Genomic DNA, 72089 nt, shown 5'->3' with positions numbered 1-72089 from the left:
GTATCTGTGGGACAACCATAATTGAATTGGGTATTTCTTCTTTTGCATTACCTCCAACAAATACAACCCTCCTCTCATTGCAGCAGGATATTATTCGGTTGAGGAAATGAGCAGACAAATGGTTGGTAGAATGTACAGCAGAGGTATGTGAGGTATTAAATTTTTGATTGTGTAAAATCTATAGTTTCTACAGAGGGAATGACAGATATCTGGGGAATTCGCGGAGCAGACAAATCTAATAATGCGGGTTAAGTGTAACATAGAATGCGTTGCCTTAGGTCGATATGGCAGTTCATATGGCATTGGGCATATGGTCTTTCGTCAACAGACTATTGAGCACAGAAGTTGAAGGATAATTTGGCAGATGTTTAATGCTTTATTGTGTTCTGGTTTAATCAACGCAGGACAGGACAAAATAACGTTAAACCCTAGACGAGTGCACATGAGATTTTAAAGACGTGGCCAAACCTCATCAGCCTGTGCAATTGGAAGAGTTTCAGCAGACAGGGTCTCAATTCGTGGACCTCAAGAGTATCGAATGCGATCTCATAGAGGTGTATAATCCGGGGAGTAACATACCGGGTAACCCAGAGATTCTTTGGAGGTTAAGGGGAATCGCTGACAAGACGACTTCAGATCAAGGGAAAAGGAGAGTTTCAAGAGGTATCCGAGTTGTTACCTTTTACAGAGAGGGTGGTGAGTGTATGTAACAAACTGGTGATGAAGTGCCCGAGACAGCTACGTTTGGAAAGTTGAATATTTTGTGATGTGATTAGAGGTACATGGGCTAAACATAGACACCTGTACATTTGAAGAGGGGCTATTTTGATCTGAGTGGAAAGGATGGTTTGATGGGTCTGTTCGCATTCGGTCTGACAATGATTAAATGCCAGTCTAACATTGAAACTCCGCGGAGAGTAAAAGTTGTGACGGCAAGAATATTCCAGAGACGAGGACAATTACTTCTGGTTTCAAATGGTGTGTATTTTTTTTAAAATCAAGTTTGACTCTGTCATGAGGCGCTTGGCAAAATGGCGTAGGAAGAAGACATGTGGAAACACATCTCCCCAACTGAATAATTACTGTCCGAATTATAAAGACACTTATAACTTTCTGAACGTTGTAAGAAGTGGATTAAATCATGATGACAGCAATTATGAAGAAAACAAAAGTTTAACAAGTAAAGAAATGGACATTTAAACGTGCAGAAAATGCACAAGAATTAAGGTATACATTCTAGAAAGGTCCTCGGGAGTGCATTGGAGCTGTTCCTAAGGAGCAGAGGGTTTCACAGATCATGTTGAGTTCAATGCCGTCGCCTTCCTTTTGTTCGAAGATGGATGATGGTGCCAGAATTATCAGCCCTCCATGGAGTGGAGGGAAGTGATTGCGAGGTCCGATGCATGCCTGAAGCGGCTATGGAGTGCAGTAGCGATCTACCCAGAGGAAAATATGACCACGTGTGCGTGGCCAAAGGCAGCGAAGTTTTGGAGGACACTCCCTTATGTGTGTCAGGAGAGCTGGGCATTTGCAAAGACGCGAGTATGCGCACTATTCTCGACCGTGTCTGGACTGCGGGCAGGATTGGCCTCCACTGAGCCGACAAGGTCGGTCCCGTGTGGGGGGGTGGGGGGGAGTCCAGACATGTAGCCAGGTTGCCCGGGCTGAGGTTTTAGCAGATGAAGAGGAAAAAGAAAGAAGAATGTTGGAAGAAGAAAAAATGTAAATCCTAAGAGAAACAACTAAAATTATGGAAGGTATGCGTCAAACATTTAAAACTATACTTTTACAAACTTTTTGGACTATTTCTGATGGAGCTGAAGCATTTCACACTATATTAGAATATATTTCTAAGCAAATGGAAAATGTGGTTTTTCAAATTAATCAAGGATGTTTAGGTTTCAATGTCCAATGTTATAATATGAAAGGAAAAATTAATAACATATGTGAAGAAATTTCAACTGTCATTTCTGCAGTAAAATTTGACGTCAGTAAATGTTTAAAGTAGTTGAGATTCTACGAGGTAAGTCTAAGAAGTCTGCACAGGCTTTTACTGACTGCAATAATAAGGTGCAAGAATCTACAAAAAGGATGGATTATATTGAACATTCATTATTGGGTGGGATATTCAGAAAAGTGAATTTTAGAAAAAAATGATTCATTGGAAAATCAAAGTCGTCGTAATAATATTAAGATGGTAGGTCTTTCAGAAGATATTGAAGGAACAGTCCTTTGATGATTCAGGCAATAATTTTTTTTAATGCTGATTTGAGTCAAAATATTATTAGGTGTCAAGAGTTTAATCCTACTAAAATGGTACTGCAGAAGAACAGCTTTTAGATCCTGGCAATATTGAAGGTGTTCTAGGGGGGCGTGGCAAGATGGCGTAGAGTCTTGACGTGTAATCTCGACCTCTCTGGACAGACTTCTAAGAACCCGTTTTTAACTCTCTGTTTTCAAGTTTAAATTTTAAAAAAAGTATTAAGGAACTGTTATGGCCATTAATTGTAAAATGATAAAACCTCAAGTCCAGAAGAAACAACATTTTCGGAGTGTTGAAGATTTAGTGCCTAAGCAGCCTGCTGCAGGTTCAAGTTTCCTTTCTTCCTTCCCTAAATCGCAAAGATTGCCTGTGGGAGCTGATTAAAAAAAAAAATGACTACTGCTCACCAGGAGAAGGACATCGCTGGACTTACCCGTTCTCAGGTGAATGTGCATATGCTCCCGATGTGAATCCCGATTCTGGCAGCCTGCCGACTTCAATGGAGGGGGCACACATGAAGACGACTCCATTGCTTGAAATGCACCAGGAAGTGTTCCAACCTGAATATCTTGATCTTTTCCGTGAGTTTTTGAAGCAACAACGGGTTGCGGCGGGGGGTGGGGGGGGGTGGGAACAGCGTCGGCCCCCTGAGGAAGTCGGGGTGCCGTCGCTGGGAGTCCAAACCCGCAGTAAAACTGTTAAACTGTCTATTGTTGAGATGCAGCAGGAGCTGCAGTTACCTGGTTCTGCCACTACGCAAGAGAAAGCAAGGCTGAGCTTTTCTGAATTACAATGTAAACAGCTAAGCCTTATCATTTCAGCCTACGCTGAATTAAATGTCTCAAAGGCTCAGTTTGGAACTGGATACAGTTAAAATATGTGCAGAAACATCTTGTGAGGATTGTGTTCCTATGTTCCCATATAAATGGTAGAAATGGAAGAAATGGGAATGGAAAGTGTCCAACTTCTCTTGAAATGGAATCGCTTGGATGAATAGAATAACTTTTTTTTAACTTTTTTTATGTCATTATGATATCTTATTGTTAATCTTTGTTTGGCTGTGGAGGGAGAGATTTGCTCTATGTTCTATTAGACATCAGCCACTGGTGGGTGATCCACACCCAAGTTTTGTTTAGGGTTACTACATTTTGTTTTATTTTGGGGGGGGGGGTTCCTTTTACTTTTTTTTTAATTTCCATTTTATTTAGACTTTTTCTCCTATTGGAGGGCCTATTTAGGTTGATCTGAGTTTTTATATATTGATATTATTAGTTTTGAGTTATAGTAGTAGGTATGTGAAAGTTGAAGTTTGCTACTTTCAATGTTCGAGGTTTAAACAGTGCGATTAAGCGTAAACCTTTTTTGGCATATATTAAGAAAATGAAAATTGATATCGCTTTTTTTTACAAGAAACACATCTGAATGTCAAATAAAGTATGAAATTGAAAAGGGATTGTGTAGGACATGCATATTCTTATTCATTTAATTCCAGGGCTAAATGTGTAGCAATTTTGATACCAAGAATTTATCTTTTGAATTACAATCAATGGAGGAAAAGGCAGGTTGTGTTCTTAAGTTAAACTATATGATTTTTAGTGAATGTTGGACTCTACCTAATATTTATGGCCGAAATGAAGATGATGAAACATTTATTTCTGATGCATTTTTATGTCTGGGTCAGGCTAATGAGAATGTTTAAATTGGTGGTGATTTTAACTGGGTTTTGGAACCATTATTAGATAAGTCCCCGAAGTAAGTTAAATCTAAAATGGCAGTTCAGGTTCAAGCTTAGTGGATATTTAGAGACATCTTAATCTAACAGAGAAGGGTTTCTCTTTTTATTCAGCTAGACCTGAATCATTTTCAATGATTGACTTAATTTAGTATAAGCACATTTACAGGGGAAAATACAACAAGTGGAATATAAAGGTAGGGTGATTTCGGATGATTATTTGTTATACTTTACTGATATAACTTCTGAAAAAGTTCAAGTGGCTTATCATTGGAGATTTAATACAGTGTTGTTAAAAAATACGGAACATATTGATTTTTTTGAAAGAACATATTAATTTTTTTTGAAATAAATTTCTAATGCTGTCCAAAGTAAATTTGTAGTATGGGATGCTATGAAAGCTTATTTAAGAGGAGGAATAATTAGGTACACTGCTAAAATGAAAAAGAATCGATTAAGTCAGAGTCTTGAATTAGAAAAACTGATTAGTGAGTTAGAAAAGGAATTTCAGAGAGACTATACAGAAGATCAGAAAATAGAATTGTCTAGGTTGAAACTGGAATATAATACTTTGCAATCTTATCAATTTGATTGTATGATTAACAGGACTAAACAAAGATATTTTGAATGGGGAGAGAAAGCACACAAGGTATTGGCATGGCAATTAAAGAAAGAACAGGTTTCGAGGATTATTAATGCTTTTAGACGGAATTGGCTTATTACGTATAAACCTCCTGAGATTAATGATGAATTTTGTTCATTTTATAAAAAGTTTTATTTATCTGATAGAGAACAAGAAAACGGATTGATTGATTTTTTTAATCACAGTTGAACTTACCGACCTTAGAGGATGTAGATATACAGGAGTTGGAAGCACCATTTACTAACTCGGAAATTAAGATGGCTATGATGGAAATGCTGAATGGTAAATCGCCTGGTGATGATGGACTTTCTGTCGAAATTTATAATTTATTTTACGATGGCCTCTCTATAGTGTTTGGAGATGTACTACGTAAGGTTGGCAAACATTATGAATTACCTGAGTCTTGTTCTAGTGCTTTAATTATGGTAATTCCAAATAAAGACGGAGATCCTTTGAAAGTATCTTCATATAGACGGATTTCGTTCTTGAATGTAGATTATAAAATTATAGCCAAAATTTTAGCGAATAGATTGGCTAAGTTTTTAACTAGGTTGATTCACATGGATCAATCCGGTTTTATAAAGAATTGATATGCCTCGGATTATATTTTACGTGTGATTAATTTGATTAATAGATTTCAACAATCCCCAGACTATCCGATGGTGATATCTTTAGATGCCGAAAAAGCGTTTGATAGAGTTTAGTGGAATTTTCTTCCAAAGTTTTGGTGAACTTTAAGTTTGGTCCTTTTTTTACTGGTTTGTTTAAGGCTTTATATTGTAAACCAGTAGCTAGATGAAAGACCTCAACAATGGAGACACTGTTTACATCTGGTACCACACGGATGGCAGTCTCTTCAATCTGAGGTGCCTTCAAGCTCACACCAAGACACAAGAGCAACTTGTCTGTGAACTACTCTTTGCAGATGATGCCGCTTTAGTTGCCTATTCAGAGCCAGCTCTTCAGCCCTTGAAGTCCTGTTTTGCAGAAAGTGCCAAATTGTTTGGCCTGGAAGTCAGCCTGAAGATAACTGAGGTCCTCCATCAGCCAGCTCCCCACCATGACTACCTGCCCCCCCGCCCCACATCTCCATCGGGCACACAAGACTCAAAACAGTCAACCAGTTTACCTATCTCAGCTGCACCATTTCATCGGATGCAAGGATTGACAACGAGATAGACAACAGACTCAACAAGGCAAATGGTGCCTTTGGAAGACTACACAAAAGAGTCTGGAAAAACAACCAACTGAAAAACCTCACAAAGATTAGCGTATACAGAGCCGTTGTCATACCCACACTCCTGTTCGGCTCTGAATCATGGGTCCTCTACCAGCATCACCTACGGCTCCTAGAATGCTTCCACCAACGTTGTCTCCACTCCATCCTCAACATTCATTGGAGCGACTTCATCCCTAACATCGAAGTACTCGAGATGGCAGAGGCCGACAGCATCGAATCCATGCTGAAGATACAACTGCGCATCTCCAGAATGGAGGACCATCGCCTTCCCAAGATCGTGTTATATGGTGAGCTCTCCACTGGCCACTGTGACAGAGGTGCACCAAAGAAGAGGTACAAGGACTGCCTAAAGAAATCTCTTGGTGCCTGGCACATTGGCCACTGCCAGTGGGCTGATATTGCCTCAAACCGTGCATCTTGGCGCTTCACAGTTCGGCGGGCAGCAACCTCCTTTGAAGAAGACCGCAGAGCCCACCTCACTGACAAAAGGCAAAGGAGGAAAAACCCAACACCCAACCCCAACCAACCAATTTTCCCATGCAACTGCTGCAACCGTGTCTGCCTGTCCCACATCGGACTTTTCAGCCACAAACGAGCCTGCAGCTGACGTGGACATTTGCCCCTCCATAAATCTTTGTCTGCGAAGCCAAACCAAAGAAAAAGATAGTAAATCGGTAGCTAGAGTACTGACAAATGGTTTGATTTCAGAACTGTTTAATCTGACCCGATCTACTCATCAAGGTTGTCCTTTATCACCAGCTTTATTTGCATTAGTGATCGAAACTTTGGCTCAGTTGATAAGACATAATACAAAGATACATAGTATGAAAGCTTTAGATGAGTAATATAAATTAATTTATTTGCTGATGATGTATTGGTGTACCTGACAAATCCAGCTCAATCACTTTTGCATTTGAAGGAATGTTCGATGCAATATGGATGTCTTTCTGAAAATAAAGTTAATTGGGCTAAAAGTGAAATATTACCGGTGAGTGAAGGAGATTATTCATCTTATACGAATATTCTTAATTTGAAAGGGACAGATCGAATTAAGTATTTGGGTGTAATTTTGGATGTCCATTATCAATTTTTATATAAATTAAATTAAGTTCCGTTAATGTAAAAAATTAAGACTGATTTGATTAAATGGAAAGATCTACCTATTAATTTATTAGGTAGAATATGTATAATTAAGATAAATATCTTCCCACATATACAATATTTATTTCAATCTGTTCTGTATTTACTTGACACTATTTTTTTTCATGATTTGAATAACATGGTTAGGGAGTTTTTTTATGGAGAGGTAAATTTTCAAGAGTAGCATTGAATAAATTAACTTGGAAATATGACCTAGGGGGATTACGGTTGCCACATTTTCGAAATCATTTATGAAGGAGCCCAATTTAAATTTATTAGTTCATTGTTGGATTCGGAATGGCCCCCTAGTTGGACCAAAATTGAGATGCCATATATTTATGAATTTGAAATACATCAATTTTTGTTTAGATAGAATGTAAATTTGTTACAGCAACATAATATGCCCTTATTAAAAAATGTAATGAAATTATGGACGAAGAAAAAGACATTGATAGGTTCTAGTGGTGAATTGTCGGCTTTGTATAATAATCAACTTATTCCTTTCTCAATACATCATTGGAGTTTATTACATTGGAGATTAAAAGTTGTGGAAAATTTGGGAGATTGTTTTAAAGAGGGTAAGTTTTTATCTTTTAATCAGATGAGGGAAGATTTTGGTATTTATAAGAATTATTTGTTTCTTTATTATCAAATTCGATCTTTGGTAAAGCATGTGTTTGGTAGAGATATGATTTTACCTGAAATGGCTAAATTTGTGACTTTTCTTACGAATGTACCAGAGAAGGGATATATTTCAGTTACGTATCAAATGTTACCGGATGGTATGGATAAAAAGGGTTGGGATAAATCAAAAGCTAAATGGGAAGTGGAGATTGGTTTTATTTTTTCCGAGTATGATTGGTCAGATATTTGTTATGATACTGTAACTAGACTGATAAATGCCCATTACACAATGATTAATTATAACATTTTACATCAATTATACTTAACACCTGAAAAACTAAAAAAATATGGTTTTCATGAATCAGATTTGTGTTTTAGATGTGGTAACACGGTTGGAACTTTTTTTTCATGTGGTTTGGTCATGTATACATATACAATCGGTTTGGAAGAAATTCAGTTGTTTTTTAGAATATCTGTATAAGATTAAAGTACCTTTAGACCCGACGGTATTTCTATTAGTTATTTTGCAACCTTTGCAAGGTCTGGAATTAGATAAATTTCAACTTGCTTTTGTATATTTAGCATTATCTGTAGCGAAGGAAAGGAATTGCTAGTACGTGGAAGGATAGAAATATGATTGATATTAATAGGTGGTATAATGAGATTAAATATTATTTAATAATGGAAAAAATACACATGTTTCACGTGATAATTACAATCTTTTTCTTATTAAGTGGTTGTTATATTCAGAATATTTACATTTTGATTTATATTGATTAGATTTTAATATGTATGCTTCATTTTTCTTTATTATTTTTCATGGCTCTCCTTAGGAGAGTTCGATGAAAGGGGGGGGGGGTTCTTTTTTTTCTCTTACTTTTTTTTTCTTTTATATAAAATATAAAATGTAATATTCATGTTTAGTTTATTGGTAAATATGTTACTTATTACCTGCATCTTGAGCGAATAAATGAAGTTAAAAAAAATTGAAGGTGTTCTATGAGAATTTTCAGGCTCAATGTTTTCAGAATTATTTTGATGCTTTAACCTTTGTCAATTCTCTGCCAGTTATCAGTCAAGCCATGATGTGCAGAAGCAGTCTATGGTGAATGTTTATCAGGGCAGGGATGGGAATGCGAATGGGAAGAAAATGCATGAAACTCAACGAGTGATTGACATAGAAAGAGATGGCCAAGCTGATCGTGGAGTGCAATCAGTGGACAAAATGTCACAAAATTGTATATTTCTTATGGAGATCTGTTTGGAGGAGATGGATGACTCTGAAACTTCCAAGGAGATCTGCAACTAGTGGTATTGGCAACAACTGGTTAATTGACAGAGGTACTACTAAGGTGGTAATTTATTTTTTGAGTGTTTTTTCTGTTTTATGTGTTCTTCTTAATATTTTGAAATTAATTTTAATTGTTTATTTTGCTTGTTATTTTTATGTTTTTAAAAGAGCCTTTTTATTTGCCTTATTGTTTACAATGAATGATGCCACTCTTGGGGGATAAAATAAATAATCTGAACTTTGCAAATTTTAATGTTAAAGTGCTTAACCACCAGAGTAAAAGGAAACGATATAAAGATAAAGGATGATATTGCTTTCTTACAATATACCCATTTGATTGTGAATGAAAATTCAAAGTTGTAAAGAGATGGGATAGGACAGGTTATTGCATTGCCTTTCTAAAGCTAGAGGGGTACACATTTTAGAACGTAAAAAGATACCTTTTATGTTGGATTATTCTCTACCAATGCTGGGAGAATGTGGATGGTGAATTGTAAAATATTTTCAGAAGCTTGGACATTGATGAATATTTATTCTCTGAGGGAATATGATGAATAACTTGCAACTGAAACATTTTTTTTAATTTGAATCAGGCGAATGAGAATATTTTAGTAGGTGGTGACTTCAATTGTTGTTTGGATCCTTTATTAGATAAATCTCCAAAAACTTTGAAGAAAACAAAAATGGCGAAGCGTTTGGCAGTGTTAATAAAAGAATTTGAATCATGTTGAAATTTGCAGATGATTGAATCCGACAGAGAGCAACTTTTCATTTCATTCTGCAAGATGTGATTCCTTTTCTCTAATTGATTCATTACTAGTATCGACACAATTACAAGGTAGAAATATTCATGCTGAATATAAAAACAGGATTTTATTTGATCATTCATTATCATTTATTTCAATTATGGGTTCTGAGGTTATAGCAACTGCTTATCTTTGGAGATTCAATGACATGCAACTAATAAAAGACCTGAGTTTATTGATTATGTTAATGATCATATTATATTCTTTTTGCAATCAAATGAGGATGCAGTACAAAGTAAGTTTATTTTATGGGTTGCTCTGAAAGCGTATTTAAGAGGTCAGATTATTAGTTATTCTTCCAAGGTCAAGAAGCAATATTTGTCAGAGAGTCAAAATTTTGAAAAGATCATAAAGGATTTAGAGAAGAGTTACAATGAAATTGGAATGAAGATAAAAAGCCACATTTATCAAGATTGAAATTACGTTATAACACATTGCAAATATATAAATAGATAGAAAATAATACAAAGATCTAAACAACTTTATTATGAGTTAGTAGAAAGAGCCCAAAGAATATTGGCCTGCCAGTCAAAGACTGACCAAACTTCCAGGAAAATAAATGAAATAAGGACATATTCGATGGTTATCTATAACCCCAGGAGATTAATGATTAATTTCGTTCATTCTATCAAGTATAATATGGTTCTGAGATAGTTCAAGATAATAAACGAATAGAATATTTTCTGGCTAATTTAGATTTACATTCTTTGAATGATAGATATGTGAAAGAATTTGCTAGATTTTTTACTGATCCAGCGCTGAAGGGAGTTTTACAAGCTATGCCCAGTGGGAAATATCACGAAGAAGATGGATTTACAATAGAGTTTTATAAATAATTCAATGATATATTACTTCTTCGGTTTACAGATGTGTTGAAGCAAGCTAATGAAATAGGTTTGTTCTCGGAGTCTTTCTCTAGGGTGTTAATTACAGGTATTCCAAAGAAAGACAGAGATCCTCTGAAAGTGTTCTCATATAGACCGATTTCTTTACTACAAAATTGTAGCTAAGGTATTAGCTAATAGATCTGCCAAATATTTACCACAATTGGTACATGTAGATCAAAACGGCTTTATTAAGATTAGATATCCAGCCGATAATATAGTTAAATTGATTACAATAATTAATGCATCAAGAAAGCAACTAATGCAACCAATGATAATAGCATTTGAAACTGAAAATACTTTTGATCATGTTGTGTGATATTATTTATTTAAAGTGTGAGAAGGATTTAAATTTGGACCACTCTTTATTGGTTGTGTGAATACTTTATATAAAAATACTTCTGCTTGGGTGGTGACAAATGGACAGTTGCCATCTGCATTTACTTTGCTAGATCATGTAGACAGGGCAGCCCATCGTCAACGGTCGAATTGTATTGGTTATAGAACCATTGGCTCAAGTTATTAAACAGGATGCTAATATTAAGGGAATTAAAGTTGGTAAGGAAGAGTATGAAATTAACATGTTTGCTGATGAGCTGATAATATATTTAAAACATCCTAGAATCTCCCTGGGGAAACTTTAGAAACTTTTGAGACAATATGAAGTAATGCCTATTTATAAATTTAACTGGGATAAGACCGAGATATTATCAATTTCTTATGAGGATTATTCATATTGTAAACATATTACAAAATGTTAGTTATGTTATAAATTTAAATATTTAGGAATAACAGTGAATATTGTCCATCAAAGTTTATATAAATTAAATTACGTACCACTATTAAATAAGATTAAATTTGATTTGAATAGATGGAAGGACTCACCTTTAACTTTAATATGATGAGTAAATTACATTAAAATGAATATACTTTCTAATATTCAATACCATTTCCAATCTATTCCTCGTTCAATACCAAATAACTTTTCAAGGAATTAAATGCGGCAGAGCAATTATCTTATGGAAAAGACAAATTATTAAGAATCTCTTTACAAACATTGACATGGAGATATGAGTTAAGAGAAATTCAATTACCAAATTTTCAGAATTATTATGAAGCAGCACAATTTAAATTCATTAATAGCATGTTTGATATTGACTATCATCCAATATGGGCCAACATTGAATTGGCAGAGATTTCTGAATTTAAAGCACATCAATTGGAATACCTATTATTTACAATAGTATAAGTTGGTAGCACTGAGGTATTTGATGGTGATCTGGTATAAACGTGATTGATATATGGGATTAAAAAAAATCAGTTAAGACTCCGTTATGTCGGAATAAAGTATATTCTTTCTCGGTGAATAATCCCTATATGAAAGCTTGTGAATTGAAGGGCATTATATTGGTAGAGGATTGTTTTGACGCAGGTGCGTTTCTTTCTTTTGCTAGACAGAGAAAAAATTGGGATATTACCAAGTCCTTTATTTGCCTATTATTAAGTACATGTGTTATTAATGGAAATATTTGGACAGGATTTGATATTACCTGGGCTAACTAAATTAAATTTGAGATTTTAATTGTTGGTAGTGGGAAATAAGCGTTTATTTCTGAGATGCATGCAGGGCCTGACCGGTGCCTGTTTCAGCTGAGGAAGGAAGAGTTGAGCAGGTAAGTGATGTTATTCTCAAGGAATTTTCTGGGCCTAAATTAAAGTAGGGAGAGGAAGGGAGTAAAGTGTAAATTGTAAAGAGGAGGGAAGGTAAGGTGTCGTTTTTCAGGCACTTACCTAGGGCCCTGTTGATGGAGTCGGGAGGGGTGGGAATTTGAGGCAACCTTTAGAGGAGCGAGGAGGAGAGGCTGTCGGGAATGTATGGCCCATAAAAAGCCTCTGCCTGGGACCTGTTCAAACACTCGAGGGACCAGACGAAGGAAGATGTGAGCAGTTAAGAGATCTTATTCTAAAGGCATTTACTGGGCCTAAAGTAAACTCCGGTGAGGAAGGGAGTAAAGTGTAAAGAGGAGGGAAGGTAAGGTGTCGTTTTTCAGGCACTTAATAGGGACCTGTTGATTGAGTCTGGAGGGGAGGGAATTTGAGGTGACCGTTAGAGGAGCGAGGAGGAGAGGCTGTCGGGAATGTATGGCCTATAAGATGTCTCTGCCTGGGGACTGTTCAAACACACGAGGAAGCAGTGGAAGGAAGAGGTGAGCAGGCAAGAGATATTATTCCAAGTGCATTTTTCTGGGCCAGGACTAATGAATTAATTAATTAATTATTTTTTCAATAGGTCACTATTTCCTTAGATACCAGTTTTGTGATGTGGCTCCATCTTGAGGAACAATTGCTCATCAGTGAAAGTGAGGAGGCAAGTGATAGGACCTTTACCCTCCCCACAGTGAATGCATGCAAGGGGTGTACCGGAACATAACTATTTCAATATCTAATTAAAGTACTGGAGTTATAACCTGATGATCTGAGGCTTATTAGGGAAAGTCATGAAGTTATTGAAATTACTTTCAAGCAGGTGGTTAACCCCCAGATTGGGCAGTCATGTAAGTGGACTGCTGTCAAAGTTGGGAGGAAGGTTGCTCAGTCAGTGGAGAGCACACTACTGGCTACTCCTCTTAGCGACAAATATATTGTGTTGGATGATTTTATTGAAGATGGCCAGTCTGATATTGTGTCAAGGGAGCCATGGGTGCAGTGTGGAGGGAAGAGGGACAAGGTGGTCATTGAGGACTACATCATCGGAGGAAGAGACATTAGTTCTGCGAACCTGACAATTGTTTCCGTATGGTATGTTGCCTTCCAGGAGCCAGACTGTGGGATATCTCAGGCAGTGTTCATTATATTCTGTGAGGAGTATGTGAGCAACTGGATATTCAGGTACAGGAGGGTAGCATTGACATTTACAAATTATGAGAGGTGATCCTGAAGAGTGAGTACCGTGAGCTAGGTCGGAGAATAAAAAGCAGAATATCCAGGATTATAATGTCAAGGTTTCTATCTGTGCTGCGTGCAGGAAGGGGGAAAATGTAAAGTAAATTAGGAAGTTAAATATATTGCTGCAGGATAGGTGCAACGTGAAAGGTTTCTGATTCATGGATCATTGTGATTTGTTCTGGGGAGACAAGACAATTGCAGGATGGATGGGTTGCACCTAAATCCAAAGGAGGCATATATATATATATATATATATACTTATATATGCAACAAAGTTTAACAATTATGTTTTAAATTATATATATTTATTATATATATTATATAAAATATATGATATATAATAAAATATAATACCATAATAATATGTTTTAAACTGAATTGGCAGGGGAGGGGAAGCAGACTGATAGGGAAATGGATGGAAAGGAGAACATAGGGGTAGTTCCAATAGACTATGAACTCTCAAAACTGGACGGACCAAAGAGGGATAGGAGAATTTTAGAGAGAGTGTCTGGTAGCAAATTGGAGAGAGCAGGGTGGTACAGTTTCAAGGTATTGTATAAGAAAGCACAGAGTATAAGGATTAAAATGGATGGGCTTGAGGCGCAAATGGACATTGAAGGTTATGATTTTATCAGAGTTACGGAGACATGGCTGCAGGAGGGATATGATTGGGGAAGTAATGTTCCAGGCTATATGACTTATCAAAAAGATGGAAAGTTAGGTAGAGGAGGTGGGTTTCTCTGTTGGTGAAGAATGACATTCAGGTCATGAAAAGGAAATAAATTAAATCAGGTTTAGTAGGCTCTCTTTGGATAGAGTTGAGAAATTGTGAAGGCAAAAGAACCATTATGGGGATTATAGGAAAACCTCTGAACAGTGGCTGTAATGTGTGAAACAGCAGAAATAAAGAATTAGAAATGGCATGTCAGATTGGTAGTGATACAGTAGTTATGGGTGACTTCAACTTGCAAGTCGACTGGGAAAATCAAGTAAATGTGTGAAAGCTGGAGAATGGGTTAACTGAATGTCTCTGAGATACATTCTTGGAGCAGCCTGTGACAGAACCTACCAGTGGGAAGTAAATTCAGGACATGATACTGTGCAATGACATGGAGTTAATAAGGGAGCTTGAGGTAGGGGTGCCATTAAGTATTAGTGACCATAATATGATTAATTTTAATTTGCAAATTGAAAGGTAGATGAAAGAAGTCATAAACATTAGTGCTACAGCTAAATAATAGTGACTTTACATCTATGAGGGAGGAGTTAGCCAAAATAAAATGGAAGGACATTCTAGATGGGAGGAGAACTGTGCAGAAATGGCAGGTATTCCTAGACATTTTTCACAGGATTAAGAATATATTCATCCCACAGAGGAAGTAAAGCTCGAGGAAGAGCAAATTGAAACCGTGTCCGTCAATGGAGATCTTCTGCAGTATCAGGTCTAAGAGAAATAAGTATGAAGTGGCAAAGCAGAGAGGGAGATGAAAAGATTGGTATGCCTTTAATAAACAGCAGAGAGAAAATAAGAAAGTCATTCTGGAGAGGAAAATGAGGTACACGAGTAAATTTGTAAGTAATATAAAGTTGTGATACCGAAGGATTCTTCAGTCATGTTAAAAAGGAAGAAATTTGTTAGGGCCAAAATTGGTCCTTGAAAACGGAGAAAGGTGAAATTATCAATGGGAACATGGAAATGGCCGAGGAATTTAACAAATAATTTGCTTCTGTTTTCACCAAGGAAGATATAGGTTATGATCAGATAAGAGGTAAGAGTCAAGCAGTATCTAGAGACTTGTGAAATTAGCGAGGGAAACAGAATTATATGGATATTCAGATCTAGAAGCAGGTGGTTGTGAGCAAATTGTTAGAAATGAGGCCTGATAAGTCCCGCGGGCCTGTTTGGCTGCACCTGAGGTGGTTAGAGAGTTTGCTTTAGAAATTGTGGAAGCACCAGTTGACATGTTCCAAAATTCTTCAGATTTTGGGGTAGTGACTGCAGGCTGTAGTGTAAATTATGTTTTACCACTTTTTAAGAGGGCGCGAGAGAGAATATGGGAAATTATAGACCAGTCAACCTGGGATCGGTGGTGGGGAACATATTCGAATCCGTCATTTAAGTATAAATAGCCTAATGCATATGAAGGAATACTAGTATAAGTGCTTGTCAGCATGGGTTCCTTAAAGGAACATCTTGCTTGGCTAATCTCCTGATTATTCCAGGACGTACCAAGAAGGGTGGACCCGGTAGTGCCAGTGGTTGTGGTGTACTTGGACTTTCAGAAAGCCTTCGATAATACCCCACACAGGAGGCTAGTTTGCAAAATCAAGGTGCATGATATCGGTGCTGTCATGGATAGATAATTGGTTGAGAAATAGGAAAAAAATGGATTGTGATAAATGGGTCCCAAAGGGGTCAGTGTTGGGCCCTCAGTTGCTTATCATGTATGTGAATGATTCGGATGAGGGGATTAATAAATAAATATACAAATTCGCAGATGACAATAAACTGGGTGGTAGTATAAAGAGCGAGGAGGATGCCAGGAAATTTCAAGGGGACTTGTACAGGTTAAGGAAGTGGGCGTAAAGATGGCAGATGAAGTTTAACGTGCGTAAATACGAGGTTGTCCATTTTGGAGGCAATAACAAAAGAGCAGAATATTATTTCAATGGTATTAAACTCGGGAGTGGGGTAAAGTAAATGGATCTGGGCATACTTGTTCACCAGTCATTGAAAACTAGTGTGCAGGTTCAGCAACAGTAAAGAAGGCGAATGGTATGTTGGCTTTCATATAGAGGGGATTGGAGAATAAGACTAGTGAAACCCTCCTGCAGTTGTACAGAGCCCTCGTGAGACTTCACTTGGAGTATTGTGTCCAATCCTGGTCCCCCTATTTAGGAAAGGACATACTTGCTATAGAGGGATAGCAGCACAGGTTTACAAGATTAGTACCCAGGAAGCCAGAATTGTCATATGCGGATAGATTAGAAAGAATTGGATTGTGTGAGAAGGAGTTTAGAAGGGGGAGGGGGTAACATGATTGAGGTATTTAGGATTATTAAAGGGCTTGACATAGTTGAAATCAGAGTAATTGTTCCCAACGATGCGTGAGACTATGACAAGAGGGCATAGTTTAAAAATACAGGGAAGGCCATTTAACACAGAAATTAGGACCTTTTTTTAACCATTGACCTGTAGGTCAGATTAATGCATTGCCACAGAGGGTAGTGGGGGCGGATTCGTTGGATAAATTTAAGAAAGACTTGGATAAGGCTCTTGTGGGCAGGGGAATTAAACGTTATGGGGAAAAGGCTGGGTTTGGTTATTAAAAGGGAAAGATAAGCCATGATCCGATAAATGGTTGTGCTGGCTAGAAGGGAAAATTGGCCTACTCCATCACCTATTTTCTATTGCACATTGTAGGAAAAGATAATTAAACAAGGATTATATAAAATTAAGAGTCCGTGGGGGAAGGTTCTCAAGGAGAATATATGACTAGTGTAACGAAATTAATTGCTTTAGGGTATAAAAAGGTCCCTATTTCCTTGTTACATCGAAAATATTTACCTGGATAATTAGCATTTGGTCCATTCAATTTATGTGGAATGTAATATCATTGATGAATACAATTATATTGAACCATTTAATATCTAGCATTAACTGTATTTGTAAAAAACTCTTGGCACATTTTTTATCATATTGCCTCCTGAATTTATATAATTAAACATCCAACGTAATTTTGATTTATATATACATTTGTTTTCTTTTAGTTCCTTGAAATGTTATATATATGTTGGTAATAAATTTATTGATAATATTTGTCATTATACATTCAAGTTGACTTTGTTCTGGGAGTCACAAATCTATTCCTGATTCATTTTTTAAAACATGATGTTAATTGACAAAATTAAAAAATTGTATCATTTTGTATATTATATTAATATTCTTTCACTAAAGTTAAAAAAATAAAAATAAAGCAATATTTTATCCTCTATATTCCTTAACTGTACCAATTAAAATATAAATAATTATTCAAAGTGAAAGGAATGTTAATTTTGTTCATCAACATTCTAGGTAGTTAAGTTTTTAATCCGTCTCTCCATATGAATCCCATTTTATATTTTAAATAAAAGTTTTAAAATTGGTACATCCATATTTCATTTAAACAGTTCACTATTCCATTTTTACAACATTTTTTTCTGGGATAGCTTCTCCAATTTGTTAATTTCAATCTGAACCAAAGGTGCTTTCTCACCCTTTTGATAACAAGATGACAAAACCCTTAAATGAGTTGTTTTGTAATAATTTTCAAAATTCGGTAATTTTTGCCCTCTGTGATCAAATTTCAATGTTAACCTTTCAAAAACAATTCTTGACATTTTAACTTTCCAAATAAATTCTCTAAGAATTTTATTCAAACTCTCAAAAAAATGTTTCTGGCACATGGATGTGTAACGAGTGAAACAAATATAGAATTCTTGGAAATGTATTATTCTTAATATAATTCACACATCTTATTAACGTTATTGGTAAATATTTCCAACTTTACAGAACTTCTTCTATCTTTTTCAATAGCGGAGAATAATTTAACTTCAATAGGTTATATATATTTCCATCAAATTTCATTCCGAAATATTTAATTTCTTCTTGTTGCAACTTCAATTCTGCCAAACGTTTACATTGAGAATAATCCATATCATCCAAAAGGCTTCACCTCACATTTATTAACGTTAAATTTATAACCCCATACGAATCCATATTCTATTAATCTCATATTCAACTAGTTCAACAATAACCATATACCCATATAACCATAAAACCACTTGAAGCACAGAACAGGCCAGTTCGGCCCTACTAGTCCATGCCGTAACAAATCCCCACCCTCCTAGTCCCACTGACCAGCACCCGGTCCATACCCCTCTAGTCCCCTCCTATCCATGTAACGATCCAGTTTTTCCTTAAATGTAACCAATGATCCCGCCTCGACAATGTCTGCCGGAAGCTCATTCCACATTCCCACCACCCTCTGCGTAAAGAAATTTCCCCTCATGTTCCCCTTATAATTTTCTCCCTTCAATCTTAAACCATGTCCTCTAGTTTGAATCTCCCCCACTCTTAATTGAAAAAGCCTATCCACATTTACTCTGTCCGTCCCTTTTAAAATCATAAACACCTCTATCAAGTCCTCTCTCAATCTTCTACGCTCCAGAGAAAAAAAGCCCAGTCTGCACAACCTTTCCCTGTAACTCAGACCCTGAAATCCTGTCAAAATTCTCGTGAACCTTCTCTACACTCTCTCTATTTTGTTTATATCTTTCCTATAATTTGGTGACCAAAACTGTACACAGTACTCCAAATTTGGCCTCACCAATGCCTTTTACAATTTCATCATAACCTCCCTACTCTTGAATTCAATACTCCGATTTATGAAGGCCAACATTCCAAATGCCTTCTTCACCACACCATCTACCTGAGTATCAGCCTTGAGGGTACTATTTACCATAACTCCTAAATCACTTTGTTGCTCTGCACTCCTCAATTGTCTACCATTCAATGTACATGACCTATTTAAATTTGCCTTTCCAAAATGTAGCACCTCACATTTATCTGTATTAAATTCCATCAGCCATTTTTCAGCCCACACCTCCAGCCTTCCTAAATCACCTTTTAATCTATGGTAATCTACCTCACTGTCCACAACACCACCAATCTTTGTGTCATCTGCAAACTTGCTTATCCAATTCTCCACCCCAATATCCAGATCGTTAATAGATATAACAAATAATAGTGGACCCAGGACCGAACCCTGAGGAACTCCACTAGTCACCAGCCTCCAATTGGACAAACAATTTTCTACCACTACTCTCTGACACCTCCCATCCAACCACTGCTGAATCCATTTCACTACCTCTTTATTTATACCTAATGCCTCCACCTTTTTTCCTAACCTCCTGTGGGGAACTTTGTCAAAAGCTTACTAAAGTCCAAATAGACAACATCCACAGCTTTCCCTTTATCAACCTTGTTTGTCACCCCCTCGAAGAACTCAATTAGGTTTGTCAAGCATGATCTATCCCTGACAAAACCATGCTGATTACTCCCTATCAATCCCTGTACCTCCAAAAATTTGTAAATAGCATCCCTCAGAACACTTTCCATCAACTTGCCCACCACAGACGTCAGACTTACAGGCCTATAATTCCAAAGTTTGCATTTGGACCCTTTCTTAAACAGAGGAACAACATGCGCCACCCTCCAATCCTTTGGCACCACCCCGTGGCCAGTGACATCCTAAATATCTCTGTTAATGGCCCCACTAACTGTCCACTAGCCTCCCTGAGTGTCCTAGGGAATATTTTGTCCGGTCCGGGAGATTTATCCATCTTTATATTTTTTAACACAGCCATCACTACCTCCTCGGTTATCCTTATATGCTTCATTACGTCCCCACTATTTTTCTTTACTTCAACTGGTTCAAAATTTTTTTTCCCTAGTGAATACCGAGGCAAAGAAATCATTCAAAATTTCCCCCATTTCCTCTGACTTCTCACTCAGCCTACCCTCGCTATCTACAAGGGGTTCAATTTTATCTCTCACTAATCTTTTACTTTTAATGTACTTATAGAAACCCTTTGGATTTATTTTTACTCTGTCAGCCAAAGCCTCTTCATGCCTTTTTTTGGTCTTTCTAATTTCTTTCTTAAGATTCCTTCTACACTCCTTGTAATCCTCCTTCAACTTCTCAGCTCCCTGCTCTTTATACCTCTTGTACACATCCCTTTTTCTCCTAACCAAATTTCCAATATTCCTCGAAAACCCAGCCTCCCGATGAATTCCAGCCTTTCCTTTGATCCACACTGGGACATAACTACTCTGCACCCTCAAAATTTCTTTTATGAATATCCTCCATTTTTCATTAACATCCTTATCTGAAAATATCCTGTCCCACTCAATACTCCCCAATTCCCTTCTTATTCCTTCGAAATTTTCTCTTTTCCAATCCAGAACCTCAACTTTAGGCCTCTCCTTGCTCTTCCCTAAAACTACCAGAATTATGATCACTAAACCCAATTGGTTCTCCAACATTAATGTCCGCTACCTGACCTAGCTCGTTCCCTAACAGGAGATCCAGTATTACACCGTTCCGAGTCGGTTCTTCTTCTAACTGATTTAGAAAACAATCCTGAACACATTTAACGAACTCCAGCCCATCCAGGCCTCTAACCGTCTGAGTATCCCAATCAATGTGTGGGAAGTTAAAATCTCCCATGATCACTACCTTAGATGTTCACACATATACGTTATCTCCCTAAAAATTTGTTCCTCTAATTTTCTTGGCCCTTTTGGTCATCTGTAATACACCCCTATTAGCACCCTCTTGCCTCCTCCACCCCTCAATTCCACCCAAACTGCCTCACTGGTCGATCCCTCCATACGATCTTGCCACCTCACGGCAGTAATGTCCTCCTTAACAAGCAGAACAACTCCTCCTCCTTTTTTTTTACCCCCTGATCTATCACATCTAAAACAAATGTATCCTGGAATATTAAGTTGCCAGTCCTGCCCCTCCTGTAGCCAGGTCTCACTAATTGCCACAATATCGTGACCCCAAGTATCTATCCATGCTCTCAGCTCATGTACCTTGTTCATTATGCTTCTTGCATTAAAATATATGCATCTCAGAGAATGACCGTCACATATATTCTCTTTTTTACCTTCTACCATAATCTCCATACTACCTTTGTTATCTTTTTTTTATTCCTATCTAGATGGCCATACTCCCTGGACACTACTCTCACACTCTGTTACCCACCCCCCTGCCAAACTAGTTTAAACCTTCCCCCACAGCTCTAGCAAATCTGCTTGCCAGCACATTGGTCCCCCTCCAGTTCAAGTGGAGTCTATCCCTCCTGTACAGGTCTGACCTTCCCCAGAAGAGATCTCAATGATCCAGAAATCTTATCCCTTGCCCCCTGCACCATCTCTTTAGCCACACATTCATCCTCCACATTCTCCTATTTCTACCCTCACTAGCTCGTGTCACGGGCAGCAATCCAGAGATTACTACCTTGGAGGACCTGTTTTTTAACTTCCTACCTAATTCTACATAATCCTGTTTCAGGACCTCATCCCCACTTCTAACTAAGTCATTGGTCCCCACATGGACCACGACTTCTGGCTGTTCTCCTTCCCCTTGCAGAATGCTATGTTCTCGATCGGAGATATCCCTGACCCTGGCACCAGGGAGGCAACATATCAACCTGGATCCCCGATCTCGTCCCACAAACCTTCTATCTGTTCCTCTGACTAATGAGTCCCCAACTATAAGAATCCTATTCTTATCCTTCTTTCCCTTCTGAACCTCAGGGGCAGCCCCGTGCCAGATACCTGACCCCCACGACTCATCCCTGATAGGCTGTTCCCCCCAGCAGTATCCAAAGCCGAATACATGTTGCTGAGGGGCACTTCTACAAGGGTACTCTGCACTGGCGCTCTCCCTCCTTTCCTCACAGTCACACAATTCCCTGACTCCTGCCTTCTCGGGGTGACTGCCTCCCTGTAACTCCTCTCTATCACTGCCTCTGCTTCCCTTATGATCCTCAGTTCATCCAATTGCAGCTCAAGCTCCCTAACACGGTCACTCATTATATGCAATTGTATGCACCTTTTGCAGGTGTAGTCATCAGGATTTGTTAAAAAATATAATAACATCATCCGCAAATAAGCTAATTTTATGCTCTTTATTCCTGATCAAATACTCCTCAATTGATTTATCACTTCTAATTATATTTGGGACAAAGGAAATGAAGCAATCCGTTTCCCACCAGGGACACAATTCGGCTGAAAGAGAATGTAGGTGGCGCAGATGACACCCGTTTTAATATAACCTGATTTTGTTTCAGAATTTCTTCAGTTTATCACAAGGGTCGTTGAAGTCATCCGCATTTGTACGATGTTTACTTGTAAATTTACATTGTATTAAGGCGTGAGGGTGGGGTTGGGGCTAAGGAGGGTAAAAAAACTGATAGTGCGTTATGTAAAAGATTTGAAAGAAACTATTGTTGTCTGAAAGAGACTTTGAAAAATCACAAATAAAATAAAAAAAAATAGGGAGTACAGAACGCAGCTCATAATATTTTGGGTGTGGCTGCTTATAATATCTGTGCGGCTGGAGCATATTCTGTCAATGGTTGCATGTCCCTGATCCCGTCAAGGATCGAGTCGGTGTATATCGCGGGCTTTACCTAAATGGATACCAAATGCATCTAACCTCCCGTCTGAGCTCACTGATTGGCATTCCCGATAATTCAAAGATTATGTGCGTGTGCAGACAACTCCGTTTGGCTTTATGAATAATCTGACGGAGGAAGACGACAGGATATTTCACCATGTTCTTCTCCTGCTCTCTGAACCTAGACTGAGTCGCCATGTAAATAAAGGTATTAGTGCAGCAGCTGACATTCCTCAATAAATACCCAGCGTTGTTTAAAACAAAATAAAAATCAATTAATTCGAATCCGCTTCTTGTCGACTGATAATAGAAGAAGTCCACGATACTTGTCACCCACAGGAATATCAGGCTGCAGGTAAGAGCGAGTACTAAAATCGCAGACCTCCCCCGACTCTCCGTCTCCGGTTCAGGGCGGTGTGCCACTTTACTCTGATCTGTCAGACCCTGGCGTACCCGACTAGCCACTAAAATATATCTGAATGTTAGAGCATTACAGAGCAGGATAACAATGAAAGTGAGAGAAGGATTCAAAGTCACATCTAAAGATTTAAATCTCACCCATCCTGATTCAGTGAAATATCTTTGTTTGACAGCGCACCAGCAGAAAATATTGTCGATAATTTCTCCCTTCTCATAAGTGAAATACATGGGTACGTTTTTCAGACAGAGAAGAAAGCCAGTTGTTGCCAGAACCACAGCCGCAGTTTTCCCGGTGCAACATTTGGTTTTCAGCTTCTGAAAACTATTAACATCAAATCAATCAAAGGTGAACTTGACGGTGAACCAGTCGGAACAGTCGGTGGTGGCGATTCGCAGCGCAAGCATAGCATTGCAGACAGGAGTCATGTCCAGAAAAGTCCATGGAAAGTAATGATATTTCAGCCGACTCAGAATGTCCTTTGTGATGATGAGGTGCTTATCCGCCGCGGCCATTGCCACCAGATAGCGAACGGTGCAAGAGGAAAGTCCGCACTTTCTCCGGGACAGGATCACAATCGCCAGTAAATTCACTGCAGAAACAATTGGGATTGCGGAACATTTTTCCCGGGTGTCACACGATTTCAACTTTATGAGCTCCTAGTGAGATAATTGGACTCTGGTCGTCTGATATTACTTTTTTTTTAGAATATTTTATTCATTAGAAAAATGGGTAATAATCAAAATTACGTAATAAAAATATTAAACAATTATCATAATCATTCGTGGTTACAGATAAAAAAAACACAACAAGAAATAAAAAAAAATAAATTCCCCTCCTTCCAAACCTTATCCGTCCGATTAACTTAATTCTAATCCATTAACCTACCCCCCTAAATAGAATGAAGAGATAAGATTGAAATGGATAAGCAAAATTACTCATTCATTTACTATCTGGTAAGGATGTCCAGCGGCATTCTACACTGACATCAAATTTTCAAATTATAATAATCCAAATATGGGCTTCAAATCTTTTTAAATACATAATATTTATCCCGTAAATTATTTTACCTTCTCCATCAGTATACAAGACCTCATTTCTGAATGACATTTCTGAAAATTAAGCAATTGTATCTTTCCACGAAACAGCTATCCCTTTTCTTGCTACTGCCAAAGCTAGTTGTAACAAGACCATTTGACATTTATCTAATTTAAAAATCAACGCCATTTCATGAACTTCCCCAATTAAAAGATCTTTTGATCTACACAAAAACTTAATTTTAATATATCTTGCAATCACTCTCTGAATCTAGTCCAAAAACACTTAACTTTCTAACAAGACCAAACTGAATGCAAATGTGTACCTTTTTGCTCATCACTTTGAAAACACAAACCTGTTGCATTCAGTTGATATATTTTCCAACGCTCTGGAGTTAAATATAGTTGATGCATAAAATTTTAATTTGCATTCACTAACTTTGTCATAGTGTCTATATTAATCATCTTCCAACAATCTATTATGAACTGACCTCCCAGATCCTTCTCCCATTTAAGTCTCGATTTATGCTATTCAATCTGAGACATTTTTTGTTACAACAATTTATACATTTCCGAAATGAATTCCTTAGTTAAATACAGACATCTCCCTAAGCAGTCATGCAACATTGATTTAAGTTGATAATAAGATAAAAAAAAGTATGATTAGGGATTTGATATTTTTTATTCAACCTTTCTAATGTGAAAAAATGACTCACCTCAAAACAGTCATTTATCTTTTAATTTATTTCTAGTTCCAAATATTAAGGACGTTGTTGTCAATCATAAAGGGAAGACCTTTATTCGTAAACAAAGGGGTATATTTAGACAATCCACCTGAGAGTCCCATAGTTTTACTAACTTATTCCCACATTTTTATCAAATGAAATAAAACTTGCAATTTAAGACTATTAATAGTTTTACTATTGCATTTATAAATTAAATCGTCCCTCTGTCCTCTTCAATTCAATATGTAACCAAGTTAAAAAAAAACTATCTAAATCAAACATTTTTTAATAGTTTTCAATTAGGAATCATAATAATAATTTACAAAAATAATAACTCATATTTCCAAGTTAAATTGTGCATAGAAACACTTGCCAATTTCCCCTTCCACAACAATTTCCTCACCAACACATTTAAATCTTTTAAACCCTCATCGATACCTTACAAGGAATACTCTGAAATAAGTGTTGGAGTGTAGGAAATATATAAATTTTTATACAATCCAATCTTCCTACCAATGTTAATGGCAAATATTTCCATTTATTCGAATATTCTTTTATCACAGACAATAATGGCAAGTAGGTCAAATCTACTAATTGATTTATATTTTATTCACTTTAATACCTAAATATTTAATACAATTTAACCACTTAAATCCTACTAGACCTTTACATTCAGTATAATCAGCTTCCAACAATGGATGTTCACTCTTATTCCAATTCACTTTAAAGCCAGATAACTCCCTTACTGTAACAGTTGTTCCTTCAACGCCGTCAATGTCTCTTTTGGGCTTGTCAAATATGCCAAAATATATATCATCTGCAAATAAACTAATCTTATGTTCCATTAAGCCTGATGGAATCCAATTTATTTTCTCTTCTTGTTTTTTTAATTATGCTAAAAGTTCAAACACTAGTGCAAACAAAACAGGTGACAGAGGAAACACTTGTCGAGTAGATCGCTCCAAACTAAAGATTCTGATTAAATTCTATTAGTCACTACTCTTGCCTTAGATTGCTTATACAATGCCTTAATCCAACTAATGAACATTGTTACAAACTGAAATATTTTCAATAATTTAATTTAAAAAAAATTCTACTCTATCAAAAGGCTTTTTAGCATGCAATGATAAAACCAAAGGTAGGTGGGATTCTTCCTAGGAAACATTTATCAGACCAATCTGTTTAACTGCAGTGTCTGTTGAATATTTACCTTTAATAAAGCCAGTTTGATCAATATGAATGAAGTTCAGTAAATACTGCGTGAATCCATTTGCCACCACCTTAGTCAAAATCTTATAATCAATTTTAAATAAAGATATGGGCCTATAGGACACCTGGTTTATCAGATCTTTATCTTTTTAAAAGAATCACTATAAATATTGTTTGAGTAAATAATTCTGGGACCAATTGCGAATTTGATATCTGTTGAAGAACTTCCTCAAAGTCTTGGAAAACCGGATTTTAAATCTTTTTATAAAATTCCACCATAATCCCATCATCTCCCGGAGATGTACCATTTGGCATTGAATTAAAAGCCAATGTAATTTCTCATTGATAATCCTAAAATATTTCTCGTTTGAGATAACCTGAACAGAAACAATATTTGAGCATTAACTTTTTAGTTCATGTTCATTTCAACCCAGAATCGAATGGGACCGCCCATGTTTAACAACAAAAAAGCGGCTTAAAACAATATTCTAACTTTTAAACCCATCAGTAAATTCATTTTAGTCCAAATCTCTAACAATTTTTTTTAAAATCGGTACATTTTAGCTCTCTAATAAAATAGAATTCCACTTAAATATAAATTAACATAACTAAGATTCAGAAATACCAGCCAATTCTATCCTATCCCAGCTAGGGGTGTATACAACATCCAGCATACGTTTAGTAAAACTTAATTGAGCTGATTCATAATAATGCTGAAAATAAGGTAATTGTAATCCTCCAAAAATCTTTTTTCCAAATAAATATATGTATCGCTACTCTGTCTAATTTTCACTTCCATAAATATTCTCGTATAACATTATTTAAATCCTGAAACCATAGATTTCGTAGGTAAACAAGGAATCGACTGCAAAAGGTACTGAATTTACAGAATAAAATTCATTTTAATACAATTTGCTCTGCCTATTAATGACAAAGGTAAATCTTTCCTCTTAATCAGATCTTTTTTGATCTTTCTCATTAATAGTACATAATTTAAATACTTCATTGATTTGATATTTACATCTATCATTATATCTAAATACTTGATTTTATCAGGCCAAATATATTTAATAATTTGTCTGCACTGATCGTAATTTGCCTCAGAAATTGGCACTAAGGTATAAATTGCAGATAATTGCAGATTTCTTGTCTTATTTGAAATGCATGAATTTGTTAATATTGTAGCGGCAGCTCCACCGCTCCTGAAAGAACACACACAACCGCAAGGGTTGAGCTCAATGGCAGACTAGTTTATTTTAGGCTGCTGTACTGCACTTATACACCAACCTAGGATCTGGCTGAGAACCGCGCTGGAGGGCACTGACGTCACCATGGCGTCACGTGGTCCCGCGCGGACTTCTGATCCCCTTGCTGGAAGGAAGGGAAACCACCCGATGGCGCCATTTTGGCCGGCTTCTCCGCTGCGTGGCTTACAAGCGGGGCCTGTTCGCCTGACTAGCGGTGAGCCGCCACAATATTTTAAGTTGTTGTATGTTTCTTTTATTTTCTTCTTGCTTCTATTGTGGAGTTTGCTGAGGGTCGGTGGAAGGGGGTGGGTTAGTTGTAGTTTTCATTTTTACATTACGGTCTTTCTAAAAGTTTCTGTTTTGAAAATATTAAATAAAGTATTAAAAATTTGAACTCGGAGAGGAAGTCTGTGGGTCAGGTAGACAAATGGACAGTAAATGTTTACAATAGGGTCGCATCATTTGCACTGCGAAGGAGGGATTTTAATCGGCATTTAAACAGAATGTTGGAGATGTTAGAACCGCGGTGGCGACGAAGAATGGACAGGTATAGCGCAGCTGAGCAACAGCTTGGGTGGGGAAGGGTGACAAAGCAAGGAGAGTGAAGACTGGAAGCCGTAAATACGGAAAGTAACTGACAGAGAAAAGTGAGGGATGTATGTTCGCATTCAAAATTGAGACACGTCTGCAGGAAGGAAATACGTGGGCACTTTTAAGAGAGCGGTGAAGATATGTCTGTAAATGAAAGGATCAACTGGCCTCTCCTTGGCATGTTTAATCCCGCTCGGAATCCCCGGAGCAACCTTTCCCAGTGACAGTGGTGTTTCAGAAAAATCAGAGCTGGCACTGCTTCTTTTCATCCGATAGGTCAATACGTTTGATGTCAGTATTGATTGTTTTGTCGCTAGGTCTGTGGAAGATACAAAAACGGGGAGAAGGCCGGGTAATATGCAATAACTTCTGAGTATGAAGAATTTCGTTGGGTTTGGCAACTGAGAAAAAATGGAGATGGAATCAAGCGAGAAACTGTGTACGATAACGCACCTTTGCTGAACGAATAAATATCTATTTCTATTGGTTAATAGCTTTGAAAATCAGTGGTGTCAAAGGTAACTGGGAATGCTCGTGCTGTTTCCTAATTGGTTTTTTAAATGTCCCGTTCATTACTAGATGAGTCATTGGTCATAGAGTACTTGTAGTTAGAAGCATTCTTTGATGCTCTTATTTCAGAAAATATGCATTGTCATCAAAGACGGTGCGGAGAACAATCAGCGGACTGATACGTGGAATTAATGTGATATCGTATGAGGAGAATTTGAAATATTTGGGATACTACTGACTTGTTTTAGAAGAATGAGGTGGACATTATTGAAACGTATGGAATATTGAAGGGAGTGGAATAATTGGACGAGCAAACGATATGTCCTTTGTTTTCCGTATTCTGACCCGCAGGTATAGAATCAAAACAAATCAGTACTTTTCTCTTTAGAATAAAGATAAGGTGCAATTCTCGAAAGAGGGATGATTCATGGTTTAAAAGGGGAATCAGGGATCACGTGAAGGAAGCTCGTAAAAATGACACCGAGGACGAGCCGGTGTCCGATACGCCTAAATCCGCATTTGTGTATTGTGGGATAACGGTCTCCTCTGCAACTGGGACAAGTTGCTCAACGTTCCGGACTTTTTAGAAAGATTTTTTTTTAAAAAAGAAATCAAAACAGCTGTAGTGCTCAATTCCGGAATGGTTATGAGAGTAATCTGCGCTCGAATCCACAAAAACTATACTCAAATTAACAAACAGACACCCGTACAAATTTCCTACGCCTGCTCCATGATGATTAGTGAAGATAATCTCTTTACAGGACTGTCGAGAAATCCACACTGAAAAAATTAACGCTGACTGGCGCTTCATTATACAGAGGATGCGAGACAACGTGTGATTTTTTTTTAAATTCTCTCATAGCGCAATGTGATGATCCTTCAACCGGAACTCAGAATCGAAAGTTTTGTTGAAAGTTAAACACTCCCATAGATACTTTGAACAATACTGCCATCCTTCAGCTCCTGTGCACAGTGCACTGCGTCAGTGATTATAATTTTCTGGGACATACTAATGCACTTATTTAATAATCGGTTGAAACAATTATATTCAAATGCAGTGTGCAATTAGGAGAGTCTCAATACCCCATGATATTACTCAACAATCTGTCATTTATTTCTGAAATTATTGGGGCTGCGCTGAATAATTAAAGAGAGGAATATAGTTTTATAATTATTTCACTTCTTTCCCTGCCGTCTCTCTCTCTCTCTTTCTCGCTCACTCTCTCACTATCTCTTTCACACACACACACACACACACACACACACACACACACACACACACACACACACACACACACACACACACACACACACACACACACACACACACTCCTATGTATGTTTATTATAAATCATTATGTGCATGCATTTATTTATATATACTTCTTTGGCTTGGCTTCACAGAGGAAGATTTATAGAGGGGTAAATGTCCACGTCAGCTGCAGGCTCGTCCGATGCAGGACAGGCAGACACAGTTGCAGCGGTTGCAGGGAAAAATTGGTTGGTTGGGTTGGGAGTTGGGATTTTCCTTCTTTGTCTTTTGTCAGTGAGGTGGGCTCTGCGGTCTTCTTCAAAGGAGGTTGCTGCCCGCCGAACTGTGAGGCGCCAAGATGCACGGTTTGAGGCGATATCAGCCCACTGGTGGTGGTCAATGTGGCAGGCAACAAGAGATTTCTTTAGGCCGTCCTTGTACCTCTTTGGTGCACCTCTGTCACGGTGGCCAGTGGAGAGCTCGCCATATAACATGATCTTGGGAAGGTGATGGTCCTCCATTCTGGAGATGTGACCTACCCAGTGCAGTTGGATCTTCAGCAGTGTGGGTTCGATGCTGTCGGCCTCTTCCATCTCGAGTACTTGGATGTTAGGGATGAAGTCGCTCCAATGAATGTTGAGGATGGAGCGGAGACAATGCTGGTGGAAGCGTTCTAGGAGCCGTAGGTGATGCCAGTAGAGGACCCATGATTCAGAGGCGAACAGGTGTGTTGGTATGATAACGGCTCTGTATACGCTAAACTTTGTGAGGTTTTTCACTTGGTTGTTTTTCCAGACTCTTTTGTGTAGTCTTCCAAAGGCGCTGTCTTGGGTAAACTTGTACCTCTCACTTTGTTCATTTTAGATTGGTCACAGTGTTTGAGCTACCGAAAGAAAATAGAGACACACAACGAGAGCAGTTCAGTCTACACAAATGTTTATTAGAAATATAAAGCAGGTTTCAAACTACAATATGCAAGCCTGCCTAATCATACTTAACAACGCCTGGACTGGTCCCAACAGCCGAAGTGAGGCAATGACGGCACACTTGTAGTAGGCTGCCGGGACACCGGTAGCAGCTCCTTCACCTCCCCTGACCGGGACATTGCTCAGACTCTAGCTGTTATTCCTTCTTGACAAAGGATGTTCCCATCCCTCCGAGAGTCTGAACTTCAGCAGCAGGACCACAGACTTTTATACCCCAAAAACAATTAATCATGCACCCACTCCCTCTAACATTTGTCAGTCAAAATCAAAGCTGAGCATACTATTCTACAATTTTGAAGATTGATTATTATGGAACCAGAATGCTATGATATCCTGGTTTATCTCGTAGATACAAGGACTCATTAAAACTTCTTGAGCAAGGCAGGTCGTGACAAGTACGTCAATTTCAGAGTGTCGTATTTGACAACTGCTTTCCCTGGGCCTCACGGTGGAATTCCATTTCAAAGAGTATCTTCAGATAAATCCCCACGGCTGAGTTTAATTACATCTGCTAATTCTGAAAGTAAGGTGACCTGCGTGTGGACCTAGCGTTGTCAGTTTCACATAAGCAAGGAAGCATCTGAGCACATGGTTTTAACCCTCCATTACATTCCACAATCTGTCATTTGTGAGGCCCAACCAGTATTCGAGTACAGAGGGAGTGAAAAAGAGAAATCAAAACAACAACAATTACAAAGATAAGCAATGATGCGAGCAACCAGCGGAGGATAGTGTGGCCCACTCCCCCAAATGCAGCAGTCAGCCATGAGAAAGGATTCCACCCGAAGCTCATACTGTCCTTATGGGCCACAGTACCCAGACGCTGAAGCTCACAAACAGATTTGGAAACATGCTGAACAATATTAGAAACATTACTGGATACATCAGGGACATTTGAGCAACATTCAGAGCCAACAACGGTGCATGTGCCACCTTGTTTTGCTAAAAGGAAATCCAGGGCCATACGGTTCTGTAAGGCCACCATCCTAACTGCAGAGAGTTCGTGATTAAGGTCATCCAAGCCCCGGTTGACAGATGAAAGGGCGAAGGATGTCTTATTGGCAATAGAGCTCATTAGATTATATAATTTATGAACCTCTCGGGAAAGGCGAACAACGCCGTAACCTGGGATCAAGGCGCCAAAGAAAAGTTCGGCACCTGAAAGGGCACGCCTATGCCACAGGACAGGGGACACACGCATAAGGGAGGGATGGTTCTGTAAACAGGAAATATGATGCATGTAGGGGTCAGCATATGCCAGGTAGCAGCAATGTAAGGGGTAGCCATGCGTAGGCATGGGACCCACACACCCAATATGTTCCATTCATTGGGTGCTTGGAAATAAAAGAGGAATATGCTGGACAATTGCTGTATCCCAAAGCATCAGCAGACCTGTTAGTGAACTTACAGAAGCAGACAGAACCCTTCACATGTTGAGAAACGGTAAAATGGGGGGGGGGGGGTGGTACCATATTATAAGGTGGGGTCGGAATATGCCATCCTTGAAAAATACCCAATATGTCACGTATATTAAAAAACTGGGCCTCCTCAGGAGCAGGCTCAGTTTCATCAATTTCAACCCTGCCTGTGGAGGGATCAAAATATTTCCATGCAGCAACCTCTTTCCGGGTGAAAGGGATGGGGATCATGGGAATACCTGAGCCGGAATGCAAAGGGGCTATGGTACAAACCCAACAATCAGAAACATTCAATCGGTGAGCGTACGCATAGGAAACATGAAGAAAGGAATTGTTGGACAAATTTGGAGGAATGTTTGATGATGAAGGCCAACAATCCTTCACGGACCTGGAATCTGCCCACAATTTAGTTACAGACGGTGCAGAGGCATTACAGGATGCAAAGTGGATACATACACGATCATCACAGAAGTAGGGGGTGACTCCATCAGTCGGTCCATCCACAAACAAAACAAAGGAACCGTGATCAGCAATAACATATTTATACAAGCTGTACCTGAGGCGGGTGACCGAGGACTTCTTTGGTGTAACGCATTGGGCCGCGTCCCCCACAGGCAATTCCTTGGGAACGTCTTCAACATTGCAAATCCAATTACTGGCACCAAAGCAGCTGTTAAGCCAGATCAACAAGAACACAGGACAGAGAACCTGGAACAAAGAATTCTGACACAAGTCACTCACGACGCCGTAAGCGTTCAGTATTTAAACACATCAAGTCATCCTGTCCCGCAATAGCAACCCACCGAGTGTTACCCTGGGCCGGTGTCACTACTTCCCCTTTTACGGGAGGGCCATTAACTGCTGGTGCCATCCATACCTTTTGTCCAGCATTCTCTTGTTCTGGAATGGGGGAAGGAGGCACTGACTGTTCCTCTGGAATAGGCTGTAGTTCAGAAGCGTGAAGAAGTCGGTGGAAAGGTGTACCTCCCTTTAAAGGGCGATGATTCAAATTATCGACTGCCTGCTGCAGCACATGGTACCATCTCTTCAGAGTTCCCTGTGGTGTTAACAAACGAATTTGTTCCTTCAATAAGCCGTTCATCCGTTCAACTAAACCTGCAGCCTGTGGGTAATAAGGAATATGATGAACCCATAGGATACTGTTGTCATTTGCCCAATCACAGATTGCTTCCCGGAGAAGTGGGAGCCATTATCAGACTGAATTTCCTCTGGTACATCATAACGAGAAAGTAGATGGTTTAGTCCTTTAATAGTGCTAGCTTGGTCAGCTGTCTTGGTGGGAAAAGTAAAGACCAAGCCCGAAAAGGTGTCAACCATTACCAGGACGTAACGCTTACCCATACATTCTGGCAGGGGACCGATATAGTCAATTTGCCAGACTGCAGCAGAGCGAGCTCCCCTACTTATTCGACCATGCGGACCAGGCGGAACGGTGCGGGACTTTACTAGCTGGCAGGCTGGGCATGTACGTACGACCTCGTGGACATCATCCTGATGGACGGGTAAGGCATGGGTACGGGCCCACATAGCTGATCCCTTCTCCCCCAGGTGGCCACTCTGTTCATGCGCCCATCGAGCCAGGGGAACAGTATCGGTGCGACTGATCGTGGCAAGCTGATATGCCTCCGCGTTATGTTGGGCCATGTTTGTCATTGCAGTAGTATGGGTGTCAACGTGGTATACAGTTATCTCCCGATAGTGGGAGGCATCCCACAACAGCTGCCACAATTGTTTGCCCCATACAGGACGGTCATGTATCAGCCAGTCATTCTGCTGCCAATCAGACATCCATACCACAAGTCCATTGGCCACAGCCCAGGAATCGGTATACAGACGGAGAGGGTGATCATGGGGGTCTAGTGGTAGGGTGACTGCCTTCAACTCAGCATACTGGCTAGAGCCACCATCACCCTCCTCCGATAAGTGAGTTCCTGACTTGGGGTGGTATGCTACTGCCTTCCACTTCTGCTTTCCTTGCACCCACCGGCTACTACCATCAGTAAACCAGGCATCCTCTTGTTCAGCTGGAGTGAGTGAATCATATGGTTTACCCCATTGAACTGGTGAAGGGGGTAAAGGAGGAGGCGGGGCGGGTTCAATGTCCTCATGAAGAGATGGAAGTTCAGCCACCTGTTCGTGTATGCGGCTCACCCCTTCAGGCCTACTGGTGGCGCGACTCTGAATGTACCATTTGCATTTAACAATAGAAGACTGCTGAGCCCGTCCTATCTTTAAATTAGCATCATTAGCCAGGACCCAGTTCATTATGGGGAGCACAGGTCGCAACTGAATACCTGCATCGCCCTTCATTCTTTCCGTCTCCAGCAGGGCCCAGTAAGAGGCTAGTAGCTGTTGTTCAAAAGCAGAATAACGAGTGGCAGCCTCGGGCATAGTTCATGGCCAGAATCCCAGCGGGACTCGGCGACCCTCTTGTTTCTGCCAGAGGCTCCAGGATGCCACCCGATCAGTGACGGAGACCTGTAATTCAGAGGGGGTATTTGGGATGTGGGGGGAGATGGGCAGGTCCTGAAGAGTAGCCTGCTTGGCAGACTGAAATGCCCTCTCCTGATCATCACCCCATACAAAGTCTGTTTTCTTTCGGGTAACCTTATACAGGGTATGTAAAAGCAATGCCAAGTGTGGAATATGACGTCGTCAGTATCCCAATAACCCCAGGAAACGCTGGGTCTCCTTTTTATTTGCAGGCCTGGCTAGGACTGCGATCTTATTGCGAACCTTATCAGGAACCACCTGTTCTCAAGCACGCCACTGAATCCCAAGGAAAATAACCGTCTGGGACGGGCCTTGTATCTTGGCGGGGTTAATGGCCCACCGCCTCTGTATCAGGGCACCTTGGACATTCTCCATACCTTCTCGTACAATCTCTTTTGTGGCACCTTGGATCATCACATCATCAATGTAGTGGTGAATCGAGAGGGAGGGCGGCACTGGTACTGCCTCCAAATCACGGGCAATTAGGCTGTGGCAAATAGTGGGAGAGTGTACGTAGCCCTGAGGGAGGCGCGTGAAGGTATACTGGCGCCCCTTCCAGGTAAAGGCGAATTGATCCTGTGAGACTTCGTCTATAAGAATACTGAAGAAGGCGTTAGCGAGATCAATGACAGCATACCATGTTCCTGAGTTCCCAGTAGCAATGTTTTCAATAAGGGTAACAATGACTGGAAGTGCCGAAGCAAGTAGTGGGGCATGTTTATTTAAAAAACGATAATCAACCGTCATTCTCCAGGAGCCGTCCGGCTTCTGGACAGGCCAAACAGGGCTATTGAAGGGCGACGTTGCAGACCTCACTACCCCTTCTTCTTTCAAAGCATCAATGGTGGCAGTAATCTCCTCCTGCCCTACAGGGAGGCGATATTGCAGAATGCATAAAGGTTTTGAGGGGGGTGGCACCACCACGGGATCCCACTTGGCCTGACCCACCACTAATCATTTTGTAATAGTCCGAATTCCGAATGCAAACCCTCCCTTGGATAGTATTAAGGGCTGTACCGGCCAACATATTAATACCCAGGATACACTTGTCAGTGGCAGCTATCAATGCATGTAACCATATGGGGGAAGGGCCATCACCCACCGTGGCATGGACTTTTATTTCCTTCACCAGGGTGATCACCCCTCCCATTCCTTCTATTCGAAATGTAGGTCCGTTCCAGATGTCGGGGTTACCAGGAATCACCGAGTGCTCTGCACCGGTGTCAACCAAAGCCAAGTATTGGCGATCATTACCCCCACCCCAGTGAATTGTTAACGGTATGTAGGGCCGCGGATCCCCGTGTGTGCGCTGTGTCTCGATGGAATACACACGGGAATCCTGCCCACACCTTCAGGCTTCAGAAGGGTTCGGGGGTTTCCAGGATCACATGCTATTGTTATCCTTAAGAGCCTGTTTAACCCATTGTTGTACCTCATCACGGGTGACTGGGGCAGAAGAAGCTGACTCGATAGAAGCAGCGGTGGGAGCAGAAGGCACAGCTGGGCCGGGAGGACCCAGCAGCTGGGGATGATGTTCCCCTGCCTTCCTCTTATAAAGGGCATACAGGACTGCAGTAGGTTTCCCATCAATATCACTTTTAGGTACGCCTAACTTTAACAAAGTTAGAAAAAGTTTTTTTCTGGTCAGTCCGTTATTAACAGCAGCCCCTCGCCTTTCATCCTGTCTGTCTGCTTTAACCTGGGTTGTACATAAGTGGATTTTACCTCCCAACTCCAGTTCTTGGAGTCCAGATAGGGCATGCACCACCTCAGACACGAGGTGCCCAATTAGCGGACTAGTTACGGACAGGACCAGTCCCCGTATAGTAGATTGGGCTGAATTAACCAATCGGGTATGCATTCCAGCTGTGAATAATTCTTCATCAGGGCTCCCCCATGCATCCACAGCCTCAGGCGCCCCGTATACAAAGCAGAGGCCACGGCCTGTTGGCGAATCACTGCTATACCCTCCTCTGGTGTGCCCCAATGGTTCTGCAAATGCAAATCCCAATCTACTGGTGATGGATACACCTGTAACAGGGCTTCTCCTAGAGTAGCAAGCAAATAGTCTACATCTCTCCTTCTGCCACGTAATTTGGCAGTGACTCGAATATCAGTAGTTAATGATCCTAACCCCACCAATTCCTCAGGGGTCAGATATATGCTACCTCCCCCTTGCTCCAAAACCCGCAGAAGCCAGGCCGCCAAAGTTTCTCCTGTCTTTTGCCTAAAATGATCTCCAATGGCGGCCAGCTCTTTTATAGTGAAGTCATGTATTGTTGTTGACTGTTCCCGACCCCTGTTCCCACTCTGGCACATAGGGCCCTATACCCAATGGACGGGAGGCTGCTGAGACCATCCCGTTGAGGGGGGAGCACACCGAGCATAAGCAGGGGCTTGGGAGCCTTCCCCTGGGTCCGCTTGGGAGATCGGGGCACCTGTCCCTTCAGTTTTTACACTTACACCATCCCCCCTTTCACCTTCATCTGCTTGGAAAGTCCGCTGCTTTACAGGGCGGGCTTGAACAGCGGAGGGAGAGGGGAGTATGCCAAGCACATGCCGGGGGATATCTGCATTATTACCATTATCATCATACCAGATATTCCCGTCCCAATCATCAATTACATCAGGATCGTTGCCATTCCTTATCATGGCACGAATATGATGTGGATCAGGTTCTATCCCTTGCTTTTCCTTATTCGCACAGAGCTGCTGCCGGAGTTTAATATTATGGCAAATTGTTTGAACATGCTTATCCTCCCATTCTTTGGCTCAATCCTGACTGGTGCTAACAATTTCGCTCTTCATCGAGCAGCGCTGTCGCATAGTCTCTACTTCCTCCTCTAGTTGTTTTCTCTTATGTTCAGACTTCACTTGCTGCTGAACTAATTCAACTTCACGCTGAACGGAGTGGCGTAAGGCTGTGGCCAGCAGCCAAAAACCATCCGTCAGCGTTCCCCATTTTTTTTTGAAATTTACTTTCTCGAAGGAGAGTGGCAACCCACTCTCCCAGAGGCACACTTCAGGGTTCTAACCTTTCATCCCTACTGATGGGTGGTCCCAACAAAGACAGGGCATTAGCCAGCATGCCAAACCCATCATTTTTGGAAGTCCATCCTGGAATCAAAAACTGCTCAGGGCTCACCTCTTTCTTTCGGCGGAACATCTTGAGACCAATCCTGCTCGCAGCGCCAATTGTCTTGGGTAAACTTGTACCTCTCACTTTGTTCATTTTAGATTGGTCACAGTGTTTGAGCTACTGAAAGAAAATAGAGACACACCGAGAGCAGTTCAGTCTACACAAATGTTTATTACAAATATAAAGCAGGTTTCAAACTACAATATGCAAGCCTGCCTAATCATTCTTAATAACGCCTGGACTGGTCCCAACTGCCGAATCGAGGCAATGATGGGACACTTGTAGTAGGCTGCCGGGGCACCGGTAGCAGCTCCTTCACCTCCCCCGACCGGGACGTTGCTCAGACTCTAGCTGTTATTCCTTCTTGACAAGGGATGTTCCCATCCGTCGGAGAGTCTGAACTTCAGCAGCAAGACTACAGACTTTTATACCCCAAAAACAATTAATCATGCACCCACTCCCTCTAACATTTGTCAGTCAAAATCAAAGCTGAGCATACTATTCTACAATTTAGAAGATTAATTATTATGGAACCAGGATGCTATGATATCCTGGTTTATCTCGTAGATACAAAGACTTATTGAAACATCTAAGGCTTTAGCAATACCATGCTATCCTGCATTTAGGAAAGAACAATTAGTCATGCGCCTACTCCTTCTAACATTTGTCAGTCAAAATCAAAGCTGAGCATACTATTCTACAATTTAGAAGATTGATTATTATGGAACCAGGATGCTATGATTTCCTGGTTTATCTCGTAGATACAAGGACTCATTAAAACTTCTTGAGCAAGACAGGTCGTGACCAATACATCAATTTCAGTGTCGTATTTGACAACTGCCTTCCCTGGGCCTCACAGTGGAATTCCATTTCAAAGTGTATCTTCAGATAAATCCCCATGGCTGAGTTTAATTACATCTGCTAATTCTGAAAGTAAGGTGTCCTGAGTGTGGCCCCAGTGTTGTCAGTTTCACATAAGCAAGGAAGCATCTGAGCACATGGGTTTAACCCTCCATTACAGGCGCTATTTGCCTTGGCGAGTCTGTTGTCTATCTCGTTGTCGATCCTTGCATCCGATGAAATGGTGCAGCTGAGATAGGTAAACTGGTTGACCGTTTTGAGTTTTGTGTGCCCGATGGAGATGTGAAGGGGTGGGTAGTCATGGTGGGGAGCTGGCTGATGGAGGACCTCAGTTTTCTTCAGGCTGACTTCCAGGCCAAACATTTTGGCAGTTTCCGCAAAACAGGACGTCAAGCGCTGAAGAGCTGGCTCTGAATATATATAAGCGCATATCTATAACCGCATTCAGACCATTACACCACAGTAAACAGATCAATCAGCACCTCCCGTCTTTTTTATTCTAGCACGTCCCACTCATCTGGGCATAGTACATATCCCTACATGCCCATCTCGCCCATGATTATTTCCAAGAAATTTCTAAAATATTAAATTGATCCCGATATCACCACTTCAATTGGCAACTCGCCCTATCTCCCCACCAATCCCCATGTGAAGAAATTCCTAAGAATATCCCCATTAAACTCTCCCCTTTCATTCTCAACCCATGTCCTCTGGTTTGTAGCTGACGATATCTCAGTGGTAAATCCCTCCTTTTATTTAATGTATATATTCCCAGCATAATTTTTGATACTCAGCTGGTCCAACAATGTAATTTAAATAGAAAGATACATAACCAACATTTCGTACCTGAGCCCTGCATCGAGGAATGAAGGTACGCAAAGCCCCTAAATTTGCCGCATTATAGTTTATTACATCTTTATCTTAACATCCCAACTCCTACACTTAAAACATTGATTTATGAAGTCCAAAGTGCCAAAGGTCATCTTTTCGGCTATAATTAATACAAAGCATTAAGAAATAAAATATAAGCATTACACAACCTTAAATGCTAAAAAATAAAATTTATTATGACAAAATTTATAAACTTTGACTTAGGGTGAATAACTTAACCAAGGGAAAACAGGTGTGGCGTGAATGACAATGACTTCAGATATTAAATTTTAAATAAGTACGCATTTAAAACAAAGCAAACCATAAAAAATCCAATTCTGCAGTGGTGGAGAGTTTCCGGCGGATATATTACCAATCACAAAACTCAGCAGGTCGTTAACCATCATAAATATCAAAAGAAACATCTTAATTCATTGAATATTCCACTTTCATTCAATGGCATGCATCCACCCATGCACGCACACCCAACACCCCCCCACCCCCACACACACACACAAGCTCGCACGCACGTACACATATATCACACTTTGGTACTCGCACACACATACAGACAGAAACACATACACCCTCACGTGTAACTGTTTCAATTTTTCGTTCCCATGCACAAAATCAATATCAACTGACAAAATCTCATTGTTCATTTTTTCTCAAAGCCACCTCGTTTCACATCGTTGTGAAATTATACATTACATTTTCTGTTCTGATTCTCTGCCCAGTCGTCTGTCATCGTCCATTTTCAGTTCCCTCCTTCGAGGAAATTGTCATAATTTGTACTTTCTTATAGATTTCATGAGTCTTTTGATCTAATAGAGAAATCAAAGAATTGTACAGAATGTAGACAGGCAATTCGCTCTAGACTGTGTATGCGGTCAAAACTGCTAACTATTCTGATCACACATATCCATGTTAATTCCATCGTGCACTCTGCCTTGCTCAATTAATCTATTGAGCTCTCAACTTCATTACGTCAAAAGTATGAATATTTCAGTGTTCCGCCATGTCTAAAAAAACAATTGTAAAATATTCCCACAGATTTACCCAAATTGAATCTTGCATTAATGAACCAGGAATTCCAAAGGCAGCAATGACAGCATAGAGTTTGAGGTAGATATCCCACGTTAACTTTTAGTAGATCTCCAAGATGTGAATGAATTTGATTGTTTTTGTCTTTTACTGAGCTAGAGTTTAAGAGGTATAACAAACTATGCCTAGTGGGAAATATACAGGGGACGATGGATTTAAAATTGAGCTTTACAAAAGAATTCTATGATTTATTACTTCCTATGTTTATGGATGTGTTGAAGCCAACTACGGAAATGGGTTTATTCCTGGAGTCTTTCTCCAGGGTGTTAATTCATTTATTCCAAAGAAAGACAGAGATCCACTAAAAATGTCCTCATATAGAACGATTCCTTTACTACAAATTTGTAGCTATGGAATTAGCTGATAGACTTGCTAAATATTTACCACAATTGGCACGTGTAGATCAAGCGGGTTTTATTAAGAATCGATACTAAACCGATAATATTGTTAAATTGATTACAATAATTGATGCCTCAAGAAAGCAACTCAACCAAACAATGATAGTAGCATTCGACGCTGAAAAGTATTTTCATCGTGTTGAGTGGAATTATTTATTTAAAGTGTAAGAAACATTTAAATTTGGACAACGCTTTATTTTTGGTTGAAGACTTTATATAAAAATTCTGCTTGGGTGGTGACAAATGGACAGTTGTCATTGGTATTTACTTTGCTCGATCAACAATTCAGGGCTGCCATTGTCACCGGCCTAATTTGCATTGGTTATAGAATTATTGGCCCAAGTTATTAGACAGGATATTAATATTAAGGTAGGAGTAAATACACACAGGCCGATTCCAGGGCGCACCACTCCAAAACTGTGGACAGTGGTCGTACATCTCCAGACATGGTTTGACCTAAAAGGGGAGGCAGGCCTCTTCAGCCCAGTTAAGCAACTTGCATAGGAGAAGGACTCTCCAATATAAAACCTACGACCCAAGGACCTCTCTGCCACATCCCAGCTTGCTTGGCCATGGCACATGAACCATGGGTGTAAAGGGTGGGGACAGTACTGCGCACACTGCACTCCACCTAAAAGCTTCTTTGTGCAGGCCCGAGGACATGTCCACGTCCTCCCCCTCAAAAGATGCACACTAACTCAAGCTAATATGCTGGAACATCAGAACCATGCTAGACAAGGCTGACAGCCACCGACCTGAACATCAGTCTGCCCTCATCGCACATGAACTCCTCAGACTGTACATCAACATAGCCACTCTCAGCGAAGTCCTCCTTGCAGATGTAGGCAGGCTCCAAGAACATTGCACGGGCTACACCCTCTACTGGTCTGGAAAGTCTCAGGCTGAACGACACCTATCTGGTGTTGGCTTCATGGTCAAGAACTCCATTGCCTCCAAACTCGAAAACCTCCTGACAGGCAACCCTGATGGATTATGTCCATGCGACTCCCCCTTCAAAACATGCGATGCATCACTCTCCTCAGTGTCTATGCTCCAACCCTTCAGGCGGAACCAGCAGAAAAGGACAAGTTCTACACTGATCTGTGCAACCTCATGCAATGCACCCCTACAGCCGACAAGGTTGTCATCCTTGGTGACTTCAATGCTTGCATTGGCAAAGACTCAGAAACCTGGCCAGGAATCCTTGGCAAGCATGGTGTCAGCAAGTGCAATTACAACGGGCGCCTCATGTTGGAGCTCTGTGCAGAACAGCGGCTTGTCATTACTAACACCGTTTTCCACCAGAGAGACAGCCTGAAGACTACCTGGATGCATCCCCTATCCAAACACTGCCACCTCCTGGAATACGTTCTGGTGCTAGGAAGAGACAAACGAGATGTGCTCCACACCAGGGTCATGCCCAGCACGGAATGCCACACTGACCACCGTCTTGTTCGCTGCAAGCTCAACCTTCACTTCAAGCCAAAGTTCAAGAACAGTGGAGCCCCCAGAAAGAGGTTCAATGTTGGAAACTTGCAGTCAGACGAAGTGAGAGGAAACTTCCAGGCAAACCTCCAAGCAAAGCTCGAGGATGCAAACTGCCTCACGGACATGTCTCCTGAAACCCTCTGGGATCAGATGAAAATTGCCATACTGCATTCCACTGAAGAGGTACTGGGCTTCTCCTCCAGGAAAATCAAGGACAGGTTTGACAAAAACAACCAGGAAATCCAGGAGCTGCTGGCAAAGAAGCGATCTGCCCACCAGGCTCACCTTGCAAAGCCTTCCTGGCCAGAGGAAAAAATTAGCCTTCTGTCTCGCATGCACCCATCTTCAGCACAAACTCTGGGAGATCCTAAATGAGTGGTGGACTAGCCTCGCCAAACGAACTCTGCTTAGCGCTGACATTGGCGTCTTCAGAGGTTTTTATGAGACACTAAAGGCTATGTACAGCCCCTCACCCCAAGTCCAAAGCCCTCTGTGCAGCTCAGATGGCGAAGCCCTCCTCAGCAACAAGATCTCCACCCTCAATCGATGGTCAGAAAACTTCCAATCTCTTTTCAGTGCCAACTCCTCAGTCCAAGAATCCGCCCTGCTCCAGCTCCTTCAACAGCCCTTGAGTCAAGAGCTGGATGAGGTCCTTACCCGAGAAGAGACATATAAGGCAATTGAACAACTGAAAAGTGGCAAAGCAGCAGGTATGGATGGAATATCCCCCAGAGGTCTGGAAGGCTCGTGGCAAACCTCTGGATGCCAAATTGCATGAGTTTTTCATGCTCTGCTGGGACCAAGGAAAGCTGCCTCAGGACCTTCGTGATGCCATCATCATCACCCTGTACAAAAACAAAGGCGAGTAATCAGACTGCTCAAACTACAGAGGAATCACGCTGCTCTCCATTGCAGGCAAAATATTCGCACGGATTCTCCTTAATAGACTACTACCTAGTGTCACCGAAAATGTCTTCCCAGAAACACAGTGTGGCTTTCGCACAAAAAGAGGAACTACTGACATGGTCTTTGCCCTCAGACAGCTCCAAGAAAAGTGCAGAGAATAAAACAAAGGACTCTATATCACCTTTGTTGACCTTACCAAAGCCTTCGACACCATTAGCAGGAAGGGCTTTGACAAATACTAGAGTGCCTCGGATCCCCCCCCCCCACCTCCAAGTTCTTCAACATGGTTATCCAACTGCACGAAAACCAACAAGGTCTGGTCAGATACAGCAATGAGCTCTCCGAACCATTCTTCATTGACAACGGCATGAAGCAAGGCTGCATCCTCGCACCAACCCTTTTTACTATCTTCTTCAGCATGATGCTGAAACAAGCCATGAAAGACCTCAACAATGAAGATGCTGTTTACATCCGGTACTGCACGGATGGCAGTCTCTTCAATCTGAGGCGCCTGCAAGCTCATACCAAGACACAAGAGCAAATTATCTGTGAACTACTCTTTGCAGATCATGCCGCTTTAGTTGCTCATTCAGAACCAGCTCTCCAGCGTATGACGTCCTGTTTGGCGGAAACTGCCAAAATGTTTGTCCTGGAAGTCAGCCTGAAGAAAATTGAGGTCCTCCATCAGCCAGCTCCTCACCATGCCTAGTAGACCCCCACATCTCCATCGGGCACACAAAACTCAAAACGGTCAACCAGTTTACCTACCTCAGCTTCCCCATTTCATCTGATGCAAAGATCAACAAAGAGATAGACATTAGACTCGCCAAGGCAAACAGCGCCTTCATAAGACTACACAAAAGAGTCTGGAAAAACAACAACCTGAAGAAACACACAAAGATCACTTGTCATATCCACGCTCCTGTTCGGCTCTGAATCATGGGTCCTCTACCGGCATCACCTACGACTCCTAGAATGCTTCCATCAGCGCTGTCTCCACTCCATCCTCAACATTCATTGGATTGACTTCATCACCAACATCGAAGTACTCGAGCTGGCAGAGTCTGCAAGCATCGAATCCACGCTGCAGTTCATCCAACTGTGCTGGGTGTGTCACGTCTCCAGAATGGAGGACCATCGCCTTCACAAGATCGTGTTATATGGCGAGCTCTCCACTGGCCACCAAGACAGAGGTGCACCAAAGAAGAGGTAAAAAGACTGCTTAAAAAATCTCTTGGTGCCTGCCACATTGACCACCGCCAGTGGGCTGATATCGCCTACAAACATGCATCTTGGTGCCTGACAGTTCAGCGGGCAGCAACCTCCTTTGAAGAAGACCGCAGAGGGAACCTCACTGACAAAAGACAAAGGATGAAAAACCCAACACCCAAACCCAACCAACCAATTTTCCCTTGCAACCGCTGCAACCATGCCTGCCTGTCCTGCATTGGACTTGCCAGTCACCAACGAGTCTGCAGCAGACATGGACATACCCCTCCATAAATCTTTGTCCGCGAAGCCATGCCAAAGAAAGAAGAATATTAAGGGACTTAATGTTATTGAGGATGAGTATAAACTTAACTTGATTGCTGATGATATGTTAATATATTTAACACATCCTCGAAACTCCCTGGTGCAACTTCATAATCTTTTGAAATAATAAGAAGAATTTGCCAGTTATAAATTTCACTGGCATAAGATTGAGATATTAACAATTTCTGATGAGGATTATTCCGATTGTAAACAGATTATGAATTTTAGATGATCTAATAAAATTAAATATTTAGGTGTAATAGTGATTATTGACTATCAACATTTATATAAATTTAATTACATACCTCTATTAAATAAGATTAAGTTTGATTTGAATAAATGAAAGGAATTGCCTCAACTATAATAGGAAGAGGACATTACTTTAACATAAATATATTTCCTCCGATTCAATATATTTTCCAATCTATTCCTTGTTCAATATCACATATTATTTTCAAGAATTAAATGCAGCAGTACGATGATTCTTAAGGAATAGGAAATTATCAAGTGTCTCTTAACAAACATTGACATGGTGATATGAGTTAGGAAGACTTCAATTACCAGATTTTCAGAATTATTAAGAAGCAGCACAATTAAAATTCATTAATAGGATATTTGATATTGATCATCCTCCCATATGGGCTAATATTGATTTCGCACAGATTTCTGAATTTAATGTACATCAAATGGAATCCATATTATTTACAAAAGTATAAGTTGGCAGTGCTGAGATATTTGATGGATGTCTGGTATAAAAGAGATAAAAATATAGCATGCAAAAATAAATTTTCAGCTAAGATTCCATTATATCAGAATACAAAAATCCCTTTCTCAGTGAATAATCATATATGAAAGCTTGGGAATTGAAGGGCATTAAATTGGAAGAGGATTTTTTTATGCAGTTGTGTTTCTTTCTTTTGCTCGATTTGGAGAAAAATTTGGGATGTTACAAAATTCTTTATTCGCCTATTATCAAGTACATGCGTTATTAAATGTAAAACCTTGGATAGAATTTGGTTTTACCCGGTCTAACTAAACTAATTTGTGATTTTAGAGGGGAAAAAGCGTTTATTTCTGAGATGCATGCAGGCTTTGACTGGGGCCTGTTCAAACACTCGTGGGATGAGAGGAAGGAAGAAGTGAGCAGGTAAGAGATATTTTTCTCAGGGCATTTAGTGGACTAGGTTTAATAAAAAAATGTTTATTGGCCAATAGGTCAATTGTTTCGTGGGCCAATAAATAAGAGCGGAGGCACAGGGAGCTGCTAGCTAGAGCGTGGCCCAGGCAAGTCCGTGGTGCAGAGAAGCAGTGAGACTTGCAGGCTTTGGCATATCAGGCTTCGTCGAAAGAAAGCTAGTAGAAAGGTGAGCTTTCTTATTTTCACTTCATCGATCAGTTTTCCATTGAAGATCTGAGACATTCCTATTGTTTTAGTATTTGGTTCAAGATGCCAGATGTGGGTACCATGGAGGAGCCCCTCGCTCCCAAGTGGTCATAACTTTGCCAAGTGCAACGAGGTAAAGTTTCTAAGAAACCAGGGTTCTGATCTGCAGTTACATCTTGAGTAACGATTGCTCATCAGGTAAAGTGACAGACAACTGAGAGGACCTTTACCTCCCCAGAGTGCATGCATGCAATGGGTGTAGAGGGACACAAATGTTATAAGATAAAATTAACGTACTGAAGTTTCAACGTGATGATCTGAGGCTTAATTAGGGAAAGTCAGGAAGTTATCGACTTGCCTTCCAAGCAGGTGATTATCCCCAGTCTGTGGGAGTCAGGTAAATTGACTACTGTCAAAGGTGGGAGGAAGGTTTCTCAGTCAGTGGAGAAAACTCCAGTAGCTACTCCTTTTAGCAAGAAATATATTGTTTTGGATGATGTTGAGGAAGATGGCCAGTTGGAGATTGGGTCAAGGGAGCCAGCGGTGCGGAATGGAAGGAAGAGGGACAAGGTGGTCATTTGGGACTCCATCATCAGTGGAACAGACAGAAGTTTCTGCGCATCCGACAAGTATTCTTACATGGTATGTTGCCTTCCAGGAGCCAGACTGCGTGATATCTCAGACAGGGTTCATGGTCTTCTGAGAGAAATGTCTTAGCATGCGGATTTCCTGGTACACGTGGAGTGCAATGACATTGACAAATTAAGAGAGAAGATCATGAAGAAGGAGTAATGATAGCTAGGATGGAGATTAAAATGCATGACATCCAGGGTCATAATCCCAATGTTGTTACCTGTGCTGCATGCAGGAAGGGGCAAGAATGAAATAAAAGTAGTAAGTTAAATGTATGGCTGGAAGAATAGTGCAGTGTGCAAATTTTCAGGTTCAAGCATTATTCGGATCTCTTGTTGAAGAGACATGACCTTGACAGAAAGGATGGGTTGCACCTAAATCCAAAGGGGAAAATATGCCTGTAAAAAGGTTTAATAATGCTGTTGGATATGTTTTAAACTGAATCGGCAGGGGGAGGGGAACCATACTGATAGGGAAATGGATAGGAAGGAGAATATAGGGGCAGTCCCAATAGACTGTGTACCCTCAAAGCCGGAGGGTACAAAGATGGATAGTAGAATTTCAGAGACGTGTCAGGTAGCAAATTGAAGAGATTAGGGTGGTACAGTTTCAAGCTATTGTATATGAATGCCCGGAGTAGAAGAAATAAATGGATGAGCTGGAGGTCAAAATGGACATCGAAGGTTGTGATGTTATCAGAGTTACGGAGACAAGGCTGCAGAAGAGACGGGATTGGGTAATTAATATTCCTGGATATATGTCTTATCGAAAATACAGAAAAATAGCTAGAGGAGGTGGGTTGCTCTATCAGGCGATAGAAAGGAAAGACATTGAATAAGGTGGAGTAGGGTCAGTTTGGATAGAGATGAAAAATTGCAAAGGCAAAAGAACCATAATGGTGATTATATACAGATCTCCGAACAGTGGCTCATATGTGGGAATCAGCATAAATAAAGATTTAAAATCGACATTTCACAGTGGTAGTGACACAATAGCTATGGGTGACTTCACCTTACAGGTGGACTGGGAAAATAAAGTCGGTGTTGGAAAACTAGAATATGAGTTCATTTAATATCTCCGAGATGCATTCTTGGAACAGCTTGTGATGGAACCTACCAGGGGGAATTCAATTCTGGACTTGATTCCGTGTAATGACGTGCAATTAATAAGGGACCTCGAGGTAGGGGTGCCATCAGGTAATAGAGACCATAATATGATTACTTCCAATCTACTAATTGAAATGGAGACGAAAAGAAATCAGAAACATTAATGCTGCATCTCAATAAAGGTGACTATACATCTAGGAGCTAGCCAAAATAAAACGGAAAGACATTCTGGATGGGAGGACAACTGGGCAAAAATAGAAGGTATTTCTGGACATTTTTTCACAGGATTCAGTATATATTCATCGCAGAGAGGTGGAAAGGCTCTACAAAGAGCAAATGGAAGCTGTGGCTGACAAAGGAGATCAAGTTTAAAATAAATAAGTCTAAGTTGGCAAAGAGGAGTGGGAGGTCAAACGATTGGGACGCCTTTTGATATTACAGAGAGAAACTAAGAAAGTAATTTGGTAGGAGACAATGAAGGACAAGAGTAAATTGGTAAGTAATATAAAGTGGGATAGCAAAAGCTTCTAAAGATATGTTAAAAGGAAGAAATTGGTTAGGGACAAATTGGGCCCTTGTGAAAAGAGAAAGGTGAAATTATCAATGGGAATTTGGAAATATCTGAGGTATTTATCAAATACTTTGCATCTGTTTTCACCGTGGAGATTATATGTTATGATCAGTTAAGAGGTAAGGGTCAAGGAGTATCTCGAGACTTGGCGAAACTAGCAAAGTAAACAGAGAATTTGATGGATATTCAGATCCAAAAGCAGGTGGTTGTGAGGAAATTGTTAGAAATGAGGCCTGATAAATCCTTTGAGCCTGATGGGCTGCATCCCAGAGTCCTTTGAGAGATTACTCTAGAAATTGTGGAAGCACCAGTTGACATTTTCCAAAGTTCCTGCAGACTGTAGTGTAGCTGATGTTTTACGACTTTTTAAGAAGGGAGGGGGAGAGAATATGGGAAATTATAGACCAGTCAACCTGATGTCGGTGGTGGGGAAGATAGTGGAATCCATCATAAAAGGAGAAATATCAAAAGACTTATGAAGGAATACTAGTATAGGTGCTAGTAAGCATGGGTTCCTTAAAGGAAATTCTTGCTTGACTAATCTCCTGGGATTATTCGAGGATGTAAAAAACAGGGTGGACTCAGAAGAGCCAGTGGATGTTGGGTGACTCAACTTTCTGAAAGCCTTCGCTAAAATCCCACACAGGAGGCTTGTTTGCAAAATCAAGGAGCATGGTATCAGGGGTGCGGTGCTGTAATATGTACATAATTTGTTGAGAAATTTGAAACAAAGAGTTGGGATAAACAGGTCATTTCTGGATGGCAGAATGTGATGAGTTGTGTCCCGGAGGGGTTGGTGTTGGACCCTCAGTTGTTTATCATGTATGTGAATGATTTGGATGAGGGGATTAATAACTACATATGCAAATTCTCAGATGACACTTAACTGGGTGGAAGTGTAAAGAGCGAGGAGGATGCCAGAAAATTACAAAGGGATTTGGACAGGTTTGGGGATTCGATGGAGAGATGGCAGATCAAGTATAATGTGAGCAAATGCGAGGTTGCCCATTTTGGAGGCAGTAACAAGAGAGCAGAATATTATTTAAATGGTGTTAAACTAGAGAGTAGGTTAATACAAATAGATCTGGGCGTACCTGTTCACCAGTCATTGAAAATTAGTGTGGAGGTTCAACAAGCGGTGAAGAATGCAAATGGTATGTTGACTTTCATGAAGATGGGATTGGAGCATAGCAGTAGAGAAGCCCTCCTGCAGTTGTACAGGGCCCTGATGAGAACTCACCTGGAGATTTGCATCCCATTCTTGTTTCTATATTTAAAAATTAACATATTAGCTATAGCGGGAGTGTAGCACAGGTTTACATTGTTAGTTTCTGGGATGGCAGAATTTTCATATGTGGATAGATTAGAAATACTTGGATTATATGCGACGGAGTTTAGAAGGATGAGGGGAGACATGATTGAAGTGTTTAGATTTATTAAAGGGCTTGACAGAGTGAAATCAGAGTACAACTTCCCAATGATGGGTGAGTCTAGGACTAGAGGGCATAGTTTAAGAATACACAGAAGGCCATTTAACACAGAAATGAGAAGTTTTGTGGGTCTGTGGAATACATTTTCCCAGAAGGTAGTGGGGGTGTGTATGTTGGATAGATGCAACAGAGACTTGGATAAGTCTCTTGTGGGCAGGCGAGTTAAGGGTTATGGGGATAAGCTGGGATTGGTTATTTGAATGGAAAGATCAGCCATGGTCCAATAAACGATGGTGCTCGCACGAAGGGCCAGTTGGTCTACTCCAGCACCTATTGTCTATTGTCCATTGTAAGAGAAGATTAAACTAGACTTGTATAAATCTAAGTGTAAGTGAGAGAAGGATCTATAAATTTTAATATAAGACTATGTGTACAGTTAGTGAAATGAAATTAATTAATGTCAGTTATAAAAAGGTCCCTATATATTTTTACGTCGAAAACACATATTTAGATAATTAGAATTAGGTCCATTAAATTTATGTGGAGTGTAATATAATTGATGAAGGAAATTATATTGAACCATTTAATATCTAGCATTAACTGTATTTGCCACACTCTCTTGGCACAATTTTGAGCATATTGCCTCCTGAATGTGGATATTTTTTTATCTTACTCCCATTGCAATTTTGATTTATATAAATCATTTTTCTTTTAGTTTCTTTCAATTTTATATACATATTTTGAGTTTTGTGTGCCCGATGGAGATGTGGGGGGGCTGGTAGTCATGGTGGGGAGCTGGCTGATGGAGGACCTCAGTTTTCTTCAGGCTGACTTCCAGGCCAAACATTTTGGCAGTTTCCGCAAAGCAGGAGATAGGTCAACCAGTTTACCTATCTCGGCTGCACCATTTCATCAGATGCAAGGATCGACAATGAGATAGACAACAGACTCGCCAAGGCAAATAGCGCCTTTGGAAGACTACACAAAAGAGTCTGGAAAAACAAGCAACTGAAAAACCTCACAAAGATAAGCGTATAGAGAGCCGTTGTCATACCCACACTCCTGTTCGGCTCCGAATCATGGGTCCTCTACCGGCACCACCTGCGGCTCCTAGAATGCTTCCACCAGCGTTGTCTCCGCTCCATCCTCAACATCCATTGGAGCGCTTACACCCCTAACGTCGAAGTACTCGAGATGGCAGAGGTCGACAGCATCGAGTCCACGCTGCTGAAGATCCAGCTGCGCTGGATGGGTCACGTCTCCAGAATGGAGGACCATCGCCTTCCCAAGATCGTGTTATATGGCGAGCTCTCCACTGGCCACCGTGACAGAGGTGCACCAAAGAAAAGGTACAAGGACTGCCTAAAGAAATCTCTTGGTGCCTGCCACATTGACCACCGCCAGTGGGCTGATAACGCCTCAAACCGTGCATCTTGGCACCTCACAGTTTGGCAGGCAGCAACCTCCTTTGAAGAAGATCGCAGAGCCCACCTCACTGACAAAAGGCAAAGGAGGAAAAACCCAACACCCAACCCCAACCAACCAATTTTCCCTTGCAACCGCTGCAATCGTGTCTGCCTGTCCCGCATCGGACTTGTCAGCCACAAACGAGCCTGCAGCTGACGTGGACTTTTTACCCCCTCCATAAATCTTCGTCCGCGAAGCCAAGCCAAAGAATATACATATTTGTAATACATTTATTGATAATAATAATTATTATACCTACTGCTTGACTTTGTTCTGGAAGACACAAACCTGTTCATAATTTATTTTTAAAATATGATTTTAATTGACAATATGCAAAAATTTTATTATTTTGTACATTATATTTATATTTAATTTCTAATGTTAAAAAATACAAAAGAACAATATTTTATCATCTATATTCCTTAACTATACCAATTAAAATATAAAGAATTATTCAAATTGAAAGGAATTTTGACTTTGTTTAAGAACATGCTAGATAGTTAATAGATTTTTATCTTCCCTCTATGAATCCCATTCCATATTTTCATTATATGTTTAAAAATTGGTACATCCATATTTCGTTTAAACAGTTCACTATTCCATTTATATAAAATTTGTTCTCGGATAGTTTTTCCAATTTTGTTCATTTCAATCTGCAACCAATGTATTTTCTCACCCATTTGATAAAAGGAGGACAAAACTCTTAAATGATATCCTTTATAATTATATTTAAAATTCGGTCATTTGTCCCTCCCTTATCAAATTTCCATGTTAACCTTTCAAAAACAATTCTTGACATTTTACCTTTCCAAATAAATTCTCTTATAATTTTATTCGAACTCTGAAAAAAAATGTTTCTGGCCCATGAATGTGTAATGAGTGAAATAAATATTAAATTCTTGAAAATGTATTTTCCTTAATACAATTCGCACGTCCTATTAACGTTATTGATAAATCTTTCCAACTTCTTAGATCTTCTATTTTTTAATAGACGTGAATAATATAACTTCAGTAAGTTATTCATATTTCTATCAATTTTCATTCTGAAATATTTCATTGCTGCTTTTTGCCACTTCAATTTTGTCAATCAATTACATTGTGAATAATCAATATTAACCATAGGCTTCTCATCACTTTTATCAACATTAACTTTATAACCCGATTCGAATCCATATTCAATTTATCTCGTATTCTACTAATTTAACAATATCACTGGATTTGTTAAACATACTATAACATCATCCGCAAACAAGCTAATTTTGTGCTCTTTATTCCCGATCACATACCCCTTAATTTCTTTGTAACTTTTAATTATTTTTTGAACAAATGAAATTAAACAATCCGTTTCCCAGCAGGGAAACAATTCCGCTGAAAGAGATTGGACGTGGTGCAGACGACGATCTTCTTTATCTTAAACTTACCCGTTTTAATACAACCTGTTTTTTTAGTGATTCTTCAGTTTATCTCAAGGGTAGTTGATGACACCCGTAGTTCTGCGATGTGTATTTGTAAAATACATATAATTTTATTTATATGGTATTTGGGCATTGGGTGGGGTTGGGGGTAAGAAGGGGAAAAACTGACTGTGCGTTATATAAAAGTTTGGAAATAAACTATTTTTTGTCTTACTGAGTCTTGGAAAATAAAAAAAAATATTCAAAAAAATAGGGAGTGCAGAACGCTGCTCAACATATTCTGGATGTGGCTTCTTATAATATCTGTGGGGTGAGAGCGAATTCTGCCAGTGGTTGCATTTCCCGGATCCCGTAAACGGTCTAGTCGGGGTATATCGCGTGCTTTACCTGAATGAGTGCCAAATGCATCAAACATCCGGTCTCGGCTCACTGGTTGGTGTACCTGAAAATGCGAGGATATTTCAGTTCTGATGGTTACCCAGCGTGTGCAGATAATGTTGACACCTCCGTTTGGCTTTATGGATAAACTGAAGGAGGAAGATAACTGGATATTTCATCTGATCTCGTACCCTGGACTGAGTCGCCATGTTAACAAAGGTTTTAGTGCAGCAATTGACATTTATCAATAAATATGCAACGTTTTTTTAAAACAAGAAAAAAATCAATGAATTCGAACCCGCTTCCAGTCGATTGATAATAGAAGAAGTCCACGATATTGGTCATCCAAAGGAGTATCAGGCTGCAGGAAAGTACGAGTACTAAAATCACAGACCTGGTCCTACTCTCCATCTCTGGTCAGGGCGTTCTGTCCCTTTACTTTGACCTGTCAGCCCCTGGCGTACTCGACTGGCGACTAAAATGTGTCGGACGGTTAGAGAATTACAGAGCAGAATGACAATGTCAGCGGGAGAAGGAGTCCAAACCACATCGAACGAATAAAATCCCACCCATCCTGATTCAGTGATATAGCTTGATTTGATAGCGCACCAACAGGAAACTTTGTCGATAATGTATTCCTTCTCATAATTTAAGTACACGGGTACGTTTTTAAGACAGAGCAGAACGCCAGATGTGGTTAGAACCACAGCAGCAGTTTTCCCAGTGCAATATTTGTTTTTCCACTTCTGGCAACAAATAAAAACAAATTGAACAAAGGTGAACGTGGCGCTAAACCAGACAGGACAGTCGGTGGCGGCGCTTCACAGCACAATGACAGCACTGCAGACAGGAGTGATGTCTAGGAAAGTCCCTGGAATGTAATGATATTTCAGCCGACTCAGAATGCCCTCAGTGATGATGAGGAACATATCCGCCCCGGCCATAGCCACAAGATAGCGAACGGTGCAAGAGGAAAGGCCGCACTTTCTCCGGGTCAGTATCGCAATCGCCAGTAAATTCACTGCAGGAAGGACATAGAATGGCGATTGGGGATTGCGGAATAATTCTTCCAGTGTGTGCACACGATTTCAAATTTATGAGCTCCTAGTGAGATAGTTGGACTCTGGTCGTTTGATATAACATTTTGAAAATATTTCATTCATTAGAAAAATGGGTAATAACCATAATTGCATAATAGAAAATATTGAGAAATTATCATAATCATCGTGGATACCGAGAATACAATCTATAAGAAACTAGATCCTAAAAAAAACGCCTATTTTCCCTCCCCCAAACCACATCCTTCCGATTAACTTAATTCTAACCCACCTATCATCCTAACTAGCAAGAAGAGCTAAGAAATAAATAGACAAGCAGAATAACTCATTCATTAACTATCTAGTAAGGAGATCCAGCGGAATTCTAGACCAACATGAAATTTTGAAATTATATTAATCCAAATATGGGCTTCATATCTTTTAAAATATACAATATTTATCCGTAAATTATGTTATCTTCTCCATTGCTATACAAGACCTCATTTCTGAATACCATCTTTGTACAATATGCTCCATTTGAACTTTCCACGAAACAAGTATACATTTCCTTGCTACAGCCAAAGTTAATTGCAACAATGCCATTTGACATTTATCTAATTTATAAATCAACACAGTTTCACGACTTCCCAAATTTAAAAAAAATCGTTGGATCTATACAAAAACTTTTTCTTAAAATATTTGCAAACACTTTCTTAATCTAGTCCAAAATCCTTAAGATTTTTGCAAGACCAAACTAAATGGAAAAGTGTACATTTTGTTCGTTACATCGAAAACACAACCCTGCAGCACTAAGTTTATATATTTTCAAACGCTATGGATTGAAAAATATTGATATATAAAATTATAATTCACTAATCTATACATTACATTGACTAAATTTGTCATAATTTCTCTATTCATCCTCCACCATTACAAACTGAACTCCCAGATTCTTCTCCCATTTAAGTCTCAATTTATGCAATTCTATCTTAGACATTATATGTTGCAACAATTTATACATTTCTGAAATGAACCCCCTTTTTCCTCCATCTCGGATCAATGCTACAAAAGTCGATTCCTTAGTTAAATCCAGATATATCCCGAAGCAGTCATGAAACATTGAGTTAAATTGATAGTAACAGAAAAGAGTATTAATGTGGATTTGATATATTTTCCTTCAAACTTTCAAATGTTACAAAACAACTCACCTTAAAACAGTCACTTATCGTTCTTTTTACTTTCTAGTCCCAAATTTTAAGGATGTTGCAGTCAATCATAAAGGGTAGACATTTAGTCTCAAACAAAGTGGTATATGTAGACAATCCACCTGGGAGTCCTAGAGTTTTAATAATCTCTTCCTACATATTTATCAAATGAAATAAAACTGGCAATTTATGACTATTAATAATTTTACTATTGCATTCATAAATGAAATGGTCCCTTCGGTGCTGTCTAATTCCCTTCTATTCTATATATAACTAAGTTACGACACTATCTAAATTAAACAATCTATTAATAGATTTCAATTGGAATGCCTAATAATAATTTACAAAAGTTTAAAGTTCCATACCACCTAATTCATATTTTCAAGTTAATGTATGCATGGAAACCCTCGCCAATTATCCCTTTCACAAAACCTTCCTCACCCACACATTTAAATCTTTATAAAATCTCATCGATATCTTACAAGGAATATTCTGAATAAAATTGGAATAAATGAAACATATTCATTTTTATACAATTCATTCTTCCTACTAATGTTAATGACAAATCTTTCCATTTATTGAAATCCTCTTTTATCACAGACAATAATGGTAAGTAGTTCAAATTCACCAATTGATTTATATTTTTATTCACTTTAATACCTAAATATTTAATGCAATTTGACCACTTAAATCCCAACTGGACCTTTACATTCAGAATAATCAGCTTCAGACAATAGCATAAGTTCACTGTTATTCCAATTCACTTTATAACCAGATAACTCCCCTACTGTAACATTCGTTCCTGCAACACCTTCAAAGACTCTTTTCGGTCTGTCAAATATAGCAACATATAATCTGGAAAAAAGTAAATCTTATGCTCTATTACGACTGATGTGATTCACTTTATTTGATCTTTTGTTTTATTAATTATGCTAAATGTTCAATCACCAGTGCAAACAAAACAGATGACTTAGCGCACCCTTGTTTAGTTGATCGCTCCAAATTAAAAGATTCTGATAAACTCCATTAGTCACTCTCACCTTAATTTATTTATACATTGTCTTAATCCAACTAATGAACATTTTTGCGAACTGAAATTTTTCCAATACTTTAAGTAAAGACAACATTATAATCTATCAAAATATTTTTCAGCGTCCAATGGTAAAAACAAAGAGAGGTGGGATTCTTCCCAGGAAACATTTATCAGACCAATCAATTTGACTACATTGTCTGCTGAATATTTACCTTTTAATAAAGCGAGTTTGATCAATATGAATCGAATTCGGTAAGTTATGCACGAACCTATTTGCCAAAAACATAGTCAAAATGTTATATTCAACATTCATTAAAGAGATGTGCCTATCAGACACCGGATTTCACTAGATTTTAAAACTTTTTTTTATAAAGTTCCACCGTAAAGCCATCCACTCCCAGAGATTTACAATTTGGCATTGAATTAAAGGCCGATCTAATTTCTCATTGATATTCGTAAAATATTTATCGTTCGATAAAACTTGAACAGAGAAAGTAATTAAGCTCTAATATTTTACTTCATGTTAATTTCAACCCAGAATAGGAAAGGTCTGCCAATGTTTTAAAAAGAAAAAAAAGAAATTCGGACAGGACATCAGTGGATCAGGCCCACAAATGAACAGTGGGTGTTTCCCATTCGAGGCGCTTTCTTTGGACTGCTTATTTGGACTGCAAAAGAGGGAATTTAAACCGCATTTTAAAAGAAGGATGGAGATGTTAGAAAAGAGGTGACGTAATGAAGAAGGTACAGCATTGCTGAGGTTGGGATGCAGAAGTGTGCGGAGGAAGGAGCGTGAGAGCTTGAAGCCGTAAATGGGAAAATAACAGTCAGTAAAAAGACTGTTCACATTGAAAATGGAGATAACGCTGGAGAAAGGAAATACGTAGGCACTCATAAAAGAACGGCGACGTTATGTCTATTGATGAAAGGATCAACGATGACCTCTCCTTCGAAAATATGATCTTGCTAGCTATCCCACGACAACCGTTCCCAGTGACACAGGTGTTGCAGAGACCCGAGAGGTTCACCCGAGAGGTCAATACGCTCGATTACAGCATTGATTGATTTGTCGCTAGGTCGATGGAAGATATAAAAATAGGGAGAGTGCCGGGTAATGTACAGTAACGTCTGAGTATGAGAGATTTCACTACGTTTGGCGACTCAGAAAAAATTGGAGATGGAATCGAGTGAGCAAATGTGTACCATGACGCACCTTTGCGGAACGAATAAAGGTGTAGTCTATTTCTACAGGTGAATAGATTCAGAAATCGGAGGTGTCAAAGGGAAATGGGAATGGCCGTGCATGGTTCGTGATGGGTTCTCATATTGTCTGGTTCATTACTAGAGGTAGAGAAGATTAAAAAAAGATGATATATTTTGAGCATTGATGAGGCATTGGTCATACGGCAGTTGGATTTACAAGCAGTTCTTATTTCAAGAAATATGCATTGTCATCAAAGAGGGTCCAGCAAACATTCAGCGGACTGATTTGTGGAATGAAAGTGATATCACATGAGAAACATTTGACATATCAGGGATTCTACGGACTATTTTTTAGAAAAGTGAGGGTGAGATTATTGAAACGAGTGGAAGACTGAAGGGAGTGGAATAATTGGACGTGCATCAGATATATCCTTCGTTCTCAGTATTCTGACCTGCAGATACAGAATCAAAACAAAACTGTACTTTTCTCTCTAGATCAGAGATAAGGTGCAATACTCGAGAGAGGGACGGTTCATGGTTCAAAAGGGGAATCAGGGATCATGGGAAATTAGCACATGAAAATGTCACTGAGGCCGAGCGGGTGGCGGAATCCCTTAAATCTGCATTAGTGTCTTGTGGGAGAACGGTCTCCTCTGTAACTGGGACAAGTTATGCCAATGTTCTGGACTTTTCAGAACGAAGTTAAATAATGTTTAAAATAAAAGGTATCGCATTTGCTGCAGCGCTTAACGCCGGAAGGGATATGAGATTAATCCGAGATCGATCCACAAAACTATATTAAAAGTAACAGACAGACACTGGAACAAATTTCCTCCAGGTTTAATACAATCCCACTGTCACACGCTCTTCCTGTCCCATGATGATCGGTGCAGATCATCTACTAACATGATTCTCGACAAATCCACACTGAAATAAATTAACACTGACTGGCGCTGCATTTGACAGAGGATGAAAAACAACGAATGATTTTTTTTCCCTCTCACAGGCAATGTGATGATCCTTCAACCGTAATTCAGAAACGAAAGGTTTATTGAATGAACAACAATCCCTAAGGTACTTCAAACAAAACTGCCATCCTTGAGCTCCTGTGCACCGTGCATTGCGTAATTGCTTAGACTTGTCTGTGAAATACAGATGCACTTCTTTTTCAAACTTTATTTATTGAAAGATTATTGGTATACATATAAAATGCACTTCACAACATATACAAAGATGAATACCCCACCCCCACCCCTTCAGCAAGCTCTCTTAAGGAGAGCCAATACAAATATATTTTAAAAACTAAAAAAAGAATAAAATAAATCAAAGTACCTCTAAATGTAAATATTCCAAATATAATGACCACTTATTAACACATAAAGAATAATTATCATGCAAAACATAAGTAATTTCATCCATAACAATACAAACTTTCATTTCATTATGCCATCGCATTATACTAATCACTGTCTTATCCTTCCATGTACTTGCTATACATTTTCGAGGTATGGACAATGGTAAATATACAAATGGGATTTGAAATTTATCTAACGCCAATCCCTTTAAATGAATCACATAATCCAGTTAAACAGATGGATCTAATGGTAACATATATTTTTTTCTAAAATTGACTTATTTTCTTCCCAAAATGGTTGGATATACATACAAGACCAAACAGCAGGTAAAGGTGTTCCAACACACTTACCATATCTTAAATAAGAATCTGAATTATAACTGATGCAAAAAATTATAATTAACCATTCAATATGGTGCATTTGTCAATGTAGTAACACTATCGTGACATGTATCCATCCAGTAGTTTTCAGGAAAAAAAAAGTTAAATCATTTTCCCATTTAAACTTAGATTTCTCCCATTCCGACTGGTCCATATTATCTTGTAATATTTAATACATAACAGAAACATAACCTTTTTTAGCCATGGAAGAAATCAAAAACTCAAACTCCAACAATACAGGTAAAACAATTACTCTACCATACATTTTTTAAACCAGAGACAGAAGTTCATAATAAACAAATAAAGAAGCTTCAGTAATGTAAAAACGCTCTTTTAATTGAGTAAAAGAAAGAAATGGACCTTCTACAAAACAATCCTGCAATATTTTTATACCCTTAAAATCCCAATTCTTCAAATGACTATTAAACAATGAAAATGTACTAAGCTGATGATTATATAATTGTGTTAAAATAGATAATATCTCTTTTGTTCCTAAAGTCTTATTTTTTTTTTGTATATAACATCAATAAATATTCCACCGAAATATAAATTGATGTACTGCAGTTTCAGAAATACATGCCATCTCAAGTTTAGCCCAAATTGGTGATTGATCCAAATCCATCAAACCACTAATAAATTTAAGGTGGCCTGCCTCATAATAATTCTGAAAATGAGGTAATTTTAATCCACATAATGCGCACTTTCAAGTGAGCTAATTTAATGCTACCCATGGTAATTTACCTTTCCATATAGATTCCCTAGTAGCTTTATTTAAATCCTGTAAAAAAAGTTCCTTGTAATAAAACATGGTAGTAATTGAAACGGATGTTGAACAGCAGAAAATAATATTCATTGTAATACAACAAGCCCAGCCAATTAAGTTAAAGGAAGGTCTTTCCAGTTAATTAAGTCTGCTTTTATCTTTTTCAACAATGGAACATAATTTAATTTATATAAAGACTGATACTCATTATTCACAATTATTCCTAAATATGTAATATTATCTGTCCATTTCAAATTAATAATATTTTTGTAAACTGAATAATATCCTTCCCCTACTGGTAAAATTTCACTATTATTGAAATTAACTTTATACCCAGATAATGATCCATACTGTAGAAAACATTCCTGTAAATACAGCAAAGATTATTCCGGATTTGTTAAGTTTATCAAAATATCATCTGCAATTAAATTAATCTTATACTCTTCATCCAAATCTCTCATCCCTTGTATCATGCTCATTTTGCCGTATTAATTGAGCTAACGGTTCAATGACCACCACAAATAGGGCTGGTGAAAATGGACAACCTTGTCGATTTGGACGCGTTAATTTAAATGACAATTAAATCTGTCCATTTGTCACCATCCTAGCAGTCGGGTTTGTATATAAAGCTTTAACCCAGCTAATAAAAAAGGGCCAAATTTAAACATTTCCAAGACCTTAAATACAAAATTCCATTCGATCCTATCAAAAGTTTTTTTCTGCTGTCGGTATGCATTGGTCAGACTAAGTAGTCAAAGAATATTATCTGAAGCATATCTATTTTAAATAAAACCTGATTGATCTGCGTGTTTCAATTTCGGTAACTATTTAGCTAGCAGATTTGCTAACAATTTAGCTATTATTTTACAGTCCATATTCAATAAATAAATAGGTCTATACGAAGACATTTTTAATTGATCTCTATCTTTCTTTGGAATTACAGTAATTAAAGAACTAGAACAAGATTCTGGTAACTCATAATGTTCAGTCACTTGTTGTAATACCTCCCCAAACACTGCAGATAAATCTTCATTAAAAACTTATGAAATTCCACCGAAAATCCGTCATATCCTGGTGACTTATCATTAGGCATTTCCATCATAGCAGTCATAATTTCTAGATCTGTGAACGGAGCTTCCAAATCAATAATATCCTCTTCATCTAATATTGGTAACTTTAATGCAGATAAAAAAGAATCAATAAATCCATTATCCTGATACCCTCAGACGTATATAATTTAATTATAAAATTAGTAATACAGTTTATTGATTTCCTGAGGATTATAGGTAACTGTTGAATTCTTTTTAACAGCATTAGTAACCCTTGAATCTGCTCCTTCTTTAATTGCCACGCAAGTACTTTATGCACCTTCTCACCCCACTCAAAATATTGTTGTTTGGTTCAATTAAGTAAACATTCAAATCAATAAGTCTGTAACGTATTATATCGTAATTTCACTCTCGTCAAAGCTATCATCTGATCTTCTGTTACTCCCTTCTGAAATTCCTTCTCCAATTCATCAATCTCCTTTTCTAATTTAATACATTCAGCCATATATCCTTTCTTATCTGTAGTAGTGTAACTAATTATTTGTCCTCTTACATATGCCTTTAATGCACACCATACTACAAACCAACTTTGAACAGAGTTAAAATTTTCCATGAAGAAAATATCAATCTTTCTTAACAAAAGCAACAAACTCAAGTTTTTTTGTAAGAACATTGTATTAAACCCTCATCTATAATATGAACGTAACACCTCCGCTCTTTCATAAGAAAAAAATATAAAGAATGATCAGATATTACGCTACTTTTATAATCTGCCTGCAATACCTTTCCCTGTAAATGTGCCATTATTAAAAAAAAAATAGTGCATTCTAGAAAAGGGATCAAGCATAGAAAAATAAAAAGAAAAATCTTTCTCTGTAGGATTAATCCTTCTCCAAATATCTATCAAATTTAAGTCATTCCTTAAAGCCCCAATTTGTATCACCATCTTTGATTTTCTGATACATTCTGGGGATTTATCATTAATGGATCCAAAACACAATTAAAATATCCCCCCAACTACAATATTTTCATTATCCTGATTTAATTGCTTCTGAAATAAAACGTTCATCATCTACATTAGGTGCATTGATATTGAGTAAAGTCCAAAGTTCATTAAACATTTGAAGTCCACTTTTAAAACCCACCCGGCATTCCCCTTTACAGTCTATAACACAAAAGATACTTTCCTATGAACTACAATCGCTACAAAATTTGCCTTGGAGTAGATGAAGAAATAAAACATGACCAACCCAATCTCCTTTCAATTTCAAATGTACTTATTTAGTCAAATCAGTCTCATTTCAATTTCAAATGTATTTACTTAGTCAAATGTGTTTCTTGTAGGAAAGCAATATTTAAGCAATATTAGCTAAGAGTCTCTTGATTAATTGGACTATTTAATCCATGAACTTTAATGTTTGCAAATTTTAAACTAAAATTTTAATGATCTGTTAATTAAAGTAACACAATAAACCCCCCCCCCCACGAAAAGAGAAAAGAAACCACCCAAAGGTAGTAATTCCCCAAAAGACTGGGTTTGGATCACCCCACCAGTGGCAGATGACTATCAAAGATATTAGTGCCATCCACCTTCCCCCAGACAAAAATACTATATATATATATTTATATATATATATTTTTCTATATATTTATTTATATATATATATATATATATATATAGTAATGTAATTCAACATATTAATATATTCAGCCCTGGGACAGCAGTCCCAAAGATTGATTCGAAACCCCAACATCATGAAGACTATATGTCGAAGCCTCCTTCTTCCCATCTTTCCCATTCTTGCCGTTCTTTCCATTTCCATGTCCATTGGCCCTTATTTTAGGTGACGATGGCAAACATCTTCTCTGTCCACATAAATGTGGTAATGAATTAATGAAAACCAATGCATCGTGATTATTCTCAAAAAATTGAGACTGATATTTACCATAAAAAAACCTTCAAAACTGCAGGGTTTCGAATAGCAAACTTATAACCTTCCCACCTCAGCACATCTTTGGCCAAATTAAATTCACGTCGACATCTGATAAATTCTTGACTCAAATCAGCATAAAAAACTATATTATTCTGAATCATCATTGGGGCTTGACTTTGTCTTGCCTTCTGTCCTGCCAACTGTAAAATAATTTCTCAATCCTGATAATTTAAGCACCGAATTAATACTGCTTGTGATGGTAACAGTTTCCTCCTCAACGCTCTATGTGCCTTTTCCAGTATCAAATCACCCAGAAAGAACTCTTTACCTAACATCTCAGGGATCCAATCCTTAAAAAAATATTATCAGATCTGCACCTTCGATATCTTCCGGAGGCCCAGATTTTTTACATTATTTCTCTGGCTTTGATTTTTGAATGAATCAATTTTTAAAATAATTCTCTCTTCTGAATTTCCCAATCTACAAACGAATCTTCCACTTTTTCTCTTTTTTTCTTTATTAAGTTCAACTTGCTCTTTACATTCAGAAAAAGCTGTCTCAGTTTTTTTAATGTCCTGAACCATATCTACTGAATTAATGCATTTATTAACATCTCTCTTAAGCATAGATAAATCTTCTGATATTGTAGATTGCATTTGAGTCATTTGATGAAACATAGTATCCATATAATGAGCAATCCCTTCCAGCACAGTAAAAATAGAGATAAGTCCAGATTCCAGTGATACATCTTCAGACACACCTTCGTCAAGCTCCTCCGCCAGTTGTTCCTGTGAACTAGCTGTAGAAGGTAAGTCTGCTTCTTGCTCCCTTATTGTCAAGACTTTCCCAGTGTGGCTGCGGGTTTGGACACCCGACGACGGCACCCCAACTACGTCAGGGCACTGCCGCTGGGCTCCCCTCACAGGCCTAGTAGATCCCGGACCCTGGAAGCTCCGCTCATGCCCGGCAAAGCGAGGGTCTGCGCAGGTGCGGTTTGCATCGACTTTCTGCATGTCCCCAGCACCCCCGACGGCAGCGCGAGCCCAAAGATTCCTTGTTCCATTGGATCGGTCGCGTGCCTGACTTCGCGAATGCATGGTTTGTCGTTGATTTCTTCAACAAGCCGGTGACATCATGCGGAGGGAAGACCGGCGCCGTCGTAATATTCAACCTGGATGGAGTTCTCTGCGGCTTGGAGGCTCCCAATGGCAGCTCCGTGGTTCCAGGTGAACAGGTAGGCCTCAGTTCTTCAGCACTTTTAAAATGTAGTATTTTTCTGTTGTTGAACCTTAGGTTTTCCTTTAATATTAGCCACCATAATCGACAACTAATGTAATTAGAAGCCAAAATAAAACGTTTTTATACTTAGATTAAAGTTTAAAAACTGGTGTTGAAAAAATACTGGCTGGGGAGGTTGAGGAACACATGTCTAACTTCTATTCCATCTGCCACGCCCCAACAGATACATTTCTATAATAATCGGTTTAAACAATTATATACAAATGCAGTGTGCATTTAGGATAGCTACAATACCCCATGATATTACCAAACAATCTGCTATATATTTCAGGAAATTTGGGCAGCTTGGCATCTTCCAATAATGATAGAACTTGGAATCTGCGATAAGTAAAGATTGGAATATAGTTTTATAATTATGGCACTTCTTTCCCCACCCCATCCCACCCTCTATCTCTCTCTTGCTCAATTTCCCTCATTCTCTCCCTCTTTCACACACACTCTCACTATATATATATATATATTTGTTTATTATAAATCGTTATGTGTGCATATCTATTTATACATACGCGCATATCTACATTGATATTAAGACCATTACACCACAGTAAAAGTTCATTCAACACCTGTCGTCCAACATTCTACGTAGTCCCACACATTTTCATGCATTACATATCTTAACATACCCCTCCCACCCATGTATATTTCCAAAAACGTTCTTAAATATTAAATCTTGCCCATCATCACCACTTCAGCTGGCAACTCTTCCTATCCTTCCAGTAATCCTGGTGTGAAGAAATTCCAGAGAATATCCCCATTTAACACTCTCCTTTCATCCTCAACCCATGCCCTCTAGCATGTATCTGACATTAGCTCAGTGGCAAATGCCTCCTTTTATTTACTGTATCTATGCCCAGTATAATTTTTAATATCAATATTAAATCATCTCCTATTGTTATATACTGCAGGGCCTGATGTCCGAATTTGTTTAGGACCCTAAACCTAGGATCCAAAACTAACTCTATAACTTAGTTCCTCAACACCTGGCAACATTATTAAATCATCGTTGTGCTCTTTCAAATCACATTGATCTATTTCCAGTAGTTGACTGACAAACACTGCACACTTTACAAACAAAATGCTGGAGAAAATCAGCTGGTCCAACAAGGTACTTTAAATAGAAAAGATAAAGATACATAATGAATGTTTTGGGCTTGAGCCCTTCATCGAGGTATGAAGGAACACAAAGCCCCTAATTTGGCCGTATCATTGTTTTATACATCTTTATCATAACCTCCCAACTCCTACATGTAAAAGGTTGATTTATGAAGTCCAATGTGCCAAAGGCTCCCTTTACAGCCATAATTAATCCACAGCATTAAGAAATAAAATACATGCATTAAACAAACTTTAATGCTAAAAGAAATCAAATTTACTATCACAAGATTGATAAACTTGGAGATAGTGTGAACAGCTTAAACTTGGAACAACATGGTGGAGCGAATGCAATGATTTCAGATGTTAATTTTAAAGTAAGTATGTATTTATCAAAATAAACTCAAGTTTGTGGCAAACAATAAAAATATAATTCCTCAGTGATGGAGAATGTCTGGAGGATATATTATCAACCACAAAGGTCAGCAGGTCATTAAACGTTTTAATATCAAAGCAAGCACCTTAATTAATTGAATATTCCACTTTCATTCAATGGCATGCACCCTGCCCACCGCCACACACACACACACACCCAAAGCACACACAAGTACTCGCACACTCATACAGACAGAAAGGTACATGCACGCACACATGCAACTCTTCAATTTTCGTTCCCATGCACAAAATCAATATCAACTGACATAATTCTATTGTTTTTCTCAAAGCCACCTCGTTTCACATAATTATGAATTAATACAGTACACTGTCCGTTCTTATTCTGTGCCAGGTCACTGTCATCGTCCATTTTCTGCTCCCTCCTTTGAAGAAGTCGTAATAATTTGTACTTACTCATAGATTTCGCGAGAAATCTTGATACGATAGAGAAATCAAAGTAGAATGCAACATTAAGCTGGCCATTCGGCCTAGAGTGTGTATGCAGTCAGAATAGTTACCTATTCTGATCACACATATCCATGTCAATTCTATAGTGCCTTGCTCATTTAATCTATTGAGCTCTGGTCTACATTAAGTGGAAAGTGCAAAAAGTTCAAGGTTCCACCTTGGATATAAACTCTTCATAAAATGTTCACACAACTTTACACAACTTGTATCTCGGATTTGAATAACAGGCATTCTAAATGCAGCAATGACAACATTTAATACTTTTTCAAATTTGCGGCAGATTTCCCACATGTTCTCTTTGAAGCCAGTGCCACCATGTGTTCTCAGTTAACCTCCAAATAGAATTTAAACCGGAGGTATTCCTTGAGCTTTTATAGGCCTTGGCTGCTCCACGTGGAATTTAATATAACAGGAATGTTGAATGCAATCCCTTAATAATACTATCGCATCGGTGATGGCAGCAGAGCCAATTCCCTTCTGTGTTTTCTTCAGCAATTTATTAGTGAAGATGGAATAGATTATCGTACTGAAGGGTAAAATTCGGGACCGGCATTCTCTCAGTTGTGGGGATCTATTCTATAACCACCTCAACATCTCATAACTTGTGCTTGATATTCCTCATCCATTATACCCCAATGCCACTGTGCATATCGGAGGTATTCTCGGTATACACTGCTGCTCTATGTAAAAAGTATGGAGATTGAAGTGCTGAAGTAAAAACACTCAATGCATGAAAGGAACATCATTACTAACGGAGAGCACACCAAACTGAATCTTGTCGCTCTACTGTGCAGACATTTTCCATTAACAATTTCACCTGAGTGATATATACACATCTCCTATCTTTTCATCCGCATCCGCACTTATACAATTAACAAATGGAGAGGTAAGATCAAGGAACATATTATAATTTCTCCATTTAATTAACAATGGGATCTAAGCCAAATAATTGTTCTTTTTACAGAGAACATGTGACATCAACAGTAGTACAAATGAACAGGAAAATCGGTCCACATAACTACGCCAATTTAGAGTATAATTTTCCGTCTTGCACATATCACGTCTCCCTCTAATTCCTGGATATTTCCATCCCATCCAGAAGCCTCTTCAAGTCTTCTCCTGTATCTTCCTTCACCGTTACTCCAGTCTTCCCATTTTTCTCACCAATAAGTTTCTGCAAAATGTATGATGTGTATCACATTTATGCTGTTCAAACATATTGAACACGTGAAGTTTTACTCTGGATAAATATTCTACCTGGATAACTCCTGTGGGTTCATTGTCCTCATTTAGATGAAATTACAAAGTCATATTTCACATTCATTCTCACATCACTGAAATCATGTGCCAGCCCGGCAGAACTTCGATTTAAAGTCAACTGTTAACCACATTCTATAAGTAATATATGCACACACAAGAGGGAAATGTAAACAAAGTAAAAATGTAAGCAGACAGTTCAAATAGAGAAAAATGTATCTGAATATTTACTAATACTAATTAGCCAAGTAAGAGACCGTGTGAGTTTCTGAAGGTGTTTGTTGCTTAAGAATTAGAAAGTTAGAAAATGTTCCTGAGCGTCATGGTATGGGTTCTGTGCCACCTATGTCTCCCAATGGCAATGGCGAGAGAAGAAAATGCCCTAGGTGTTTTTTATCCCTGATAATTGTAACTTATGTCTGAAGGCGGTGTTCTATGAAAGTGTTCCCTATGGTGGGAGAGCTATGCCTGTGTTGTACTGAGCAGTGCCCACTACGTTTGCAGGAATTCCATTGAGATATTGGTGGTCCTATAACTGGACGATCCGACGCCGGTCACCACATGGTTCACTGCACATCTGTAGAGTATTGCCAAGATTTTTCAATATATATGGAACTCCACAAACTACTGAGGAAGTCGTGTTGGTGACAAGTTTTCTCCGTGGTGGCATTAACATGACGGGTGGTGGAAAGATCGTGGAAGATATTGACTCCAAGGAATTTAAGTTCTCTTTCCCTCTGAATCCCAGTGATCACTGGATTGTGAAATTCAAGCTTTCCTTTGCAAACATATACAATCATCTCCTTGAATTTACTGACATGGAGTTAGAGCTTGTCGTGCGTAAGCTTTCCTGCTAATTTAAGGGTAATTTCAAGAGCTGCGATGTGCCAATCCAAGATATGCATACAACGGAACTTCTTATGCCTGTTGGCTGGTTCTCGGAATTGCCTGAACGTTGCCAGTATCTGTGGGACAACTGCTATAGAATTGGGTATTTCTTATTTTGTATTACGTTCCACTCAATACAATCCTCCTATCATTGCAGCAGGATCTTGATCGGTTGAAGCAGTGAACAGCAAAATGTTGGGTAGAATGACCTGCTGATGAATGTGAGTTATTGACTTTTCGAAGGTCTATAATCTGAAGTTTCTACACAGTGAATGGCAGATATCTGGGGAATTAGCGGATCAGACATATCCAATAACGCGGTTTAAGTGTAACATAAAACGCGTTATCATAGGTCGTTATGACAGTTCATATATTTTTGGGCATATAGGCTTTCGTCAACAGAATAATGAGAACAGAAGTTCAAGGGTCATTTGGCAGATGTTTAATGCTTTATCTGGCAAATATATGCCATATTGTGTTCGGGTTTTCCCCAGGCGAATGCACACGAGATTTTGAAGATGTGGCCAAACCTCAGCAGCCTGTATAAAGGGAAGTGTTTCAGCAGACTGGGTCTCAATTCGCGGACCTCAAGATAATCAGATATGATCTCACAGAGGTGTATAATCCAGGGAGTAATATGCTGGGTAACGCATAGAATCATTGGAAGTCAACGAGATTCGCTAACAAGCGGACCTCAGATCAAGGGAAAAGGAAAGTTTCAAGAGGAATCGGAGTGTGTATCTTTTACCGAGAGGGTGGTGAGTGTATGTAACAAACTGCTGATGAATTGCCAGAGACAGCTACACTTGCAATGTCGAATACGTGGGTGTGATATGATTACAGGTATATGGGCTGAACACAGAAGCCTGTACTTTGGTAGAGCGGCTGTTCTGGTTTGGGTGGAAAGACTGGTTCGATGGGTCTGTTCGCATTCGGTCTAACAATGATTAAATGCCAGTCTAACTTTGAAACTCTAAGGAGAGGCATAGTTGAGAGAGCAGGAACATTCCAGAGACGAGGAGAATGACATCAGGTATCCGATAGTTTGTACATATTTTTTAAAATCAAGATTGGCACCGTTATGGGGCGCGTGGCAAGATGGCATAGGACGAAGACGTGTGGAAACACCTCTCCCCAACTGAATAATAATTTCCCGAATTATAAAGACTTTCAGAACTTTTTGAACGTTGTAAGAAGTGGTTTAAATCTTGATGACAGCAATAACGAAGATAACAAAAGGTTAACTAGTGAAAATATTGACTTTTAAACGGGCAGAAAGTCCACAAGAATTAAGGCATACCCTCTCGAAAGATCCCCGGGAGTCTATCTTAGCTGTTCCTAAGCAGCAGAGGATTGTACAGAGCATGCTGTGTATAATGCGGTCGCCTTCCTTTCGTTCAGGGACGTAAGATGGTGCCGGCACTCTCAGCCCTCCATGGAGTGGTGGGATATGAGTGCGAGGTCCGGTGCATGCCAGAAACGGTCAAGGAGTGCAGTAGCGATCTGCCCAGATGAAAATGCGTTCACCTGTGCGTGGGCGGAGGCTTAGCTGTAAGCAGCGAAGTTTTCGTGGACACTCTCGAATGTGTGTCGGGAGAGCTGGGCATGTTCAAAGACTCGAGCATGCGCATGATTTTCGTCCGTGTCCGGACTGCGGGGGGATTGGCCTCCACTGAGCCGCCAAGGTCGGACCCGTGTGGGGGATGGGGAGTCCATCCTTGCAGCCATGTTGCCCGGTCTGATATATTAGCAGGTGAAGAGGAAGATAAAAAAAGAATGTTGGAAGAAGAAGAAGAATAAATCCAAATGGAAACTGCTAGAATTATGGAAGGTAGGCCACAAACATTTAAAAATATTCATTTACAAACATTTAAGACTATTTCTGCTGGAGCTGAAGCTTTTAACAATATATTACAAGATATTGAAAAGCAAATTGAAAATGTGGTTTTTCAAATTAATCAAGGATATTTAGGTGTCAATGCCCAATTTGATAATATGAAAGGAAAAAAAAATGACAGACAATAATGGTACGTAGTTCAAATACACTAATTGATTTATATTTTTATTCAATTTCATACTTAAATATTTAATACAATTTGACCACAAATCCTACATTCAGAATAATGACCTTCCATCAATTTATTCCCATTCACTTTATACCGGATAACTCCCTCATTGTAACAATCGTTCCTGCAACGCCTTCAAAGCCTATTTTGAGCCAGGAGAATAAATGAATATATCATCTGCAAATAAACTAATCTTATGTTCCATTAAGCATGATGGAATCGCCTTTATTTTAATATTTTTTTCTTATTAATTATGCTAAATGTTCAGGCAATAGTGCAGACAAAACAGGTGACAGAGAACACCCTTGTCTAGTAGATTGCTCCAAACTAAAAGATACTGATAAAACTCTATTAGTATATTCTCTCGCCTCAGTTTCCTTATACATTGCCTTAATCCAACGAATAAACATTGTTACGAATAGAAAGTTTCCAGTACTTTATACTAAATAAAAATAACCTTTCCACTCTATCAAAAGCTTTTTCAGCATCCAATGATAAAACCAAAGTTAGGTGCGATTCTTGCTGTGTAACATTTATCAGGCTAATCAATTTGGCCACATTGTCTGTTGAATATTATCTTTAATAAAGCCAGTTTAATCAATATGAATCAGGTTCGGTGAGTACTGGGCTAATCTATTTGCCAACAGCTTAGTCAAAATCTTATATTCAACATTAAATAAAGATATGGGACTATAAGACACCAGTTTTAAATTATCTTTATCTTCTTTAAAAAATCACTATAAGTATTGCTTCGGAAAACAATTCCGGGACCGATTGTGAATGCGTTACCTTTGGAAGAACTTCCTCAAATACTGGGAAAACTAGATTTAACTGTCTTTATAAAATTCCACTGTATACCTATCATCTCCCGTAGATTTGCCATTTGGCATTGAATTAGAAGCCTATGTAATTTATTAATTATAATCTTAAAATGTTTCTAGTTTGATATAACCAGAAGAGAAACAATAATTGAGCGATAACATTTTACTTCATGTTAATATCAATGCAGAATGGGACGGGTCGGCCTATGTTTAACAAAAAAAAGGTGCTTGAACCAACATATTACTTTTTGAATCCTTCAATAAATTTCGTTTAGTCCAAATGTTTTAAAATCGGTACGTTATATTCCTATAATATAACAGAATCCCATTTAAATAAAAATTTACGTTAATAAGTTTCAGAAATACAAGCCAATTCTACACTTGCCCAGCTAGGGGGGCACGAAACATCCAG

The 72089-nt window shown here is 39.1% G+C and overlaps 1 long non-coding RNA gene across 1 annotated transcript; it reads left to right on the top strand.

Annotated features, from left to right (window-relative positions):
- Positions 1-27558: 27558 nt before the first annotated feature.
- On the top strand, positions 27559-59048 carry LOC138760022 (uncharacterized). Its single transcript, XR_011355335.1, has 3 exons — positions 27559-27652; positions 46063-46155; positions 58877-59048. It is a non-coding gene; the product is annotated as an uncharacterized lncRNA (long non-coding RNA).
- Positions 59049-72089: the final 13041 nt, after the last annotated feature.

Source organism: Narcine bancroftii, chromosome 4 (assembly GCF_036971445.1).
Source record: "Narcine bancroftii isolate sNarBan1 chromosome 4, sNarBan1.hap1, whole genome shotgun sequence".
In the NCBI taxonomy this organism is placed as follows: domain Eukaryota; kingdom Metazoa; phylum Chordata; class Chondrichthyes; order Torpediniformes; family Narcinidae; genus Narcine; species Narcine bancroftii.
Note: the sequence above shows the minus strand (reverse complement) of the source record. Positions and strands in the feature narration are given on the sequence as shown.